We start from the raw sequence: 72,089 nt of genomic DNA on the forward strand, positions 1-72,089 counted from the left end.
AAAAATCTGATAAGTCATTGAGCAACAGTGCCTGCATTTAAAAAAAAAATGGTTTACTTCTAGAGACAGTTGTAATGTGGCAGTCATCAAATATTTGAACATTTGAGGTTCAAAGTAGGTCTAGTTCCATGTAATAGTAATCTGGTACCTGCCACCTTTGTGCCCTTGAGGGAAAGGCAAAGCTGGCCATGCTGTAAGTGTGCTTCAAGTCACTTTGGATGAAAAATGCCTGCTAAATGCCAACCAAAACAGTACACGTCATGTCAGTTATTTCAGGAAAAATGACTGTTTTCTTCACAGCGTTTACTGTGATGTTGTAGGTCTGCCTATATATTTGGTCAAATTTATATAGAATTGCAGCACTTTCATTGTATCAGTTAAGAAATAGTGATAAAAAGCCAAAAACAATAAAGAAACTGACAGCACACACAACTTAAGGCATGGCCACATTTTAAATAGGAATCCACAAGATTGGGAACTCTGAGTGAGGGCCAAAGATTTCACCATACAGACGCGTTAAGGGAAACAGAAAGCTAGGGACTTCTGTGTGAGCTGTGCTTTATGAATCATGTGCTTTTTTTCCTCACAAAATTTCACCCGAAATTCGCTTATGACCATATATTGTGAAAGTTTTAAAAACGATGTGCATTGTGATTTTCCTTAAAATTCCATACAATTATTATATTATTTATGGGGTTTTCTTCACATAAAGTTCTTATTCATTGTCTTGCCAGTTTATAATTTTTTTTCTAAAATTGTTTCCCAGTTTAAAAAAAGTACACTTCCATAATGTACTTAAAGTGCTCTATTTTCGCGCGCTAATTTTGTACTTAATATACAAAAAATTATTCTTTAGTACTTTATTCTTAAGATAAAAATTGAAGATAAACTAATATACTCAACTGCTATTTTGGGACACCATTAATATGAACTAAAATGCGCTTTTAACATACTATCTCTGTATTTAAAAAATGTATTTAGTTACCACTTGTAGTACACTTGAGTGTACTAGTGTATGAAAGATGGGTTCAAGTGTACTACAAGTGGTAGTACAGAGATAGTATGTTAAAAGCGCATTATTGTTCATATTCATGGTGTTCCAAAATAGCACAGTTGAGTACACTTAGTTGATCTTAAGTTTATCTTAAGAAGTACTAAAGAATAATTTTTTGTATATTAAGTACAAAATTAGTCCCCGACAATAGAGCATTTTAAGTACATTATGGAAGTGTACTTTTTTAACCTGGGTTGCCAGTTCAAACTGCCTCAAACACAAAATAAAATACAATATTTTTCTCAACATCCGCCTCAGTTATAGTTACAGAAACCTAGGTTCAAGGACACTGGACAGAAAAAGGGATCTTTATGCCTCTTCTAAAAGCAAACACATCCAGCATTCTTCACATAAAGTTCTTATTCATTGTCTTGCCAGTTTATAATTTTTTTTCTAAAATTGTTTCCCAGTTTAAAAAAAGTACACTTCCATAATGTACTTAAAGTGCTCTATTTTCGCGCGCTAATTTTGTACTTAATATACAAAAAATTATTCTTTAGTACTTTATTCTTAAGATAAAAATTGAAGATAAACTAATGTACTCAACTGCTATTTTGGGACACCATTAATATGAACTAAAATGCACTTTTAACATACTATCTCTGTATTTAAAAAATGTATTTAGTTACCACTTGTAGTACACTTGAGTGTACTAGTGTATGAAAGATGGGTTCAAGTGTACTACAAGTGGTAGTACAGAGATAGTATGTTAAAAGCGCATTATTGTTCATATTCATGGTGTTCCAAAATAGCACAGTTGAGTACACTTAGTTGATCTTAAGTTTATCTTAAGAAGTACTAAAGAATAATTTTTTGTATATTAAGTACAAAATTAGTCCCCGACAATAGAGCATTTTAAGTACATTATGGAAGTGTACTTTTTTAACCTGGGTTGCCAGTTCAAACTGCCTCAAACACAAAATAAAATACAATATTTTTCTCAACATCCGCCTCAGTTATAGTTACAGAAACCTAGGTTCAAGGACACTGGACAGAAAAAGGGATCTTTATGCCTCTTCTAAAAGCAAACACATCCAGCATATCTCAGATGTACATTGTATAGAATTGCTGTTGACATGACAACTTATCTCTTTGGCAATGAGCTGAAGAGGCTTGTTACATGCTTCTGTGACACTTCCAATCAGCACTAGCACTAAAGTGATAGTGAAAGACAAGGAGGCAGAGGCCCAACCCAGTCACTTTGCCTGGGCCCATTCATCACTGGAACCGCATCATGCTTTATTCCAATAAAGCCTCGTGAAACAAGAGCTGATTTCTTGCTAAATTCCAACATTAGTCACAGGTCCATATTTCAGGATTAGCAAAGTCTACGGGGAGTAATTGTTGCCCTAGGAACGAATGAGGCCTGCCTGGGTCACCGAACCACTCCATTTAAAGACATTTGTTTAGACATTGCTTTGTAAAAAAAAGCACTGTTATGCTACCGGATCAACTGCCACAAATTCCAGTCTTTGTAACTGTCAGTGAAACCTTGTGAATGATGCCTGAGGGGGCAAACAACAACAAAAAAAAGTTACGAAAAAAAGAAAAAAGTTAGGTAAAGAGGCTTCAGCGTTTGTTGGAGTTGTCTAATGGTTACCTTGCAAGAGCTTAATTGTTACCCAAGTACTTGAAAGCTCCAATTTCACGAGTTTATATGAGGAGGATCAAGACGGGAGACCTTTCATCAGAAAAGATTAAGTACAAAATTAGTCCCCGACAATAGAGCATTTTAAGTACATTATGGAAGTGTACTTTTTTAACCTGGGTTGCCAGTTCAAACTGCCTCAAACACAAAATAAAATACAATATTTTTCTCAACATCCGCCTCAGTTATAGTTACAGAAACCTAGGTTCAAGGACACTGGACAGAAAAAGGGATCTTTATGCCTCTTCTAAAAGCAAACACATCCAGCATATCTCAGATGTACATTGTATAGAATTGCTGTTGACATGACAACTTATCTCTTTGGCAATGAGCTGAAGAGGCTTGTTACATGCTTCTGTGACACTTCCAATCAGCACTAGCACTAAAGTGATAGTGAAAGACAAGGAGGCAGAGGCCCAACCCAGTCACTTTGCCTGGGCCCATTCATCACTGGAACCGCATCATGCTTTATTCCAATAAAGCCTCGTGAAACAAGAGCTGATTTCTTGCTAAATTCCAACATTAGTCACAGGTCCATATTTCAGGATTAGCAAAGTCTACGGGGAGTAATTGTTGCCCTAGGAACGAATGAGGCCTGCCTGGGTCACCGAACCACTCCATTTAAAGACATTTGTTTAGACATTGCTTTGTAAAAAAAAGCACTGTTATGCTACCGGATCAACTGCCACAAATTCCAGTCTTTGTAACTGTCAGTGAAACCTTGTGAATGATGCCTGAGGGGGCAAACAACAACAACAAAAAAGTTACGAAAAAAAGAAAAAAGTTAGGTAAAGAGGCTTCAGCGTTTGTTGGAGTTGTCTAATGGTTACCTTGCAAGAGCTTAATTGTTACCCAAGTACTTGAAAGCTCCAATTTCACGAGTTTATATGAGGAGGATCAAGACGGGAGACCTTTCATCAGAAAAGCACTTAAGATCTGTGCTGATATTCGATAGAACTTAATCACTGTTTAGAAAAAATGGCGCCTGTCTAAGCACTCTTGGATTGGGTTCCTTCATTTCCATGAGTGGATTGTGATTTCTTGGGAGGCTTGCATTGACTCGTATATGATCCCCAAACATTCCAGATCACTCGTTCATCCGTTCTTTTTCAGCACTGTGCTAATGCTCAATGTGTCTCTTGAGAGTGTCAGTTCTTAGCAGTTCTACATTAGCATTTTATGTCCATCCACATGCTAACATTCTCACAACATAGCTTCACTCCAAGCATTTTAACCATAATATTTAGTCAGCCCAACTTCTGTGGTTTAACTGAAAGTCAACTCCTGTGACCCACGAACCCTCGGTTCTGCCAGCGCACAGTGAACTCTGTGTGAACTGAGAGTTAAGCGCTAATACACTGTATGGGTATAATGTAAATGTGACTGACTCTGGGTCTTCTTATGTACTCCATGCACTACAAGAAAAATATAGGCTATATAAAAAAAGAAACACATAATGACTATTTTTCTCAAATAACCCAAGCAAAAAATTTGACAAAATCTTGACAGTCAGCATAAACTATTTCATAGTAGTATATATAATAAAAATTTGTATTTGACATCTGTGGGCCAGGCAAATGTGCGTAATATTTTGTAGTTTTGGGTGGATGTGTGGACAAAATAAATGAATGAACGAACAAACAAATAAAAAAAGCAATTAATGAATTAATTACAAAAAATGTATAACATCTTGTTATTGTCTTTAAACACTCCTTAAGTCACAAGAATAAAAAACATTGGGTAACATTACTTATATCTGTTAAACATTGCATGCACTTACTATAACAGTACATTATGCATAATTGCAAACAACTAACCCTTAACCAAACCCTAACCCTACAGTAAGTACATGCTGTCAATTAATATGACTCAATACTTCTTTGCGTAATTACACTGTAAAAAGGACACCTTAAAATAAAGTGTAACAAAACACTGTAGATGAGTTACCTGGATCAGTGATCAGTGACTGGGAAATAACAAGTCAGCGCAACCCTGCATTTGTAGCCTGTAATAACTTGTGATGAATGAGAAATAAAAGTAATGTGTGTGACAAGGGCCAATATGATTAATGATAAATCTTGACAGCGCAAACTTTGAATCAGCTATCTGTGCAGATCTGTTGTTATCAGACAATCGGGGGAAGTTTATCTCTGTTCGTGCACACTTACCAGGTGAAGTTAAGACTTGTAGAGCGCCACGGCCATTGAAAGGCAACAGAAAAGCTCATAAGGACATATGAGATCTGGCTGTTAGGGGATGTTGCTGCTTGGTAAAAGGAGAGGAAAAGATAATCAGCTTGAGCAGGATGGGGGTTTGTGACTTCACGGATTTGACCTTGACCGGTACATTAGGTCAACCATTTAAAAGAACCTTTTGCAAAGTAAAGTAAAAGATTGTACAGTTTACAATTACAACAGACCATTAAAATACTATGCAGAAATAAACTGATATTAATACAGATGATATCTGTTAATGATACAACATTTTATAACAACACTGATACTGAATTTTTAGTAACACTTTGGTTCTCATTATTAACTATGCAGCATTCTGGCTGTTTATTAGTACTGTTATTTGTACAGCTCGGAGTAAATTTTTTAATTAATTTCTAAAATTATGTTTGTTTATTGTCACAGTTGAGTTTTGCATGCTGATATTTATTTGTGCCATTATAAATTATAATACTGCAAAATAATGCAACATAGGCATTGAAAAAAAGGTCACACTTTATTACAAGGTTCAATTCTCACCATTAACAAAGACTTTTGTCTCAATAATCTCCTAATTTGCTGCTTATTAATAGTTAGTAGGTAGTTTATACATTTAGGTATTGGGTAGGATTATAGATGTAGAACATGTTCATGCAGAATATGTGCTTTAGAAGTACTAATAAACAGCCATTATGTTAATAATAGGCATGCTAATGAGCAACTAGTTAATCGTGAGAATTGGTCCCTATGCTAAAGTGTTACCCTTACCACGTTTAACAGTGATGTAGAGAGTCATGATTAGACATAAGAGTCAATCACTAGCCATTTACACTATTATGCTACAATGCAATACATATATTTAGTAATATGTTGTGCTGTGACAGAAAATAACCAAGCTTCCATTGCTTTGACAAAACATACAGCATTTTTAAGACATTGCTATTATTTTTTTGTGTTTTAAATACATAAAAACAATTTTCACTCAGAAATTGCTAGTAAATTTCAACAACAATTGCAAAGCAATAGCAAGTAACATATGAAATTAAACATATTTTGAAAACTGAAATAGTATTTTCTTGTCGACTCACAACTTACAACTTTGAAAATATGTTTTTTTATGTTATGAGGGAGTAAGTATTAATAAAACAGCAACAAAGGCTCAAAGAATTTCAAATCTTGCTTGTTATTGTCTTTAAACACTCCTTAAGTCACAAGAATAAAAAACATTGGGTAACATTACTTATATCTGTTAAACCATTGCATGCACTTACTATAACAGTACATTATGCATAATTGCAAACAACTAACCCTTAACCAAACCCTAACCCTACAGTAAGTACATGCTGTCAATTAACATGACTCAATACTTCTTTGCGTAATTACACTGTAAAAAGGACACCTTAAAATAAAGTGTAACAAAACACTGTAGATGAGTTACCTGGATCAGTGATCAGTGACTGGGAAATAACAAGTCAGCGCAACCCTGCATTTGTAGCCTGTAATAACTTGTGATGAATGAGAAATAAAAGTAATGTGTGTGACAAGGGCCAATATGATTAATGATAAAATCTTGACAGCGCAAACTTTGAATCAGCTATCTGTGCAGATCTGTTGTTATCAGACAATCGGGGGAAGTTTATCTCTGTTCGTGCACACTTACCAGGTGAAGTTAAGACTTGTAGAGCGCCACGGCCATTGAAAGGCAACAGAAAAGCTCATAAGGACACATGAGATCTGGCTGTTAGGGGATGTTGCTGCTTGGTAAAAGGAGAGGAAAAGATAATCATCTTGAGCAGGATGGGGGTTTGTGACTTCACGGATTTGACCTTGACCGGTACATTAGGTCAACCATTTAAAATAACCTTTTGTAAAGTAAAAGATTGCACAGTTTACAATTACAACAGACCATTAAAATACTATGCAGAAATAAACTGATATTAATACAGATGATATCTGTTAATGATACAACATTTTATAACAACACTGATACTGAATTTTTGGTAACACTTTGGTTCTCATTATTAACTATGCAGCATTCTGGCTGTTTATTAGTACTGTTATTTGTAGAGCTCGGAGTAAATTTTTTTATTAATTTCTAAAATTATGTTATGTTTATTGTCACAGTTGAGTTTTGCATGCTGCTATTTATTTGTGCCATTATAAATTATAATACTGCAAAATAATGCAACATAGGCATTGAAAAAAAGGTCACACTTTATTACAAGGTTCAATTCTCACCATTAACAAAGACTTTTGTCTCAATAATCTCCTAATTTGCTGCTTATTAATAGTTAGTAGGTAGTTTATACATTTAGGTATTGGGTAGGATTATAGATGTAGAACATGTTCATGCAGAATATGTGCTTTAGAAGTACTAATAAACAGCCATTATGTTAATAATAGGCATGCTAATGAGCAACTAGTTAATCGTGAGAATTGGTCCCTATGCTAAAGTGTTACCCTTACCACGTTTAACAGTGATGTAGAGAGTCATGATTAGACATAAGAGTCAATCACTAGCCATTTACACTATTATGCTACAATGCAATACATATATTTAGTAATATGTTGTGCTGTGACAGAAAATAACCAAGCTTCCATTGCTTTGACAAAACATACAGCATTTTTAAGACATTGCTATTATTTTTTTGTGTGTTTTAAATACATAAAAACAATTTTCACTCAGAAATTGCTAGTAAATTTCAACAACAATTGCAAAGCAATAGCAAGTAACATATGAAATTAAACATATTTTGAAAACTGAAATAGTATTTTCTTGTCGACTCACAACTTACAACTTTGAAAATATATGTTTTTTTATGTTATGAGGGAGTAAGTATTAATAAAACAGCAACAAAGGCTCAAAGAATTTCAAATCTTGAATGTAATATCTTGTGTAATATCTTGATATCTTGAACATCTGCAGTGTCAGAATCAAGCATTCAAAATAACCCATTATTGTATTCTTTAAGCAATCAACCGCAGACAAGCATATTTTAGTTTCAGCAGATAAAACACTAATGATAAACTACACAAGTGCACCCACAGCTTGCATTTAGGTCAACAAATGAAGCACAGAATGTGAAGTCTATTCAAGTCTGTCAATCAGTAGAAAGTATTAACTTTGCAACACCTTCAACTGAGAAACACAAATCACTCATATGCCAAATTTGTTTCAAGTGGGTGTTGATGTTTCGAAAGTATAGAAACACTCCTCTCTTGTGAAGGGTGGACAAGTTGCCACTAGCTAGCACATAATTCTCTTTTTACGTCTTGTTAAAAAAAATCACAATGAACTGAATAACATGCACTTAACATATATAGCCTACATAGAAACACCTCGCCAATCCAGTGCGGTTTGCTGGAGCCAATCCTACTTGTGAATATTCTCAGCCACAATTGTCTATAAATGAAAAATCTCTCCATTTCATTGTATGTCACATATGAGTGAATGTCAGCTGCATTTGTTTTTTACTTGCCAGTGTGTTGGCCCTTAGTAAACCTGAGGCTTTTTCGAACAGAGCTATCCATAGCTCACCATGCCTGAATTCTGTCAGAATCTCCCATGCATTTATGATGAAGAGTATATGATTACCTTTTGTGCCAGAACGATTTTATTATTTTGCACAGGTTGGAGACCGGACCACTTGTTTCATTGAAAACAGGTGTCACATTTTATCACTAGTTTCCATCGAGGGGCAGCTGCCCTAGAAATACCGTTCATCTTGCAGATTTAGAACATTCATGTGTGTGATTTATTGACAAAAAATGACAGACAATGGGAAATAACATTGTGAACCAATTACAGAAAAGGTCTGACTTCACAGCAGAGCGACAACACTTCTGATTATAAAAAGGCAAGTAAGAGATGTTTTTTTAAAGATCCTTTGACTGAATGGTTCTTTGTGGAACAAAACATGGTACTTCTATGGCATCGCTATGAAGAACATTTTAAGAACTTTTTTTGTACCAGCTAACATGGAGCATTCTCAGAACTAAAGGCTAACACTCTAGCAAGGTTCTTTCAGTAACATTAACAAAATGTTTGCTTAAAGTCATCTGGTCTTTAATACATTCCTCCATACATTAGCACAAAAACATAGTCAAATGCTAGTAAAAATCGCCAAGTAACACATTATAATCAGTAGTAATTAGCTTTATTTACAACTTACATATTTTATACAGTGTAATTGTTTTTGAATGTTCAGAGAACATTTAAAAGTAGCATTCTCATAATGCTTGCAAAATGATAACATTTGCATAACTAAAACAACATTTAAAAAATTGACATCTTGAGCATTATTTAGAAATAACATTCTCATAACTTAATGGGAACCACAGCAGAACGTTCTTAGAACATTTTTGTTATGCTTGACACGCATTAATGATTAAAATGAACACAAAATAATTCATATGCACAACATGTAGCTGGTAACTGAATGTAAAGCGCTATCACGGTTCATACTGAACTTTCTCCTGAATGAATCTAATGAAAAAAGAGACTGTATCATATACTAGTTGTTGCAGGTGAGTGTTTGCTAAGGCCTTATGTAAAATGCCATTCACCTGATGACTTCTCTTCCCACAACAAGTCATCACGAGCATAAAACAAGGTGAAAAAGTTACATACACACCCGTCCTACACAGCAAAAAACCCTTCATTGTTTCCAGAGCTGAAAAATGAAAACAAAGATTTTCCTTCTGAATGCTAACGTGAGAGGGCAAGGACGTACAAAATGATGTCTATGTACATAGGAATCAGAAATTAATTACAGATGGGGCAGCTGTCGTTCTGCCAGTGGCAGCTCAACAAAGCTGAACAGAATACCTGAACCGTGAGTTTAGAGGGGTAAACACTTAACTTATTCACTGCTCCTTCATATGGCATCTGAGCTTCTGTCAGAAAATGACAAGCACTGTTATGTCTACAGGCAATTGAGAGGCAATTACGTGGGACTAATCTGTCATTACTGCTAAAACGAACTAAGCCCAGAGACATTGTATCAAGTCACATGCATCTGACAAAGCATGCCTGTCAGATAAGCTCGTTGCATACCAATGAGCGCAACGCCTGTGTACTCAGGCATAGCATGAAAGAGAGAAAAGCTCAATGTTTACTGTATGTGGCATGCAAAAGGCCGATTAGCTCAAGTTGTCAATGATACGACAGATCTGCCTTCTTCAGAGTGGTTTTGGTTTACTTGTCACCAGAGCGCCATCGTTTATTAATTGTCTTTTACTGCCATCCATTTGGTGCCTTGATGATTCAATAGGCTCCTTTATGGCCATCAGTGTTTGGCCCCTGAGAATATGAGACTGACAAATTAAGATAGAAAGTCAGGCCAAAACAGTTTCTCACATACCCCAAGCTTCATGTCATGCTAAAGTGTTTTGAAAACCCGAGATCTCCACTGACATGGCTAGCTAATGTATGAAACTCCTCCTCTACGGCCTGTATTCATTACATGGTTCAGAACGGCCAAAGACACTGACCGGTCCTGTGCTGTCTTACTCTCTGAAAACAATATCTTAATCCGGCAGAAGTCCTCAGAGGGCCGGACAGGATGTGCAATTGATTTTTTTCCATATGCATGTGTATGCATGCCCCTAGTAAAAAATAAATATATTAAAAAAGTATTTGAAATACATTTTATGCTGAGTATACTACAAATACATGTTGTAGTATACTCACAGTTTGCTAATTTGAAACAACTAATGTTGTGCTTAATGCACATTAATGCAATTTAATTTTGCAGAAGTAGTGCTGAAGTCCAACTAAAGATATACTGAAGTATATTGTGCTAAAGTGGAACTATTGCAGGTATACTTTAAATATCTTGCATTTAAAGATTGACATTATTCAATAGTCACATTTTAGGCTTAATGTTAAGAAATGTGCATTGTGCACAAGTAGTACTCCAAATAAAGTTTAATTATAATTTTTATATCAGTATGTCTTGAGCGACGTGTCAGTAATTATGCTCATAGATTTGAACTATACTTAGTATGAAATAAATGTATTATATATATATATTATATATATATATATATATATTTTTTTTACCAGGGTGGACAGTGGACACTGCAGATGTTCAAGATATCAAGATATTACACATATTTATGGTTTAATTTCTAAAGCGTGTATGCTGCTGACATTTTAACATTGACTGTCTCTGTCTCACACACACACACTTGACACTAAGGGTGCGAGAATAAAGTAGCTCTAACTACTCCCAGATGCTAGTTGGTCGTTGGTGTTTGTCGGGTATTTTGCTGACATCATCCCTCAGGAGTTGAAAGTATTCAGTGTGACAAGTTAAAAACACATTGTGAGCTTAAATTGCCAAGCTCATCGTGGTTTGAAGCTAAAAGGTAAAGCCAACGCACTCTTTTCAGGGCTCCAGACTAAAGAAAATGTCTAGGAAGCCACTGACTCCTAAAATTAAATACTTAGGAGTCAATGGACATCTTAGTTGACAAATAATAGAACCATAGAAAAAATATATATGTTCGGAGGTAATTTACTTCCCATTTGAGGCTGCCATTGTGATCCTGATCGTATTTCTGCTATTTAAATATCCATTTTGCAAGAAAATGTATGTGTGCTTTAAAATATATTGTGGTCCCAAAATCTCATCCAACTTATAGTTTTACTGCCAGTTAAAGATTCCATTTCAATAGATTCAAAATAACAACTGAACCTCACCATGTTAAACAACAACCCATTTTTGTTAAATATTAGATTTTTTTTCTCTGTGAGTTTGTTTGAATTCTTTTAATGATTCTTTAAATCATTAATGGCAAGAAATGAAATCATCACAGTGCATGCAAGAAATGACTACTTTATAATGGCGAATATATAGATCTGAAATGATTAGTAACAATAATTATTCCTGTTTCAATTATTTTGTTGACCAATTTAGTCACAGTTTGTAACCTTCCTTTTAAAAGTTAAAGGAACAGCCTTTTTGTCCTGTGGAACATATTTTGGGCAATGTTGGTAATCTCTGATTCTCAGTAAACATGTCAGACAACATGTAAGCGAGCAACTAACCAGTCCATGGACCTAATTTTGTCGATTCTCTGTATTTTTAGTGCAGCTTCCCGTTTTCTGATAGTAATGTGTCTTAGTTTAGCAGATGTCACGCAGGGAAAGATGATTAACAGACATAGGATATAGGACAGAGGATAATAGTGAGTGGCAGAACACCTGCAACAAAGGCAACTACAAAGAGGCCTCACTGGCAGCGCTTCCTTCCCCCCAGCCTATCTTGACCCCTCTGGAATCCCGCACCATCTTGGAAAAAGATTTCCAGCACTGCTCTTTATCAGATGCTGGTCCCAAGAGCCTGTTTAAAATCCCGGGGTTCACAAATCGAGTACCGGAGCGGTGAAATTAAAGGGTCAAGTGATGTAAGGTGTCCCACACCTGCAGATAAATCCACTTTCAATGGGATGACAGAACGAGGAGCAAATAAACATTGGACAGAGCGTGCGAGATAAAAAGAGAAGGATGTAGCCAATTGGCCAAGAGGGATCTTTAAATTTATTTTTGTTGTTTGTTAAAAACCCTGAATCATGTTCTGAACAGTGCACATAAAATCATTGTGTGTGTTAATGATCAAAGTGTGACATAAGGTCATTTATTTTACCATGCGGTTGGAATTGACTTGATAAGAGAAACAACCACAAGAATACAATCTGTCATTCCAACACTGAAGTCACATTCAACAACATGCCTATCTCACCTGATAGCATCAGACAGGTGTCAGAGAAAGCTGATGGGCAATAAGGTTACACTGCATCCCAAATTATGTTTTGTTAGGGCTGCTGTTACAATTTGTAAATACATGATTACTATCCAAAAGACAAATGTATCATTTCAATATGTTTTAGATATTTTAATTTATAATTTAAGAAAAAAAAGAACTTAATTACAACTAGATTAAATGCAATTTCAGTTATTAAAAAATATATAGATCAGGTTAATCTTGACTTTGTATATATGTGAAGGATTCCAGATTACAATGTTGATGTCATCATAACTAAAACATGTTAGAAATGCTCCTCTGCAAACAAGATACAATCAGCACTTTTCAGCTTAACAATTAATGTGACAATTATGCCATAAATTATATCAACGTCTAACTACTTATATTCCTAAGACATTTAACCGTCAACAGAAACAGCACAACAGAAGTGCAATAAACCAGAGAGCTTACTCAAAGCCATTTGAACTTCACCTATAAAATCATATCCCTCCATTAAAATAGAAACTATTTCCATTCAGAACAATAGAATGCAAACTGATTTGCATAAGTCCCTCAGGTACAACTTGTTATGGAACCGAAGTAGAGTTTGCCTAATGTTTTTTCTCTCTTTCATTTTTTAATTTATTTATTTTATTACTCATTATATGTGACCCTGGACCACAAAACCAGTCTTAAGTGGCTGGGGTATATTTGTAGCAATAGCCAACAATAAATTGTACGGCCAAAATTATCCATTTTTCTTTTATGCCAAAAATCTTTAGGATATTAAGTAAAGATCATGAAGATATTTTGTAAATTTCCTACAGTAAATATATCAAAACTTAATTTTTGATTAGTAATATGCATTGCTAAGAACTTCATTTGGACAACTTTAAAGGCAATTTTCTCAATATTTACTTTTTTTTGCACCCTCAGATTCCAGATTTTCAAATAGTTGTATCTCGACCAAATATTGTCCTATCATAACAAACCATACATCAATGGGAAGCTTATTCAGATGATGTATAAATCGGAATTTCAAAAAATTGACGGTCCAGGGTCACATATTATACAGTATGTAAGCAGGCCTCTTGTTTTGCTAAACAGCAGTGTAAAACTATGACAGCACTGATACTGTTGTTTTTAGGGCTTTGTGGTTTAACCTTCATCTCTTAAGCACTCAACACCACTTGTATCTGTACCTGCACTGTGTTTTTAATGACATTTGAGGTTTATTCAGGTCTTAATTTCTCTCATGTACATATACAAACAGTGTGCTTTATTTTAGGATGCTATGAAAACATTTGCCATGAACATGAATATAAATATTAATATTTACAATTGAAGTTAAGATGAAATCAATAATTGCATAGCATATTGCTAATGACATTACAGCAAATCTGAAAACTATTGTAGGCCTATTAAACAATAACTACATGAACCATTTAATTTTTTTATTATTATTATTTTAATAGGTAATCTTGTTTGCACATTTGTGCATTATTGCATGGTTGGCAAATTAGATCATTAATTAGCTTAACTTATTATATAAATGAGTTACAAGTGTCCACACATGAATTACCCTCTTAACACTATGTACTGACTGTTGACTGACGCATGTAGATTGCTTTTGAACCTCACTGAATTCTTGAGCATTGCCTCCCTCGTGTGGTTACATTATAAAACTGACGTTTTACTACATTTTCACACCAAAAACCTCTAATAGTCGCGTGTTAAACCAAACGGTTTATTAAATCTTACACATTAAACAGCCTATTATAGGCTTTTCAGATCATTTTTTATTTAAACCGTAAAAATGAAATGCAAATGAATTGTAAAACGTAACGTCCAAAAGAAAACATTTCGGCCAACAAATATAAATTAAGAAATTGTAGCCTAGGCTATAGGCCTACTATTGTGACAGCTTGCCTCATAAGATGACATTCATGAACAATAGTTATACCCTTGTCCTGAGAGAACTGTTTAAAATTGTGTTAAACATTCTTGTTACCCAACAGATCAGATGTGATATGCAAAATTATGGTTGCATTGAAATTGTAGTTCGGATTCACTATATAGGCTATTCTAATTAAGAAGCTTTTGTTGTTGAAAATGGTTACGATTAGGTGTGGGGGTGGGCTTCAGAGACGGGGACCAATCAGGTACAGCCCTCCAAGTGTACGAACCAATCAGAAGCAGAGGAGTTATTATTTAACGGTATATTTTCGATCCAACAATTAGTTAATTATTGTTAACACTAATTTAAGGATGACACCTTTTCATTCATCACACGTGTTTTTCACAGCAAATAAAATGCATTGTTCAGCAAACAACAACATGGTTATGCATCCAATGCATATGCAACGCATATAACCTGTCAGTTCTTCCATAGTGTAGTTACAGAAAAAACCGCCTTAGATACATAGGGACTGATGCAGGCGTGAATACAACACATTCAGTCCTGTGACCGTGTGAAAACGCGATCGTTTTGAAGCGTGCGTCTCCAAACGCCCCAGACGGCGCCCGCTGCTGCGAGTGCGAAACGAAAGTGCACTCGAAAGGCCCCGCCCCTAAATATTCCACGGGATGATCGATGTGTTGCTCAGCCAATCACATCAGAGAGACGACTGTATTTCCTGCGCTCTCAACGAATCAGAAATGACAAAGCACTGAAAAAAACACGAACTTCAACTTGTCAGCAAAACAGAGGGGGAGGGGACCAACATATGGCGGTCATATTTTTTGAAGCTGAAATAATGTGCTAGACATTTTATTGTGTTGTTTACCTCGCAGAAGGTAATTGAGTTTAAATACTCTTTGCTTGGACATTTATACTAATGTATATATGTCAGTGGGCAGCATTTTTGGCATTTGCTGATGAAATGTAGGCGGGCTAGCATGCTAACATAACTGTACAGACGGTTAGCGAGCTGCTGCTCAATTATATTAGACAGGGGGCTTTTACTGCTTGCTTGCTTTTAACTTTGACAACATAAAAGCAGGTGAATAAACTGCTCCTCGAATAATGCAAAACTGCTTGTAAAGCCAGGAAGATGAAGAGCTGTTCATAAACGTGCATTGGTAGCGCGCTGTTGTGGGAAGGTTCCAGAAAGTTTGAGATCTCAGGAAACTGCAATGGCGTGAGAGGAGACAGTCATGACAGCGGGTCGAGGAAGCCATGATCCTATCAGAGCAGCTCTCTCCAAATTACAAATTATAAACTTCTTCCTTTTTTCTTATAACATTACGGGTGACGTTGGCCACTCCTAATTATCAGTTGTTTTAAAAGGTTTCCTCGTTCTGCTTTGGACAGTAAACAGGCCTGCATGAGCGCATTTGTGCAGTCAACAACGGATTCAGCGCGGGTCATTGTTATGCAAATGACGCTGGAAGAGCTTGCGTAACTTTTGAACAACTCCATTTCTGGCCTCTGTGTTTCCCCATATATGAGCGGGAGACCGTATTTATACTTTTCCCCTTCTTCTTCTTAATAAATACCAACCGTGATAATAAAGCAATATATCAGTAAAGCAATATATCAGTAAAGCAATTTTAGAAAAAAGAATATAACTTGTTTAATAATTTGTTTCTTTTAATTGTGTTCATTATTATTATTAATAATAAAGCAATATTAGAATATAAATGCAGCTTATTTATTAAAAATGAATAACTTGTAAATGAATTTTTACTCTTGGTACTACCTCATATAATAAGTATCAGGGTTTCCACAGTCATGGAAAATTCAGGAAAATGTCAAATGCTGTTTTCCCGGCCAGGAAAAAATACGTTGAAATGCATTACTTAAAAATGTGGATCCTGAAAAATCATCATACAACTGCATGTATTTTCTTATTATGACAGAACTTGGTTTCAGGTTATTTATATATTATGATGCAATAAGCCACAAGAGACTGAAATGCGTGGCTTATTGCTTTTTTATGATAAAAGGCAACAGATGTTGTGCATAGTTTTATATATTAATAATCAGAATTCAATTGAATTCATGAGCCTAACTAGCTTTGATAAACAATGTAGCAACTTGCCACATTCTGATATAATTTATTAATATTAAGTTTAATAGCAATGTTATTGTGGCTTTGAACCATCTTTTTCATAAAACGTCTGACTTTATATATATATAGATTTTTTTTACTATTTTGAAAAATGCTGTCATTTGGGAGTCAAACAATCTTTAGAATTGGGACAAAAGTGAGAATCTGTCATTTACAGTAGGTTCAAACTTTTTTTCCCTTTCTTCCCACAGATTCTCATCCAATAGATGTCCACCCCCAACGAGCCACCAGTTGGTATGTCCCATGGTGGTCCCTCACCAGGTGCTGGCCTGTCTCCGGGGCCCATCCTAGGGCCCAGCCCTGGACCAGGCCCCTCTCCTGGCTCTGTACACAATCTGATGGGCCCCAGCCCAGGGCCCCCAAGTGTCCCGCATGCTATGCAGGGCCAAGGGGCTGGAGACTATTCACAGGACATGCACCTAATGCATAAGGTAGAGGATGGCTTTTGGCACTGGTTTTATTAAAATAGATCAATAGTTGTCCAGTATATTCAAAAACAGAAAAACGCTATAAATAAATGTAAAGGCACTTGTTGCAGGTTCATTTTTTAAACGGTATGTTTGAAGTTGCCAGTATGCCAGCAGCATGCATGACTAATCTCCTGTCTCTATTCAGCCTATGGAGGGAATGCATGAGAAGGGGATGGGAGACGATATGCACTTTGGCCAGATGAAGGGGGTGGGAATGAGATCCCTGCACAGTGGCATGGGTCCTCCACAGAGCCCCATGGATCAACACAGTCAAGGTACAATTACATATTGGCCACAATATAATAACAAAGCACTCCGAGGTTATAATTTTAACCATAATTGTAGTTCACCAGAAGAGGCTCTTGTTCTTCCGCCACTGAAGGAGGTAATTAAGGCAATTATTTCACAGTGTTTATTTATTGATTTATTTTTTTTGCATTTATCCTTGGGGCTGCCTTTTATGTTACACTAATTATCCTCATATGGTAATACATAAGATCTTTTGTACTTTGCTTTCTTCACACCAAGTTTTTCTCTGATCTGTACCTTTTACATTCCTTAATGTATCTTTAAATGTTCACAATTAAATATTCTGCAATTAACAGTAATGGATTGTTGAACGAAAATGTAGTATACATGTTTATTTATAATTGTTGATGGTAGCCTAAAGGTGCGGTCAGTGAAATTTAGTGGGCAAAAAAGGTCCATTGTCAATAATGTAGAGATGCATGAAGCACAGCTTATACAGAAGTCTCTTTCAAACCAAGCAGCTTTCTTTCAGTCAACGTGGTAAATTTGTGTGACCAACTTAACTCCGAGAAAAATCTTTGTGGGGAACATTTTTCCTCTTATGCAGAACTTCCAAGCATGCAGATTCCCATCGAAATGGATTTCGCAACGTTTTACAGACCGGCAGTAAATGTGGCCACACCATAATTTTAGAAAATTAAAAATTTGTACACAGTACTTTTGGGAAATATCATTACATTTTTCACTCACATTATATGAGGCGTCCATTTGTACCAGTCTTCTAGAAAAAGCTGTTTTATTCTGCAGAAAGAAAAAGACAAAATATCAAAAGAAAAACAAACAACTTTAGTATGGCAGTTATTACCAAGTACACTTTTAAATGACACCTTTAATAGCAATAAACTTCATAAATCTTTCCTTTTTTGCTTCTTAGGCTACATGTCCCCTCATCCCTCGCCATTGGGCCAGGTGCCGGAACATGTGCCCAGCCCTATGTCAGGAGGAGGGCCAACCCCACCGCAAATGTCTCAGGGTCAGTTACCCATGATGCCCATGGATCCACAGGGGATGGGACAGCAGGCCAGGGGTCAGTCTGCCTTCAGCCCAGTCCAGCTACAGCAACTAAGGGCTCAGATCCTGGCATACAAGATCCTGGGTCGTGGTCAGCCTCTGCCTGAGAATCTACAGTTAGCTGTGTTGGGCAAGAGGAGCCTCCCCACCATGCAACAGCAGCCCATCAACACTGGCCCCTACAATAGACCTCCAGGTGAATATGCTTATGGTCATTTTAGTGTTAGTCAGTGAGTCCAATTCCCTTAGGTCCAAATTACAGTTGTGCAATTTTCTCTTGTACTTTTATATTTGCAGTGTTTTAAGCCTGAATGCAACTGATGATATTCTGTACGAATTTGGTCGTCATGTTAGTTACACTTTTTTGTAATTATTTTTTGGCATTTTGTAAATTTTATTTTTTTTGCTAGGTATGCCAGTGCCTCATGGAGGGCCTGCAACGGGCCCATGTCCCTCTCCAGCCATGCAGACTCATACTGCTTCTGGGCCAAAACCATGGCCTGAAGGTGAGTGTGGGATGTATTTATTCTTAAGCATATCTCTGCATTCCACCAGATGGCACTGTTTTTTTTTTTTTCCTCTTTTACTCACCCTCATGTTGTTCCAAACCTGTATAGGTTTCTTTCTTATGTTGAACACAAAAGAAGATATTTTGAAGAATTTTGAAGAACCAAACAGTTGTTGATCCCCATTGACTTCCATAGTAGGGAAAAAAATACTATGGAAGTCAATGGGGACCATTAACTCTTTGATTACCAGCATTCTTCAAAATATCTTCTTTTGTGTTCAACATATGAAAGAAACTCATACAGGTTTGAACAACATCAGGGTGAGTAAATGATGACAACGTGTTTATTTTTGGGTGAACTATCCCTTTAAGTGACTATTTATCTATTCTAAAGTTAAGAATAATTTGTACATTGTCATAGTATTACTTCATATATTGAATTAGGTTTTATTTTTATATTTTCAGCTTGCATTTCAATTTTAGTTAAAGTTTTGGTCATTTTGTTGTGCTTTTTTCGTTTTTATTTGTTTTTGTGTTTTTAATATTTCTTGTTATTTAAATTTGAGTGCTTTAACTTTTTATTTTAGTTAGTTGCTGTCCAGCCTCTCAGACCAGATGTCCAGTTTTGCATTTTTTATCTAATATTTATATTTTAAGACAGAAATAAGAATTCTAATAAATAAGAAATAAGAGAAAATAATCTTCCAGTCATAGAGGTTTTCGTGCAGCCTGTCTTCCAATTCCAGGGTACATATCCTGGTTAAGTCTAAAAAAGATGTTTACATGGCATTAGCATATTACTGTATACTAGACATGGTGATCAGCCTATTTTGAGCTTTAGAAGTAACATTCAGGACAACGTTCAGACAGTCATGCACGTTCTAGTACTGCTGTGCTAATCTGCTCAGTCTTGCTTTATTGTGCTGCATGTAGTTATTGAATCAAAACATCTAATTTATGTCCATTAAAATGGCAAAGGTGAATTGTGAATGTAAGCCAGTAACCTTTCTGAAAATGAGACATTTACAGTGCTTTTTATCCATCTGTATATCGATTTGTTCATTTCTTTTATGTTTGTATGTGATGCAATGTTGTATTCGCTCCAGATACTGCTTAAATAGGAGCAAATTCAGATTTATGTATATTCTTGTGTACATGAAAATGCTCCATATAAATACAACTTTGAAAATGATTAAAAACTTGCTAACGGGCGACCTTACAGAGGTTAAATCACCTCACCAACATGCTTTCAAATGACAGTGAATTAATTCATGGATTGTTAGATCTTTATTGAAAGTCACTGAAGTTCTCACAAATTAAAGTTCATTGTTCATCTTTTCTTTTCAAGTGAGCTTGATTGGTGAGTCAGCTTGGTTTAATTGTAATCCACTGCTAATTGACTGTACTTGTGGAAGATAATATGCATCACCTCAGGTCAATTGACATTTTCACTGCATTTTTGCTCGATATGAAATGACTATGGACTGTTGCATGCCCTCATGGCAGGTTCAGCAACTGATTGATTGTGCCCAGCCAGAAATAAAGATCCAGAACTTGATCTTGAATCATCTCTTGTGTTTATGTTCTCATTTAGGGATTGCATGCCCTTTATAAAGTTTCTTTAAAGGCATTACATTTGGCTTGGAATGGGTCATATGAGTCTTTGTAAAGATTTTTCGTTTCAGAGGTGGACGTCAGTTCACACTGTGCTTTGAACTGTCTTAAAACCTTCAGCAACAGCTTTGATGAACTCTTTGAGTATGATCAAACATCCTAACGACAGTGAGCTTCTGAAATATAAAAGATATTACTTATGCCGTTTCATAATGGCACATTATATTGATTGTACTGACAACAGCGTAATGGATCACTGGAAGCGTAATGCTTTTTGGCATTCAGGAGCATTTCTTTGACAGACATGCCATTTTGATAAATCTCACAAGACGTTCACAAAGAGCATCTCCTTTATTGTCAGGTCAAGGCTCAGAGACCCCAAGCGCTCCACAGAAGCTGTTGGTCCCAGCTCCCAGCGGCAGACCCTCTCCAGCTCCCTCGTTGGCCCTCACTGTTACACAACCTGTGCCCTGCACCTCCCTCACCTCCCAACCTCAGCCACCACCAGGACCAGGCCAGCCCTCCCTCATTATCCAGCTTCAGCAGAAACAGAATCGCATCACACCGATTCAGAAGCCTCAGGGTCTGGACCCTGTTGAACTCTTGCAAGAGAGGGAATACCGGTATGTAATGAGCAATTAAATTCAACTTAATCTACACTGAGCAATCTACACTGGTCAAAGGGGTCATGATTTTCAGTTTTTAGTTTATGATGTTACCTCAGATGCACTAATGTCTTTGTCTTTGTCACTGCAATTAAAGGGGCATGCATGTCTCTAAGACTTTAGTGTTAATATCTTTATACGTTATTCCAAATGTGGATGTGTACCAAGTCAAATTAATTGCTGGGTCATTCTGTGTCAACTCAACCAGAGGTCCCCGGCTCAAATTTTTGAAATTGCTAATATTTTTTCTGAAGAAAGATAAACATAGTGATGAAAGCCAAAATATTAAATATCGTAGATGAATATTTACTGAGTAATCCACTATTTTGCAGAGGGGGTCAAAATGGCCATTTTCACCTGAGATTCAGAGCCAAACTACAGGGGGATAAAAATGACTTCAGAAAGATGACAGCATCATTATGTTACTTTTACACAGAGATTGGTAGATCTATTACTGTAGTAAAATCTGTTGACTTTACCAATCTTTGCTGCATTATGTGCCAGTGGTGACCATTCAAAAATGGGGAAAGAGCACTTTTCAAGTTTTTTCTCCAAAGTTTGCAGGCCTGTAACTCAAAAAATATTAAAGATATCTTAATGCCCTTTTAGATATTGGGTCTTAACAAACTTCCCTTTTGGCACCTTTATTTTGAAGGCTCTATATGATTCAGTTCCAGAGATATTGTAGTTGTAATATGGCTCCAGGAGTAAAACGTTAAATTGTACACATTTTCAGTGGTCAAAAACCAAATGTGGTTCACTTTGAAAAAATATGATGCTTCTTTTCTTTTAAAGAGGAAAGTCTGATGAACAAATAATATTCAAACCAGAAATGTATCTTGTTTCCTTCTGTCAAAACAACTGCATTGAACATGCATGTCTGAGTGCAATAAATATTATTTTTCCAAAGTTTGCATGTCTGTAACTCAAGAAGTATTAAAGATATCGCAATATGATTTTAGATTCTAGTCCTTAATGACATTTTCTTTTAGAATCTTCATCTTCTAGGCACTACTAAGATGCCAAAAGGGAAGTTTATTAAGACCCAATATCTAAAAGGGCATTAAGATACCTTTAATATTTTTTGAGTTACAGGCCTGCAAACTTTGGAGAAAAAAACTTGAAAAGTGCTCTTTCCCCATTTTTGAATGTTCACCATTGTCACGTAATGCAATTGCTAAATAATGCAATTGCTAAAGTCAACAGATTTTGCTAATAGACCTACCAATCTCTGTGTAAAAGTAACGATGATGCTGCCAATGAAGTCATTTTTAACCCCCTGTAATTTGGCTCTGTATCTCAAGTGAAAATTGCCATTTTGACACCCCTCTACAAAAAAGCGGATTACTCAGTAAATATTCATCATTGACATTTAATATTTTGGCTTTCATCACTATACATGTTTATCTTTCTTCAGAAAAAATATTAGCAAAATCAAAAATTTGAGCCAGGGACCTCTGGTTTAGTTGACACGGAATGACCCTGCTTTATATTTATTTTGCTGGAATATTTTGCCTTTAGTTTTGTTGCTGAAGCAAACAATTACAGCTCATTTGGACTACAATGCTTTTTCCAGATATTGTGAAGTAATAATTTCACTCATTTGAATAATTCCCATCCACGGAATACGCAAAAAAAATAAATAAAAGGACAAGGCCTGGATGAATTGTGCTAGAGAGCATAGACTAAAAAACAACAACAACAAAAACACTCTGAAATGTCCTGTAAAATCCATGCTGCAAAGGTTCTGCACAATCCTCTTGTTCATTCATAATTGGTATGGAAAAATGATATGGAAGATTTGACACCATCATTAATATTTGCAGTTGAGCAGATCGTGGTTATGGTAATAGGTGTGTCATTTCCGGAACATGCTCTAAGCGGTTTGCCAATCACAACAAAATTTGGGTGTGGATTCAAGCAAAACCACCTGTCTTCCATTGCTCGTCTGTCTATAAAATATCACCAGACCTATGGGTGTTGTTTTGGGGGGCTTTGTGAGCTGTAATAAATGTTAGAGGAGAGTGAGGAACCCTCTGAGGATTCTGAAAGTTCCTTAGAACGTGGTGATTACACTGGCTTGCACTGTCTGAAGCAACAGGAATGTGTTGATTGTTTGATGTACCTTGAGGTCACCATTTTTTTTTCTTTTCTTTTTTCCGTCTGTACTATCTATTTTTTACTTAGTGAAAGGTTCAGATCTTGCAGGTGATTTATACTTCTGGAGAACTCTAAGGTAACTAGAAATTATTAATGCCTAGGAAGTTCACCTTCAGAGACATCTTGCTTGATTGACAGTTTCTGCTCTCATATTTTAACTTTATGACCATTATAGGTTATTCTTAAAAAAAAAACAATTAGATAGGATTCAGTACACCTGTCCTTTTCATTTCTGTTCAAAGTCTTCAGGCCAGGATTGCTCACAGAATTCAGGAGCTGGAGAATCTGCCAGGATTGCTGCCACCTGATCTGCGGACTAAAGCTACTGTGGAGCTGAAGGCCTTAAGACTGCTCACCTTCCAGCGGCAAGTGGGTTATTGACATGGCACTCATTTTTTGTCATATTTATTAATTTATTCAAAAAAGTAATTCATACAACAACTTCTATGATGAGGATGTTTTTAATTGATAAACATTAATATTTTATCATTCTGTGTAAAAGTGTTATTTAATAAAAAAATATATATTTCTGTCCTGATATCATAATGAAGACAAAAATCATAGTTTAGCATAATCTTTAAACTCATCCATTGCTTATTAATACTGTATTAATATCATGTGATGCAACTCTTAATGATATTTTTGAAATAACATTTTATGGAATGTGTTAATAAATATGTTTTACCCTGAAAAATATATTTAAAAACTTGTGTATACTCACATCTATAAATATGTTATTTTATTTTATTTATAGGTATGTCTTTTTTATTGATGGTTACACTACATGATATATCATTTCATTTAAACTTTCCTTGAAAATGGTATAAAAGCATTTCAAAACCCTTGATACTCTTGTATATAATTAATCCATGAATAAATTACAAATAAATGTCATTATTAATATTAATAAAGTACTCAAATAATTCTCACGTTTACTGGTGCACATAACTAATACAATCTTCATAAATGCATATATCCAGTAATTTATTACTCATAAATCACTCATAAATTGGGAGACACTTACGTTTGCTGTTTCTTTACAATAAATAGAATAATTTACAATAAGCCAAGCTGTTCAAAATGTACATATTTTTGATTTGCAGGTTCCATTGAGCTTTGTCCTATTCACATTGTGTGGATGGTGATTGTGTGGATGGTGATGGTGTCTGAAGTTGTGCTATGAATATTTAATTTATGCTGGACAGTGGAAGTCACCATTAGAGGGCGCCCATGTTGTATTTGTAGCACACAGTCCCTTCACAATTCACAGCCTTTTTCTGCTGTAATTAGCAACAATTATGAAAAAAATGTGTGAAATGCATCAGAATATGATTATCATTTGATGAAGCTCATTAGCTTAATGCATTTTGCCACAGATGACAATTATGAATTTATTTTCTTTCTTAGTTGAGGCTCGATGTTGTAGCCTGCATGCGCCGAGACACAACTCTGGAGACGGCCCTGAACTCCAAAGCCTACAAGCGCAGCAAGAAACAGACACTTAGAGAAGCTCGCATGACAGAGAAACTAGAGAAGCAGCAAAAGATTGAGCAGGAGAGGAAGCGCCGCCAGAAACACCAGGTGATCAATGAATGATCATTGTACCAAGTGTAATCAATTCAATGGACTAAATAAACTCAATATACTAACAAAAAACAACAGACAAGCTCCCACAGCACAGCTCATATACACAATTTATGTGCTTACATATTGATGAACTGATAAAGATGTTTTTAGAGGAGTCATATCATGAGGAATCAAATTTCCTTGGCCTGCACAGTCACGGTGTGGCAATAACGAGCATGTATGATAGTGCTGTTAAAGCTAAACAGTGAAAAAGTGAAAAATGTTCCTCCTGGCAGTGTGTAATAGTTGACACTTTGTCTGACCTTCTGAGGGTGCCTATAGTCAGAAACAGGTGGCTAAAGCTTTTTTTAAACATGTCTCTAAATATTTCAGTCTGACAATAACAGTTTTTTAAAATTTAACACACAAAGACAGCATTCACACAAAAGTCTTCAAGCAGCAAGCAGTTTTATTCTTATTCTTAGAGTTTGGAAATTATGAACTAAATTATAATTAGAGACCTTGATTAGCATGGACACTGGTGCTCTAAAGTGGGGTCAGTCATGTAAAAAAAAAAATGTTACAGAAATGTTTTATTTAAAAAAAAAAAAAAAACTCTTCGGCAAAGCATTCTGAAAAACAAATGTATCAACTGTTGAACCGTTGATAATAAGACATGTTTCTTGAGCCCCAGTTTAGCATATTATACTGATTTCTGAAGTATCATGTAACACTGAAGACAGGAGTACTGGTGCCAAAAATTCGGCTTTGCCATCACAGTTACTTTAAATTATAACAATATTTTACAATATTACTGTTGATAAAATGAATACAGCCTTGGTAAGCATAAGCGACTTTGTTTAAAAAAATTAAAACATCTTGCCAACAGTAATTAGAGACCTTGATTAGCATGGACACTGGTGCTCTAAAGTGGGGTCAGTCATGTAAAAAAAAAAATGTTACAGAAATGTTTTATTTAAAAAAAAAATGCTTTCTCTTCGGCAAAGCATTCTGAAAAACAAATGTATCAACTGTTGAACCGTTGATAATAAGACATGTTTCTTGAGCCCCAGTTTAGCATATTATACTGATTTCTGAAGTATCATGTAACACTGAAGACAGGAGTACTGGTGCCAAAAATTCGGCTTTGCCATCACAGTTACTTTAAATTATAACAATATTTTACAATATTACTGTTGATAAAATGAATACAGCCTTGGTAAGCATAAGCGACTTTGTTTAAAAAAATTAAAACATCTTGCCAACACCAAACTCCAGATTTTGCTCTTTGATTCATGCGGTGTTTTTCTCTTCTTGTTGTAGGAGTATCTCAACAGCATTCTGCAACATGCAAAAGATTTCAAAGAATATCACAGATCCATCTCTGGAAAAATCCAAAAGCTGTCTAAAGCCATCGCAACATGGCACACCAACACAGAGAGAGAGCAGAATAAGGAGAAGGAAAGAATCGAGAAAGAGAGGATGAGGAGACTGATGGTATGATGCACTGTTTCCAGCATCATATACTGTATAATACTTTTTTACATCGTCTTGCTGACTTCATTCCAAAATGAACATACAGCACATCATACAGTCTAGCTCTTGAATAAATGGCCCGATTGGTGATTTTCCTTCTGTTGATCATTAATTCTTAAATTAATTAATTAATTCTTAAAATTAAATCATTCTTAAAAAAACGTGTGTTTTAATAAAAAATTATGTCTGTATATTGTTTAAAATGTATTTAAATTATATAGAAAAATATATATATAAGGAGAGGCAAAAACCACAATCCTTTTAAGGGTCTTAGGGAAGAGGCTTTCCTTAAAGGTTCTCACAGGCTCTCCATCTCTTTTCACTAGGCTGAGGATGAAGAAGGTTACAGGAAGCTAATTGATCAGAAGAAGGACAAGCGTCTGGCCTACCTTCTTCAACAGACCGATGAATACGTGGCCAACCTGACTGAGCTTGTCTATGAACACAAGGCTGCTCAAGCTGCCAAGGAGAAGAAGAGGAAGAGAAAGAAGAAAAAGGTCACAAAGAAACCATAAAATCACTTATGATGAAGTTTGATGTTGTTATTTTAGACATGTTTAATTTGGTTCAGTTCCTTACCGTTTATCCCACCGTGGTTTTGTAAATCTCGACTCCAGTCAGTAGCTTTAGGACATTTCTACGATCATCAAATACTCTATGCTTGTTTATTTCTTTCATGTTTAACCTTCAGAAGGAAGCTGGCGATGCTGAAGGAATGGGAGCCATCGGGCCTGATGGAGAGGTAAATAAATTGCTACGAAAATGAAAGCAGAGTAGACATGAATGTATGTCCCTCCAGTTAACTCACTCTGTCAAACCTAATCTAACACAGCTTGTCACAGAAAACATGCTTTTATGTTTACTTATTCCTGCAGCTCATAGATGAGAACAGCCAGATGAGTGAGCTGCCAGTCAAAGTAATTCAGACTGAGACTGGCAAAGTGCTGCAGGGGACAGATGCCCCCAAGTCCAGTCAGTTAGAGGCCTGGCTCGAGATGAATCCTGGGTAAGCTGTCCTTACATTGCATCCTCTGTGTGTCCGGTAATTGAAAACATTTCCATAAAAATATGACCCGTCACTTGTATTGAGCTGTGAAGCTGTTCTGAGCCATGTGTTCGCAGAAGTGAGTGGTGAAGGAAATGATGAAAGGGATGCACTGAAATTTTGCTCACTGAAAGGAACATTAAAATTAAATATAATGCAAATTGAAATTACTGTGCATGTGTATCATCTTAAAGCTTCTGCTAAGAAAAATATTGCATTACAAAGTACGAAACATTTGACCTAACAAGATAAACACTGTAGTTCACTGCAATAACATTAGTTGTAAATGTATTAATAATATTAAAGTCTGCATGAAATAAATCATGTTATAGATCTTATTGTAAACAATTCACCTGTGAATATGTTTCTTTTTTTAATTATAAATTTAATAAAAGTAATACAATTCAGTCCTGGGTAAGCTGTCCTTACATTGCATCCTCTGTGTGTCCGGTAATTGAAAACATTTCCATAAAAATATGACCCGTCACTTGTATTGAGCTGTGAAGCTGTTCTGAGCCATGTGTTCGCAGAAGTGAGTGGTGAAGGAAATGATGAAAGGGATGCACTGAAATTTTGCTCACTGAAAGGTTCATTAAATTAAATATAATGCAAATTGAAATTACTGTGCATGTGTATCATCTTAAAGCTTCTGCTAAGAAAAATATTGCATTACAAAGTACGAAACATTTGACCTAACAAGATAAACACTGTAGTTCACTGCAATAACATTAGTTGTAAATGTATTAATAATATTAAAGTCTGCATGAAATAAATCATGTTATAGATCTTATTGTAAACAATTCACCTGTGAATATGTTTCTTTTTTTAATTATAAATTTAATAAAAGTAATACAATTCAGTATTGAACTGATCAGAATTTTGGTTTGTGTAATCATTTATGTAATACTAAAAAATGTAATATAGAATAGTGTTTAAAAGGCTCATTTATAATTAGCATTTTCATGTGTCCAGACGTTTTGGGTTTGGGCAAGAATATTCCTTTAAGCGCATCATTAGATGAAAGTGATAGAGAAAGACCTATCCAACAGAGACAGCAGCTTTGTGCAACCCTCCTATGTAGCATATTTTTTATTTAACTGTGTTGGAGGGGGCTTTGATAATGAGCACCTTTTTTGAGCTTGTGTTGTCAATAAACCATTCTAAGGCTTTGAGTGTTTACTAGTGCATTATGCCCTTTAAAACAGCTATGAAGTTGCTCCACGGTCAGACAGTGAAGAGAGTGGCTCGGAATTTGAAGAGGAGGTGAGTGTCCTTATTTCTGCTCATTAAGCATTGACAGCTCCTTGGTGTGGAGTGAGTCATACATACAGTAAGTACACAACATCACACACATTATTATCCTTTTCTCTGCATCCATAAATAATCTCCCATAAGTCTTTTAGCATCTGCCTTAGTAGCTCCTTTATTTTTTACTTATGCTGTATATTGTGGAAGTCAAGCAATCACTGTGCGTTAAATGAGTGTAATGCGCTAATACTCCCTTTTAGGATGATGAAGAGATGGTCTCCAGAGCTGAATCGGAAGAAAAGAGAGTCATCGATCCCAACAGTGATGAAGTATCTGAAACGGCAGCCAAGCACATCATAGAGTATGTTGCCTGTTCTCACTTCAAAGCAAAAAATGCCTTGTTGAGCTGGAGTGCAAAAAAAGTAGGACGGCAAGATTCGGGTGTCGATAGCTGTTATGCTCTTCTTTTATTTCTTACTTCTGTCAGCATCTGCCTCAGCTGGAGGTCCGCCTTTGCTGAACAATATAGTGGGGTTCAAAAGTCCAGTTGTGAAAATGCTTCTATTTTGCACTTTTCCAATTTTTTGATTTTTTTTCATTGCAAATTATATTATCAGCTGAAAAATTTGAGCAAAATAGGAAATTCAGTATTTCACTTGGTCTCTCTTTTACTTTAAGTGCTCAACAAGTACTGAAGATGGCCATGATATGAGATGATTCAAAACATTGTTAACTAAAACTAAAGACATAAACAACATTTTTGTTACTTGAGTAAAATTCATTATATTAAAGTATCTTAAGCATATTTTATTTCAGCTGGTTTCCAAGGCAGCATTTCTCATTTTCATTTAGTTTAACTTCTTTGTCATAAAGTTTAGTTTCATTTCTTTGTTGGAAAGTTTATTTGTTTAAACTATGTTTATTTACTGGTTTAAATTTGATTTAATTTCTTAGACTTTTGAACCTCACCGCACATTCTATAATTACTAGAGCTGTCAAAAGATTAAAATAATTAATCTCAATTAACCTTTAGATGTTTTGTAATTAATCTCAAATTGCAATTAGCTAAAGTTTTCCTCTAAATACACTCAGTGAGCACTTCATTAGCTTTACATCCACACTGCTTCTTAATACAAACGTCTAATCAGTCAATTTCAATGGCGACTCGCTGCATGAAAAAATGCACACATGGTCAAGAGGTTCAAATATCAGAATAGCCAAGAAATGTTACTTAGACCGTGAAGTGATTTAGTTTCATTTCTTTGTTGGAAAGTTTATTTGTTTAAACTATGTTTATTTACTGGTTTAAATTTGATTTAATTTCTTAGACTTTCTTAGACTTAGACTTAGATTTCTTAGACTTAGACTTAGATTTCTAACCTCACCGCACATTCTATAATTACTAGAGCTGTCAAAAGATTAAAATAATTAATCTCAATTAACCTGTAGATGTTTTGTAATTAATCTCAAATTGCAATTAGCTAAAGTTTTCCTCTAAATACACTCAGTGAGCACTTCATTAGCTTTACATTCACACTGCTTCTTAATACAAACGTCTAATCAGTCAATTTCAATGGCGACTCGCTGCATGAAAAAATGCACACATGGTCAAGAGGTTCAAATATCAGAATAGCCAAGAAATGTTACTTAGACCGTGAAGTGATTGTAGGTGCCAGATGAGGTTACAGTGTCTCGGGAACTGCAGGTCTCCTGGGATTTTCACAGACAACAGTCTCTTGAGTTTCCAGAGAGTGGTGTGAAAACTAAAAAGCACCCCGTGAGTGGGCAGTTCTGTGGGTGAAAAGTCCTTGTCAATAAGAGAGGTTGGAGGAGAATGGGCAGTCTGGTTCAAGCTGACAGGAAGATGAAGTAACTGAAATAACCACTCGTTACGTGCTGTGCATTCAGACATTCTCACCTGCACAGCACATTCAACCTTGAACTAGATGGGCTATAGCAACAGAAGAGTACATCAGGTTTCACAACATAAATCTGTAGATCTGTTTTGCCTTGTGTCAGTGGATCAGGCTGATGGAAATGTCTTAATAGAAACCGAGCATCATTTGAAAGGCACAGCCTACTTGCGTATAGCTGCCAGTCAGCACAGCCTCTGATTGCATAGTGTTTTCTGTAGAACCTTTTGTGAAGACACACAAGTCATTTCAAGCTGGCTCAATGAACGTGTCTGCCAGTTTCCAACAAAGGAGAGCCCCATAGGGGGAGTTGTAGATCTTGTCAACATAGACCATAATCTCTATGGATTGTTTCCAGCACCTTGTTGAATTCTTGCTGTGAAGAATTCAGTCATTTACAATATCCAGTGTTACATTGCATTTATACATTTTCCCTGGAAATTGGACCCATGTCCTTTGCATTGATAGTGCCATGCTGACCAGTGAATTTACAGGAAATAATGAAGTGGCCACAGACTGCATATAGAGTGTAATGCATATTTCTAAAGTGTTGTGCATCCAGTTTTAATGTATTTATTTGACATATTAGACGAATTGTTTTAGTGAAAGGTGCAGTTTTACCTTGCTTGTTGCAAGTATCACAAAAATAATTATTTTGGAGACACTTTAGTTTAGGAACTGTAGGAAACGTTTTCCTCGTCGAAGCAGAGACCAGGCGACTCTTAGGTATCTTCAGCAGAGTACTTTATTGAGAACACGCTGCGAGGCACTGCAGTCATCAAAAGTCTGACTAAGGCAGTGATACATTGTAGTTTATATACATTTTAAGGGGGAGGGATACATTCAGTAGAGGTGGAGACAATCTAACCCATAGCATGCAAATGAAGTACAGGAATCCGCCCGACACAGGCATTTTCCCAGCCTTGATCTCATCAGTATAACAGTGTCATTCAAATGCATAGGTGCTAATCCAATGAGTCTGACAGTATCGCCATACTTTCGCATTATCACAGGCAAAGGTACAGCTGTGCTTTGAGCTTAAAAAGCCAGATGGTCAGGAAGAGCATAAAGACAAAAGGTCTGGGCTTCCTGATTTGATCTCCTTAGAAAGGTCATCCTTTTTACCTCAAAATGTAAAACACAAGGTACATAACTTTTTCAGTATATATTGTATTACATTGGAACCTAGATTTAACATTTTATAAATTTGTAATACAGCAGTAACCAATTCTCATATTAACTAGTTGTCTATTAGCATGCATATTAATAGCTTATTGGCTGTTCATTAATACCTATAAAGCGCATATTAATACTTTATTCTGCAAGACCATATTTTCAATCCCTTAATCCTACCACATACCTAAACTTAACAACTACCTTACTAACTATTAATAAGCAGCAAATTAGGAGTTTAGTGAGGCAATAGTGGTAGTTAATAGTTAACAGTGAGAATTGATCCCCAAACTAAAGTGTGACCGATATTTGTCATAAGAATCGTGTAAAATGGAGTTACCTGACAGGGATGAAATGTTTATGGGCGGTACATTTTCACAATTCAAGTGGAATTGTCAGGTGTGGTAATACAGTATGTTACAGGAATAGTACACCCAAAAATTATTATTGTCATTATTACTCACTCTCATGTCGTTCTTCACTCATAAGACTTCCGAACACAAATGAAGATATTTTTAAGATTCTTTAATTATTTTGTTGATCCCTTTAGCGTCCATGCAACCAAAACTTTTTTATGCTTCAAACAGTTATGTAAAAGAAATCCTTATAATTTAAGCGGTTTAATCCAACAATTGCTATATATGATGAATGGATTTGCTTGAACTTTTAATGGATAGACAAAAGTGCTGAAAGAATATAAAAAAATATCTTCATTTGTGTTTCGAAGATGAATGAAAGTCTTTTGGGGAAGGGTAGGCTAAATGATGACAGACAGATTTTTCATTTTTGAGTAAACTATCCCTTTTAATGTTGGACCCTGTGTTGCAGGTCTGCTAAGCAGGATGTGGATGACGAGTATAGTGTTCAGGCAGGACAGACCAGCTCCCAGTCTTACTATGGAGTGGCCCACGCGGTCATAGAGAGGGTGGATAAACAGTCCACCCTACTGATCAATGGGACCCTCAAACACTACCAGGTAAAGGAACAGTTAAACCAAACTCTAAACAGACACCTCCACAGATGCATTATACTCAGAATCCATCTTCTCTGAAGAGAGCTGTGTAGGTTTAAATGATATTTCGAGGGATTCATTATACACTAGAAATGGAACAGGCTGCTGGAAAGAAATCACACAGAGAGGAAATATCAAAAATTGAGTGGTTTGTATTGAATCTGTTATCCCCTTTGGGCAGTAATGGATTTCAAAAGGAAAAACAAGCCCCTTTTTCTTCTAATTTTCTTTTCTTCCCAGCCTGATTGCTGGAGTGTTTTAAAGAAAAACTTCAGAGAGACTGTTTATCCTTTTGAAAGAACTAAGTGAGCACTAGGATTCATGTTTTGATTCCACTCAGCGGCTGTGAAACACCATTTGGGTCTATTGTCCCTTGTTGTTCAATGAACTATTGTGGAATCTGTGTGTCATGCGTCTGCTCGGTTGTCTGTTTGAAATGATTTGATATGATATTACCGCCATATAACAAGTCTTTTGTTCAGATCCAGGGTCTGGAATGGATGGTGTCTCTGTACAACAACAACCTAAATGGTATTCTGGCTGATGAGATGGGACTGGGGAAGACCATTCAGACTATCGCACTTATCACTTATCTGATGGAAAACAAGAGGCTCAACGGGCCGTACCTCATCATTGTACCGCTCTCGTAAGTCCAGCAAACAAGCTGTGAATAACGTGTTCAGAGGTGTAATGAGGTGAGCTGCCTGAGAGGATTTGAGGTGTAATGGCTTCATTAAGTAGCTAAACACTGTTACACATAGTTCAGTTGACCTCTAATGACTGAAAGCACAATAGTGATTCATGATGTTGCGTTTTAGGCAACATATGGCAGCACTACAGGCCACTGAACCGTCGTTATATTGATCATGCATGGTTGGTTGGAGATTTAATTAAATTGATTCTCTGATGGCAGAGCATCTTGTAACATTTTTTGTGTAGTTGGGGGTGTTTTATATTCTCAGTAATGTACATTTAGGCTGCTCTAGGATATCCTTCCCCACTAATGTCACAGAGACTTCCTGTCTGTAAAAGCCCCTTTGGGACATAGTAAAAATAGCCATCAGCGCTGTTTTAGCTTAAGTTAATGTGATTGATTTGTGCAAGGGCCAGAAATGTCCTCAAACCCCCTCACCTCACATCCATCATTAACTCTGTTCCACGGTCACACCATCACATATCATTTAGAGATGTGACTTCGTTTAAAGGTAAAACGTTTATTCCAATCAATGGCTTCTGGTATAAAAATGACAATATTGATTTTTATTCCTCTTTTTTACAGGACTTTGTCCAACTGGGTTTATGAGCTGGACAAGTGGGCACCAAGTATTGTGAAAATTGCCTACAAGGTAGCCATTGATTTTTATTATCACTATGTTTTGTTACTGTGGATGATATAATTTTATGATGTAATATAACATGAAGGTAATAAAATCAGAGGTAATAACGGTTCTGTTTTATTTTGTCTAAGGGCACACCATCAATGCGGAGGTCTTTGGTGCCGCAGCTCCGTAGTGGGAAGTTTAATGTCCTTATAACCACCTACGAGTACATCATCAAAGACAAGCAAATTCTCGCCAAGGTAAAGGCCACATAAATTAGCATTTATGCGTTTGCAGACACTTATATCCGTAGTGACTTACAGTGCATTCTATATATAAACTAACTAAGTTTGGGTCGGTAAGACTTTTTAATGTTGTTGAAAAAAGTATTTTATGCTCACCAAGGCTGCATTTATTTAATCAAAAATACAGCACAACAGAAATATTGTGAATTTTTTTGTTTCTGTTTTCTATTTTAATAGATTTTAAAATGTAACTTAGCTGAATTTTCAGCATCCATTACTCCAGTCTTCAGTGTCACATGATCCTTCAGAAAACATTCTGATATGCTGATTTGGTGCTTAAGAAACATTTCTTCTTTTTTTCTTCTTAATATTTTAGTGGAAACAGTGATGCCTTTTTCCGGAACTAGGAAGTTAAAAAGAGCAGCATTTATTTAAAATGAAAATATTTTGTAACACTGTAAAAGTCTTTACTGTTCCTTTTGAACAGTTAAATGCTTCCATGTAAAAGTATTAATTTCTTTCTTTCTTTAAAAATAAATAAATACATAAATAAATAATAATAATACTGACTCCAAACTGAATGGTTCAGTAGTGTACTTTTTATGTTCATGCATTCCCTGGGACTCAAGCCCATGACCTCGGAGTTGCTTGTGCCAATGCAAAGCCCGTTTGTACAAAAATCAGTGCCTTTATGCTCTAATTGTTGAATCTTTTCCAATTCCCAGATTCGCTGGAAGTATATGATAGTGGATGAGGGCCACCGCATGAAGAACCATCACTGCAAGCTCACACAGGTGTTGAACACTCACTACGTTGCTCCCAGAAGGCTGTTACTTACTGGAACCCCTCTGCAGAACAAATTACCTGAGCTCTGGGCCCTGCTCAACTTCCTGTTGCCCACCATCTTCAAAAGCTGCAGCACCTTTGAGCAGTGGTTCAATGCTCCTTTTGCAATGACAGGAGAGAGGGTAGACTTATATTTCACCCTTGTAGATTTAAATGGCTGTTTTATATGTTACACTGTGGCTTAATCAGGTTTCTCTCTGTTACGGATTGCATTGGTGTTTGTTAGGTGGATCTAAATGAAGAGGAGACCATCCTTATCATTCGTCGTTTGCACAAGGTGTTACGTCCCTTCCTTCTGCGCAGACTGAAGAAAGAGGTGGAGTCTCAGTTGCCTGAGAAGGTAAGTAGCCACTCAGTTTTTTTTAAACAGTTTTTATTAGACATTGTATGATGATAGTAAAAAAACTAGATATGCATTGGATGTACTGAAATGAACATATAGTGCCCAGTCAGAGCAACTAAATGGTTTAATATATGAATGGAAAACAAATCCAGTCACAATTCAGTTTGCGAATATAATATTTACTATAAATATTTTTTTTAATGTTACATTTTCATTTCATTTTTTGCAAAAAGAAAATTTACAACATTATATATTCACAAAATTATTGTATTTATAAAAAAAAGAAAAGAAAAAAGCATTTTTTTTTTGAAAAGCATCTTCAAAATAATGTTTGAATGAAGTCTATATGCCTTGCAATTCAGGCTATGTTGATGCATTGGCTCTTCATTTGTCACAGGTGGAGTATGTCATTAAATGTGACATGTCAGCCATCCAGAAGGTTCTGTACAGGCACATGCAGGGCAAAGGCATCCTGCTCACTGATGTTCACGTCATTCTGGTAAAGGTTGATCTTAATTTCAGCCGTCCAAAGAATACTTTTCCAGAAGTGGTCTGGCTAATCTGGCCTTGTTTGCACCTTGTGGTGAACCCTCTGTATTTGCTCTCGTGAAGTCTTCTCTTGATTGTAGACTTTCACAGTGACACACCTACCTCCTGGAGAGTGTTCTTCTCTTGACTGGATGTTATGAAATGTTTTTCTTTACCATGGAGAGGATTCTCCGATCATCCACCACTGTTGTCCTCCGTGGACGTCCAGGCCTTTTTATGTTGCTGAGCTCACCAGTGCATTCTTTTTTTCTCAGAATGTACCAAACTGTTGATTTGACCACTCCTGATATTCCTGCTATCTTTCTAATGGATTTGTATTGTTTTGAAGCCTAACAATTGTCTGTTTTACTTGTATGGAGAGCTCCTTTGACCGCATGATGTAGGTTCACAACAACAGCTTCCAAATGCAAATGGCACACTTAGAATCAACTCCGGACCTTTTACCTGCTTAATTGAAGTATAAATAATGAAAGAATAGCCCACATCTGTCCACAAAACAGTTTTTCCCTTGAAAAAGGGGAGAGGTACATATTAAAGAGCTGTAATTCCTTAACCTTTCCTCACATTCTGATGAGAATACCCTCAAATTAAAGCTCAGAATGTGCACTTTAAGCCCATATTCATTATATAACTGTAACTTAAATATGTTTTGGTCAGCAGCTAAAATAATAAAAATTGTGAATGTGTGATGTTAATTTAAAAATCCACTCTGCCAGGTATGAAATGCTAGTTACTCGCAAAATAAATGTGTCCTGATTATGTTTTTTGGCATATGTGTGTGTGAAACCAGGAAGAAGATGAAGTTCCAGATGATGAAACTCTCAATCAAATGATTGCTCGTAATGAGGACGAATTTGAGCTTTTCATGGTAAGACTGAAATTGCTCAAAATTTGCTACTTTTACAGATAGTCCCTTGCATGGTGATTCACAGTAATTGTCGTCTCTTTGAAAAGAAAGCCACGTGTTTTTGTGAATTTGTGCATTTTGAATCCATTTAGAAGTAGAACAGGAAACGTACCAGTTACTTTCAAACTTAAGTAATCCATTAATGGCACTTTTAGCGCATGGATTTAGACCGCCGTCGAGAGGATGCACGTAACCCTAAGCGTAAACCTCGGCTAATGGAAGAAGATGAGCTGCCATCATGGATCCTGAAGGATGATGCTGAGGTGGAGCGGCTTACCTGCGAGGAGGAGGAGGAAAAGATTTTCGGCCGTGGTTCCCGTCACCGCAGAGATGTCGACTACAGCGACGCATTGACGGAAAAGCAGTGGCTGAGGGTATGCTGCTTGTGTTATATTTAGTTCATTATAGTCCATGACAAAATTGTAGAATGACACATAGCATAAACATAATCCCATCCATATGTTGAGAGCTCTTGTTACCATAGCAACAGGTAGTCTTTCTCTCTTTCTAATGGTCTCTTTTTATGCTGCATGAAGGTGCACAGTGATGACTCCTCATTATGAGTATTTCCAAGTTGCCATGTTCAAGTTGTCAAGTTACTTCACTTAAGGTTCAGTGCTGATTAGTGTTGTTTTCGTATTCTTTATATACAATAATAGTGTTCATTAATATTTTGAATTTAAATTCAGTTTTTTATATTTTAAAATGTATTTTTATATTTAGCTTGGATTTTATTTCAGTTTTAGTTTCGTCAAAATTTTAAGTTCTTCTTCTAATGTTTATGTTGTATTTATTTCCACTTTATTTCAAGTACAGATAAATCTTTATTAGTTTTAGTTAACAGTAACCACACTTGACCGCAAGAACTGAAATGAAGCCATAATTCATGAAGTGTAGACAATGATCATAAAATTGTAGAGCTATTAGCGTCTGTCTTATTAAAGTGAGTGTCATAAGCTGGGCTATGCAACATTCACATTGGCATCATGTTCAGAAAGCTCAGCAGATTTCTGCAGAATTGGGACAGCCATCATTTATAAAATGTACAAAGCCCCTGTTCATTGCATATGCATTTATAAGATATTTTGGTTAATTTGATAACAGCTGTCAGCTACCAATAAGAGTGTAGTGATCTTCTGTCTGGTCCAAGAACTGGTAAATTAAACAGGGTTCATACAGATACTGTCAAATAAAATTCCAGGACTTTCAAGGCTACTTTTTTGGTTTTCAAGGACTAAAATCAGATCTCACTTATCAATCAATATTGTTATTATCTTTCAAATTCTAATAAATAAACTAATAAAACAAAATGGTACAAATAAAGTGCAGCACATGCAAAGAATGCAATGACTGTGGCAACTTTAACATTTGAAAGGATACTATGGAAAAGTTATCGCTTTCCTTATTCAAACTGATTGTTTTTTTCATGAATATATGATTGACCTAAAGAATAAAGCTATAACGATGAGGCAATAATAATTGGCCTCAAATAAAGTATCAAAACCAAGTAAATGGTTTTATTGAACAACACTGTTAAATACATAATGTAAATGCCTATATTATAACAAATACCTGCAGAGGGCGCCAAAAATTTTAATATTTGGCCACATGCAAAATCAGAAACGTTTATTTTGAAATCGCGATGTACAATACATTGCATATTTAGAAATATGTTGATATATTTCTAAATATGAAATATATTGGAGAGATATAAATAAAAAAAATTTTTTGCAACAAACAGTTATATTATGCCTGATAAACATGATTTAAGTCCTGATGTCCTCTACAGTGGACATGTATGAAATCAATGCCCTGGTCTGTAACAGAAAGTCATTTTTTGATTTGACACCCTATAACGTTTTGACATAACGTCTGAGATGTTGGTTTATGAAATACAATTTGAAAAGTAGTCAGATTTAAATTATAATTACACAGATTTGAAAATTCCGTTGGCTAATTACAGGGCCTAACGTTAACCCAACTGATGGAAATAAATAATAACTGAACAGTTTTGTTGCAAAGCACAATATTATGGTGAAATTAGATCTCGTGTTTGTTGAGTTAAAACGGAATTATTGTTGTATAAGCATAGCAAGCATCATAGCAAAAATGCTAACAAACTTAAGAGTTATACCCACCAATTAACATTAGCCCTTCATTCATGACATAGATACCGTAATAATCATACAGAGAGATAGTTGCATACCTTTATCTTTTGCTCGTTTCTCCTCTTCTTCTTTTCTTTTTTTTCTAAATTGGGCACGGATCCCCCGTTCCCCCCCTTGTCCGTTCCATTTGGGAGAGACCCAGAGGTGAACTGTCCCCCGCGCCGCTCCCCTTTCCCCTTTCCCCTTCTCACACAGCTTCTGTGCATGGCACCTTCTCAGCAAGCAGGGGCGCCAATTTGCCAATTCCCCACACAGTGAAATGATAGATAATAGAAAACCGCTTCGCAGCGGCGGTGCAGAGGATTATTATTATTTTTTTTAACTGCTTGTGCCGCCCCCCATGTATCATGAAAAAAGGCTGCCCGGTTCGCCCGTGCCAAAAACTGCTACTGAGCAACCCAAACTCACCGCATATGCAGAGGAAGAGTTTAGCCCCTTTTACACATACAGTCTTTACTGGTAAATTACCATTAAGAGATCATGTGTGAACAGGACCTTTTCAAAAATACAGGTAAATGCATTCTGACAGTCATATCGTTCTTATGGAGATGACATGATTACTCTGAGCTGTTTACAAAGCTCTGCTGCTTTTTTAATAGCTTTTCTATGTAAATATGACGCTAGATGGAAATCTTTGACCATTGCGCCTCGCAGCTTCGCGCTCGAGACCCAGGCTTCTTTTCCATTCATCAGCTGTGACTCTGCAATTGGATACTATTATGCGCATCTCGTGTTTATACGAGCAAAAACTTCTGATTGGCTAGTAATGTTAGTTTGGTTGAGAGTGAGAGCTGTGTTCCTCTCATACATTGGTAGGCGAACTCATGAACTCGAACGTGATATCAACAAGGGTTTTTAAATGTAGGATGACTATCTTTTTTTTCCAGCAGCCAAACACCGCTCGCCGGTGATCCGGCACGGTGCCGGAGAACTTTAAGCCCTGCAATCAGTAAATATGGGGATTGTTAGGAGGCCATGATGGTCAGAGGCCAATGGGCAAATTTGGCCAGGATGCAGAGGTCACACCTCTACTCTTTTCGAAAGACATCCTGGGATTTTTAATGACCACAGAGGGTCAGGACCTCGGTTTATCGTCTCATCTGAAGGACAGTGCTTGTTGACAGTATAGTGTCCCCATCACTATACTGGGGCGCTAGGATCCACACAGACCACAGGGTGAGCACCCCCTGCTAGCACCTCTTCCAGCAGCAACCTAGTTTTGTTAAATGTTAATTTTGTATTTACCATGATAACAATTCAATAGAATCATTGTAAGTTACTAATTATAATGCTTATATTTCCTCAGTTATTCAAAAAGCAGCTACAGAAAGCGAGCAAACAATATTTACATTACCAAAGAACATCATCTCTGACTCAGTCTAGTGCGAGTTTATGCACTTTAAAAAACACTCCCGTTATAATCAGTGAAGCTGTCTACATTGTATGTTGAATAAATCTCTTATACTTACATTGCACGTACATCTGAACTTTGTTGTTTATGATGAGAGAATTCGCGAGTCAGAATTCAGTTAGTGCATGCTCAACAACAAAACTCTGCTGTTTCAGCGATAACTCATCTGAACGCCTTTGATTGGCTATTGCATTCATAAGCTCAACATAATTGTGTGTGATTGGTTATAATGCCCAACACTGTAAAACATGAAACAAATAAGCCCTTACATTAATTAGATAGTATTACAATCTCTTATACTTACATTGCACGTACATCTGAACTTTGTTGTTTATGATGAGAGAATTCGCGAGTCAGAATTCAGTTAGTGCATGCTGAACAACAAAACTCTGCTGTTTCAGCGATAACTCATCTGAACGCCTCTGATTGGCTATTGCATTCATAAGCTCAACATAATTGTGTGTGATTGGTTATAATGCCCAACACTGTAAAACATGAAACAAATAAGCCCTTACATTAATTAGATAGTATTACTAGCCTAATAATAATAATAATCGTCTTGCTATCATCAGTGGCATCAGCCACAGGCGATATCTCTGACTATCGTCGATATATGATATATCGTCTATTGGCACAACTCTACTGTGTGATAGTCTCCACACACAAAAATGGTTTCTTTTGTAACTTATGCTTGAAATCATTCTCCAAGATTGCTTTTACACAGGAAATTAGGACGAAGCATCTCCCCATCGCACAGCTCAGTGGCTCAACAAATTGATTTTGACGCTTGACTGCACAGAGTTTAGCAAACAGTCAACTGTGTTGGGAAAATGAAGTCTGTTGCGAGGTGTGAGAGAATACGTATCAGTCTAGGGCAAATAAATACTCTGGCCATTTTCCGTCTGCCTTCAACCTAAAATCTGTTCTTGCCTTGTGCGATATAACATCTAAATGGTGTATATGTATGTACATTATGTGTGTTTCAAAAGAAAGGTCAGTCACCCATAGCGCTTCTGTTGCTGAAAAGGGGTCATTCACACGGACAGCCAAGTCATTCGTTTTCAGAGTGAAATGGCCACTTGAGGCGACAGTAAGATGACGTGGCTGTCTCCAGTGATTCAGCAAAGTTGAGAAAAGATAACTTTATGGTAAAAAGCACTCTGACACAACTACTAATGGGAATAAAGTAATTGGAACTTGTGTAATGCATCTCCTGTGAGATACTGTAGCCAAGTGTGGGCATGTCAAAGGAGAAGTACATGTTACTTTTAGCGATTTCACTTGTTTTGTTCTTGCCCACATACAGGGATCAAATAAATTTTTGGCCTAATGGTTAAAGAGTCGGACTTGTAACCCCAAGGTCGTGGGTTCAAGTCTCGGAACAGGCAGGGATTGTAGGTGGGGGGAGTGAATGACCAGAGTACTCTCTGCCTCTCTTAATACCATGATTGAGGTGAGACCCTTGAACAAGGCATCGGACCCCCAACAGATCCCCGGGCGCCGCAGCAAAAACAGCTGCCCACTGCTCCAGGTGTGTGTGTTTGTTCATCACAAAAAAATGTGCTGATGTTTTGCGGAGGCGGTGCTTATTCATACTATTATATCATAGAGTAGAACATTCCTAAATCTGTCATTTTGGCAGACTGCCTTCAATATAAGCTGTTTTTAGAATAACGAGAAAGTTTTGAGTCCTGAAACTTACAGGATGTTTTTATAGAACAGTGACCTATTACAGTATATGTTAAAAGATCAAGGGGATTTTGATATCTCAGTTCATGACCCCTTTAAGTAATGGCTGCTGAAAATTAAACATTTATAAATTACAATTTTAAATATAGAAGTTAATTAAAATTTTAATGAGATTTCACAATAATGCAGTTTTACTGTATTTTTGTTCCAGTAAATGTATGTGTATTTCTCTGTCTTGTTTCAACAACCTACAGATTATACCCACACAGTCTATGATTTTGAAGTCTGCACCCCCAGTATCACATGATGTCAAGAGCACACTTCTTTCACAGGTGCTGCTGAGCTCTTTTTTCCGTCAGATTAGCTCAGTACCCACAGGTGCAACCTCACCATGACAACGGTTGAGGTGATGGAGGAGGGGGTTATCCATTATTGGCTCAGCGTTACTAAAACACAGCCAGAGGCGTCTCTGCAGACAGCCAGTATTTTAACCCAGGATCTCAGCCATGGGATGCATCATTTGAGTGCTCCGGACACAGCATTTAAAAGGATGATGTGTACCCCCTGCGCTGACCTGCTGGATAATGCACAAAATTTATGTGGTGCTAAAAAGCATGCATAATTTTTTCTTTGTGATTACATAAATGTAAAAGTGAACCGTGTAAATTTATGTACACTACTGCTCAAAAGTTGGGGGTCAAAAGAAGCCTCTTATGCTCATCAAGGCTGTATTTATTGGACCAAAAATACAATAAAAACAGTAGTATTGTAAAATATTATTACAATTTAAAAGTTTTCTATTTTAATGTATCATAAAATAGAATTTATTCCTGCAGAGCAAAGCTGAATTTTCAGCAGTCCAGTCTTCAGTGTCACTTCAGTGATTCTTCAGAAATCATTGTAATATGTTGATTTCATGCTCAAGAAACATTTATTATTATTATCAATGTTGAAAACAGTATGTGGAAATTGTGATATATTTTTTTCATGTTTCTTAAATGAATGGAATGTTCAAAAGAACAGCATTTACATGAAATAGAAATATTTTGTAACATAAATGTCTTTACTGTCACTTTACTGTCGGATAAATGCATGCTTGTTAAATTCCCAAAAATAAACAAATAACTTTATAGACCCCAAAGTTTTGAATGTTATGGTACATTGGATTATATTTCAGATGTGAAGTAAACGTTATATAACTAAGTGGACAAAGTAATTTTGTGTCTCTTAAAACAGGACATTAGCATTTGTATTTGCTTGCATATAAATGTCTTTACTGTCACTTTACTGTCGGATAAATGCATGCTTGTTAAATTCCCAAAAATAAACAAATAACTTTATAGACCCCAAAGTTTTGAATGTTATGGTACATTGGATTATATTTCAGATGTGAAGTAAACGTTATATAACTAAGTGGACAAAGTCATTTTGTGTCTCTTAAAACAGGACATTAGCATTTGTATTTGCTTGCAATGGCAAGTACAAACTCAAAACTGATTGTTTTAGTTATTTATTTAATTTGGGAATTTATCCACAACATGCACTGTTAGGTTGGATATAGGCCTGGACCCTCTTTCATAACATCTTGGTAGAGAGTCAAAATCAAAATTGCACCACAGAAACTCACATTAATTTGTTTTTATGTGCGAGTTTTGGTTTCAAAAGCGGATACTCTTTAGGGTCTGTTTATTTGTTCATTGTTCATTTCTGGCTTTGTGCATAAATGAGGGCTCTGGCTCAGCTGCATAACAGGTGTGTTTATTTACTTTGCTCTGAGGATCAAGCCTTCTGTATTATGATAACCGACCTTTGAGTTTTACAGCAAATCTTACAGAAGCCCAAAAAACAAAGACAGATATACATTTCTTGCTTTTCAAAACTTCTCTGGAAGTTGATGGTTTTACTCTGGAGTCTCGCTCATTCAGTAGTGGAATTACAAATGTTTTTGGGCATATTCTGAGTTTTAAAATCTTACTGTGCAGACAGCAGGGGCAGGCATTAGGCCAAACTCAACAGCACAAATGCATTGAACCATACAGTATATTCACTGAAGGCGAATGACTCATTCTTTGTAAATAATCTGACTGGAAGATGAGAGAATACCTCTATATCCATCTGTGTAACAAAAGGAAGGGCGGGATGGAAAAGAGATGCCAGACAGATGGATTTAATTAAGAGCAGTTCTGCACAAATTCTGATCTCAATCATGTCAGATTGTGAGACTGATGAAAGTCCAAACAGCTCCATAATCAGGGCCCGTAGTCAGTAGTTTCTTTCACTTCTAAATGTAGTTTATGGTAATGAGCATGGCTTTTATGGCTGCCTATAGGGAGGTGAAGTCCTCAAATCAAATATCCACTGTCATACAGAGAAGCCTAATCAGTGAAATTTGCATTTGTAGAATCATAGCTATGGCATTTTTCTGTTTGGCATCTATTTGATTTAGCTTGTGATTTAGATGAAGAGGCTTCAGTCCCAAATGCTGTATGTGCCTGGACAAATTTTCTTTGGTGGATCAAATATATATTGAAATCATCACGCACATCTAAATACAAATTGCCAGTAGACCGTAAATATAATCTAGTGATCAACAGTTGTATCTTGTTTACTTTTCTTATCATTTCTCTTCACTTATCAATTTCTCTTCAAAAATGTATCTTCACATCATTAACTAGCCAACGTGGCCTTAACTGTTGAACTTGACCTCTGGCAGGCTATAGAGGATGGCAACCTGGAGGAAATCGAGGAGGAAATACGGCTGAAGAGGCGCAAGCGTAGGAGACACGTGGACAAAGACATGAGGCGTGAGGACGCAGACAAAGCCAAGAAGAGAAGAGGACGTCCTCCAGCAGAGAAGCTCTCCCCAAATCCACCCAAACTCACAAAACAGATGAATGCCATCATTGATACAGTCATCAATTACAGAGATGCGTAAGTGCTGTTAAACTTCCACCAATGGCTCATAGTGCCTACCCATTCCTCAGCTCACTGTGGTGTTGCAGGTGACTCTTTGAGCTGGCCGCTCATGTGTAGTTAAGTGACCTGGAATATCTGGAATGTAATTATGTACCGTTGAACTCTCAGTGGCTTTGTGCTGAACATACTGTTTTCAACTGTTCCAGGAATTCACAATGTGGTGATAGGCAAATAGGATGTTGACAGGCACTGTTACTGTAGTCCAGATATTCCATGTGGAATGACTCCTCACTGGGGTAACAACCAGAAGTAATATGAGGTGAAGTAATGTGAGGGCAGTCATGTAGGATGTAGGCATTGTAAAATCAAATTGCAGCAGGCTAAAAAAATCCTGCATGCTGTTTTACATAGATAGTGGTCCTTTCAGTTGATTTGTTCACTGAACATAACTGTTAACGATTGAAAATTAAGATATTCAAATTTTTCAAGAATGTCCATAAACGATTGTCATTTCAAATTAACAATCAATTAATCGTTAACATTAAAAATGCTAAATGTGCTTTCAGAATTTAAAAGCACATTCACAGAGCTATTTATAATCTACAAATTTAAGCAAATATACTTGAAAAAGTTATGGTATTTTTCACTATGAATGCAATATTTTCCAATTTTTTAAGGTCGGTGAGATTGTTTAAAATGTTTTTGAAAGATGTTTCTTGTGCTCACCAAGGTTGAATTTATTTAATGAAAAATGCAGTAAAGACAGTAATATTGTGAAATATGTATTACAGTTTATAATAACTGTTTTCTATTTTAAAGGGGTCAATTGATGCGCTTAAAATTTTTCCTTTCTCTTTGGAGTGTTACAAGCTCTTGGTGCATAAAGAAGATCTGTAAAGTTGCAAAGACTAAAGTCTCAAATTCAAAGAGATATTCTTTATAAAAGTTAAGAGTCAGCCACGCCTACCTAAAACGGCTCATTCTAACACGCCCCCACATATCTACATCACTATCTGGGATGTTGGGAAATGGACTGTCATGCCCCTCTGAGAATTTCAAATCAGCTTCAGACTGACACTCAAATTGTGGTGCTGCTGAGAAAGTCTCGTCACACTCGCCATGGTTTGATTTCGGCAGAGTGGAGGATTTGGAATTACACGGGCGCCTCTTGTCAGGAAAAAAACCCATAGCTTGATGTGTCACCAAATTAGGCTGCAATCCCACAAATTGAAGGTAATTCATCAGATTGATATGCTGGCTGTCTCTTTTGGTGGTCCCCATGACAACCTTCCAGTTAACAGCACACATCAGTTGTGGAATAATCATTTTGCTGTCTGAACATGGCAGTAATTTTACATGATAGATAAATCTCTCTAATCTAGCCCATATTTAAACCAAGACATCTAGAGATGACAGTTGAGTAGTATTTAAGCGTCTCTGAAACAGACGTTCTTGGCAGTTATTTTAAATTTATGATGCTATGGAACTTGAGTCACATAAAGTGAAAACTAAGCATTTGTCCTCAAATGACTAGAAACCCAGTCTCAGTGACACACTCTCATGACTAATCCCAAACAGGAGAGCAGAAAATGCTTTCAGCTGGCATTTTTAACTTGAAGCGTGTAATTTCTGTCACTAGCGCAGCACTGACTGTTATCAAACAGGTTTTATGAACGGAGGGTTAAGGCCATTGGTCGGCAGATAATGTTGCCCTCACTGTAAAAAATGACCTTGAATTTAACAGTAAAAAACTGTAAAAATGCTACAGTAAAAACCTGTTAAATGATTAACGGTAAATTCCCCTACTATATACGGTGAAAAACTGTATTGGACATTACATGTATTGGACATTAATTGTACGGTAGTATACCGTTTTTGGAAGTGAAAAAGACTGCATAATATACAGTGAACAACCGTAAATTGACATTCCCAGAATTCCCTGCGTTACATTTCAAATTTGATGTTTTTTTTGTTGAAATAACTATGTTTCTTCTTAGTTTTTTCTTATCAGTTTTGTATATTAGGGTTTATGCATTTAACAATAAATTTAGGCATATATTAGGCATTTAACAATAAATTAATGTTTATTGCATTATTTCAGTTTCATGTTACCATGGTGGTGTTTGGTGTTTGTGTGAATGACACTGTGCACCTTCTATATATGTTAGTATTTAGAAAGCTGCTTGTGATGGGCTTTGGCTCATCATGTGACTTTCTTATCACCACCTGCATTTGGTGGTTATCAGTGTATTACAAAGGTACAAAACAGATTTCAGTACTTCAATAGGTTGGTATATTAACATTATATCAGTTAATGAAATTACGGTATTTAACTGTAAATTTAAGTTAAAACCTAAAATGTTGCTACCATTTTTTTAACGGTAAAATTCCAACAACCACAGCTGTCGTTTTTTTACCGTAAATTTTACGGAATTTTTTTTACAGTGCTGATAATATTGAAGGTCGGCTGCTTATCTCCTGTGCAGAGCAATTGGGATCTATTTTTTATTATATATTTTCAACTATTCCTTACTCAACAGAAGGTGCCGAGATTATGGAAATCCTCTACAGTCATCCCAGTGGCTAAAAATAATCATCCAGTAGAACTAAATGATTTTAGGCCAGTTGCGCTTACCTCTTTAGAAATGAAGAGTTTTGAGAGACTGTTGAAAAAAAAGAGCTCCTTACAATGGTAGAAGATTCTCTCGATCCTCTTCAGTTTGCTTATAGGACCAGGCGTGGGGTAGAGGATGCTACGGCCATCTTGTTGAATTTGGTACTTAAGCATTTAGAGGGAACTAAGACTAATGCTAGAATTTTATTTGTTGATTTCTCATCTGCTTTTAATACGATTCAACCTCACATTTTAGTAGAGAAACTTTTGAGCTTTGGTTTTGATTTTTGTATCAGTGGGTGGATCCTTGACTTTCTAACTGATCGAATTCAGAGAGTAAGGGTAAATGGGTGTTTGTCAGAGGTACTATCTTCATCCACAGGGTCCCCTCAGGGATGTGTGCTTTCTCCACTCGTGTATATTTTATACACTGACGATTGCAGGAGTAGGCATGAGAATAGATTTATTGTAAAATATGCAGATGATTCAGCTATTGTCAGCCTCCTCCATGCGGATGAAAATGACCATGGCCTCGTGGTAGATGATTTTGTTCAGTGGTGTGATAATGCATTCCTGCAAATAAATGTGTTAAAAACTAAAGACATGCATATTGATTTTAGGCGTAATCAAAGTGATATAAAGAGAACAACTATTAAAGATCAGGAGGTGGAGGTTGTGGAATCATATAAGAATTTGGGATGTGTGATTGATAACAAGCTGAATTTTAATGTCAATGTGGAGAAGATTTGTAAAAGGGGCCAGCAGCGTCTGTATTGTCTACGGAGACTGTCCAAATTTAATGTTGATAGATTCCTGATGACTCTGTTTTAAAAATCTTATATTGAGTCTGTTTTAACATTTGCTATGTTATGCTGGTATGGCAGTCTTAGTGTCAAGGCAAAGACGGCATTGGTGAAAATAGATAACACTAGCAGTAAGATTTTAGGCGTTTAGCAGAGTCATCCTACCGACCTATATAATCGCCAGGTAGTTAGAAAAGCCCAATCTATCTTAACGGTTACTTGCCATCCTCTCTACTCTGAGTTTCCGTTTTTACCCTCAGGATCTCGGTTAAGATTTCCTTCTGTTAGGAGTAACAGGTACAAACATTCATTTATTCCTACTTCTATCTCTTTGCTAAATTCGGGCAGGTGGGGAGTATGTGGAAGCAGGTAGTTGTTTGGTCTTGTTTTTTTTTTTTTATGATGTAATTTTAAATGTAATTTTTTATGTACTGTAAATTGTCTTTTTTGTATGCTGGTCTTGCTGTAAAACCAATTGCCCTTAGGGGACATAAAGAAAGAAAGAAAGAAAGATAGTATTACCCCTCATACTGATGAGTTTGTTTCTTCATTGGTACAGATTTGGAGAAATTTAGCATTACATCACGTGTTTACCATTCCTCTGCAGTGAATGGGTGCCGTCAAAATAAGAGTCTAAACAGCTGATAAATGCACAATTCCAGCTACATGTTTGAAATAAATGTCATTAAGACATTTTTAACTTTTTGGTTTCAAGATCAAGCACTGTTTACAAGCAAAAACAGTCCACAGTTCTACACAAATATGTTGGTGGATTTTGATGTGAGAGGACAACATCTTTTTTACTGGAAGGCAGCATTATTATGGATTATGGACTTGTATTTTGGCCAGAAGTGATGGTTTTAATTTGAAGTTAAAACACCTTAATGATGGATTTGTTGATATTAATTGATGGGCTGGATTCGCATGGATTATTATTATGATGTTTTTATCATCTGTTTGAAATCTTATTCAGCACATATTCACAGAGGATCCATTGGTGAGCAAGTGATGTACAGGCAATTAAAATGTCTCCTAATCTGTTTTGATGAAGAAACAAACTCGTCTACATCTTGGATGGCCTGAGGAGGAGTCATTTCAATTTGGGGTGAAATATTTCTTTAAGCCACTGGTTAAGCACCATAGAGTCAGTACTAATATTGGTTATTGGCTAATATTAGTTATATATCTTAATTTATCTGTGACCAAATTGTATATTTCATTGTGCATGCACATTTCCTCTATTTTACATTTAGATCACCTTTGGCGTCATGTAATGCTCACTTAAGTTAATCTTTAAAAAACTCTTAAGAATTCAGTAAAACTGTTAAAATAATCTTTAACAAATGATTATCCATTTTTCAAAATGTACATTATAATATTATGATTATTTGGATAAAATAGTATACATTTAAAATTGGATAGCATAAAAAATCAGATAACGTGTTTCAGATGTTAATATTGGTACATCCCAATATACAGATGGCTTGCTTGTAGTTCCCTTTGTAGTTCTCTTTGCATATTAAGTCAGGATAGGAGAAAATATTTTAATATTTAAAAAAAAATTTAACTAGTCTTATAAGCACATTCAGTAGAATTTCTCCAATTAATTTAGCAACTGACAAACATTATGAATGCCTTCATAATAATGACATAGTTGGCATGCTGAGCTGCCAATTCAGAAATCTTATACTAAGCTTCTAGGAGTTGAAAGCTGTTTAGCATTGTGCTGCAGTCTGCACCCCCAGACTAACACTAAACATGCATCTGCAGCAGAAACTATAAATTGAGGTGTGTATGAAGGTCGACACACCATAATTGCACCAATTTGAGCCCTGATTTAATCACTGGATGTGTAATGAATCACCTGTGCTGTGAATATTTAGAGGAACTGTTACAGACAGATATGGGCAGATGTCAGGGTCCAATGAGACAGAAAAAAAACCACTCCTTGTCGGCAGTATGTCTCGAGAAATATTGCTTCTGGAGACCTTTATACCATTTCCTGTTGTCCTGGATTTAGACTTGTGTCATCTCCTGTTGGCTTGGGGTGAGCTTGTCAGTAGAGCACGAGTATGATGGTAATGCAAACCAATCTGACATTATTCCACAAAGTTGGAAATCCGCCTAGGCTGATCGCATAGTTTATCTCTCAATGTGCAGTCAGAGGAAATCAGGATAACCCTCAATCTCTGCTTCTGATCACAGATTAGGCCGTCAGCTCAGCGAGGTCTTTGTGCAGCTGCCCTCCAGGAAAGAGCTTCCTGAATACTATGAACTGATAAGGAAGCCAGTGGACTTCAAGAAGATCAAGGTAAGTGAGTTACAGTACGTCTTTTATTTCAGTGTGACCTTTACATCACATGTTCTGCTGTGACGCATTACCGTACAATCCGGACTGGCACACTCATTACTCCAACTGGACGATAACGGTATTACCTTACAACAGAGAATTGTTTTTTGATGCAAGGCCAGATAAACTGATCTTTTCACACTTCTAATGGGCCGTTTTACTCCCTTTATGTGTTTTTCGTATAAATTTGATGATGTCGGTGGCTCTTATTTTCTGTTGCAACTCTAATTGGCAATTTCCTCAGTTGTTAAACTTGAACCCTACAGGTGAAGAATGTTTTGTTGTTACAAGTGTTCTTGTTCGTCCAGGAGCGTGTGCGTAACCACAAGCACAGGAATGTGAGTGATCTGGAGAAAGACGTCATGCTTCTTTGTCACAACGCTCAGACTTATAATCTAGAGGGCTCTCAGGTGAGTGAATAAATGGATTGAACAACCTCCATTACTGTTTTAAGTATGAATTGCCTCGCAGCACTACACCATCATTTTGTTGTGATTATATGTTGCATGAATTCCATGAAGTGCCTGTCATACATGCAAATACTAAGCATGTCATTATTGAACAAAGACCTGAATAGTCACTGATGTGTTTGAAGAATAGCTATCATGCTTTATAAAATTTGGATTTTGGGTTTGTCTGAAGAACTTTATTACTGCCTGTTCCCAGATAATGTAATTATTTATTAATGTGAAGCTTTATAAGAACTGCACATTATATTTCAGATCAATTTATGCAGATCTCTTTACACGGTACTTTCATTGGGGGTTTTGCATTGTGTATTTTGAGAGGATTACAGGATTACTGACCGGATTTTGTCTGTGTCTGAAATCAATATTTCATCCTTTCTGAAATGAGCCCAATCTGGAGATGCAGTCCAGACCACTGCAAAAATATTATAAACTTTTTATCCTGTCGCTTTAAACAGTTCTTAGCATCACTTTTTGTTTGAAAGGAGTGCTGCAGATAGGTTATGCTTTTGTTATTATTTTTGCTTCACCTTTCCAGGTTTTAAAAATGTTCAGAAATGTATTGACATGCAGATTACAGACTTATTTCTTAATTTGTTTCTGTATGTTTTGTTTGTTCAGGTTATTGCTTTTAAATCAGCCTTTGTTTTTTGTAGATCTATGAGGACTCCATTGTTCTCCAGTCAGTATTCAAAAGTGCAAGGCAAAAGATTGCTAGGGAGGAGAGCGACGATGACAGCAATGATGATGACGATGATGAGGAGGAGGAATCAGAGGAAGAGTGTAAGATTTTTCATTAACAAAGGAGCAATTTACTGATACTAATGAAACTAAAGTTCTAGATTCCCCTTAAATTGCTTAAGAAGTGCAGTTTTCTTTTCTTTGTTAAAGTAGGATGTTTGGGCGGGACAAATTAGGATGTTTGGGCCTAAACACTTTTTTTCAAATAGGCATAAAGCCGCATTATCTCTGAAGTCAATCATTTCCATTCAAGAGTAGTACAAGAGCTGCATGGAGTTTTAATCAGAATTTTCCAAACCTATTTGAGCTTCATGTGTGTTGAAATATTTGAACTGCATACATGACCACTAGACCAAATGTGATGAATTGTAATAAAAACTATACTATATACTATACTATATTCTAGGGGTGACCCGAATAGTCGAAGATTCGATGCTTCGATAGGAGGAGCCTGATTCGACTACCAATCTCACAGTCGAATATTCGCGGGGTGTTATGATCATGCCATTTTGGCTATATGGGGGTGCTCAAATGTTTTCACATAGAACTGCTGGTTTTCTCCCAATAAGTTAATATACGGCCTATTCTAATAATGCTGTAAGAATCTGAAAAGAAAGAAGCTTCAAATAAATATTTTAACGTGCGTGAATAAATCCAACCACCCCTATAGATTTAAGTTTCACTTTCCATAATCCCCTGACCGACTTAGAAGCATCTTGGTGGCAGGAATTTAAATCTTTAACAAGACTCAAACTGACACAGACAGAGTGAAAGACTGGATTTTTTCGATCAGGTAGGGTACAAGTGATTTCAAAACATTTCAGCTGGTTTATATATATATATCATGTATAATTTATCTCGTATAAGATGCATTTGGTTGAGTTGCGCTGCAGTAAAGCGCTTCATTGTAGTACTACGGTGATTATCTCTTCAGCGCGCAGCGCGAGCAGGACGAACAACAATGCAGAATATTAATAACTATGACTGGGACTGTCATATACATAACATTATAATGAGAACACTATTATAATAAAACGCTGTGAATTTTTAGAGTTTAGTTGCCGTGTTTCTGCACGTTGTTGCGTTAAGAACGCATCCACAGAAGGAGTTTATTCAGAGCCACGCAGACACGTTCATGTGCATTCAGGGCATTTTGTGCAAATAGCCTATAAGTCGTAATATTAACGTTATGTTGTATAAATAACGAAGCGTATTCTATATGAGATAAATGATTAGTTAAATCCCATTGATTAAAAACCTGCTGCTTCATTCTACTGGTCATCTTCAGCGCACGCAGCTCAAAACAGAAATGCAGAGCATTAATAACTACTGTCATATAACGTTATAATGAGAGCACTATTGTAAACAATGTTGTGATTTCTTAGGGTTTCGCTGACGTTTAATGTTAACTATCTTTTAATCAAAACATAAAACATTATTTACCCCTTTTGTATCTGCGAGGCGTCCGTTACACATTTTCTCTGTGTTAACGTAATTATGGCTGTCGAATGTCTGACTTGACTCTTGGTAATGTATTTTGCCCCGCCCCCAAAACATATGGTTCAACTATCAGTCGAATATCGGCAAGATTCGAAAATTCCGATTCGACTATGAAAATCCTTAGTCGGGGACATCCTACTGTACACTAAAACAATCTTTAATCTTTTTTAATCTTTAAACTTAATTTTTGTAAAATTAGTGAGTCAAAGCCGAGATGTCTGATTTTGTTGTCTTTATCAAATTAAATTTGCAAAAATGATTTTGCATGAATTCAAGTGTCTACTTTAATGTTTTAAATAACTTTTGTGAAAATAAAATGTCGAAATATGGGTGAAATAATATTCTATCATCACGAAATGTGACAATTGTATGCGAATGTCAGAAAATAGTACAAAGGCGGCTTAAGGCTTTAGTTACATCACATCTGTGATCTTGATTTCTACTTGCTAATCAATCGCAAGTGGTATTAGGGGAAGGGACATTTTCAGTTGAGAGCGTCTGACTGGATAAAAACCAGTGCAATGCAAGATGAGTCATTTGTATATTTGAGGGAAGATTAAATTTTTGTAATATATCTACTAAAAGTGAATTTTGTCATTTTTTTATCAAGTACACTGGCATATTCAGGATCTTATAGCTGATAAATTAAAAGTCACGAAACACTAAGGGCCAGATTTACTAAACATGGCAAATTAGCGTTAGAGCACAATTCCATAAAAGCGCCGGTGGGAGGGGGAAAATTCTGCGGGTGATTTACTGTCAATGCGCAAATTAACGAACACAGACAAAACATCTAATTTACATAATGACCAGCACAATCTACCAAGAGCAGTGCAAATTACCACCTGCTTTAAAGGGGTCATATGATGCGATTTCAAGTTTTCCTTTCTCTTTGGAGTGTTACAAGCTGATTGTGCATAGATAAGATTCCTGAAGTTGCAAAGTCTAAAGTCACAAACCCAAAGAGATATTCTTTATCAAAGTTAAGTGTGCGCGTGTGTGTGTGTGAAAGAGAGAGAGCGACATCGTCACATCACAGTAGAGTCAGCTGTCTTAACCGCAGCTTGTGTACTGCATCATTACTGTGTCTGTTCCCCTTTCGGGCTTGAACTGATGGTAAAACTAATGACATTACTGGCTTTACATTTATTTTGAAAGATGAAGCTCGCGATTATGGTAAGGGGCATTACATTTCCGACATGTGCTTGTGGTGTTCAGCCAATCATATGCACTGGGTCAGCTGGCAATCAGAGCAGACTGCACTTGTCGGAAGGAGGGACTATGTAGAAAACGAAGCGTTTGAGAGAGGCGGGGCATAGAGGACCTACAATAATGTACAATATTTGAAAAATAATGTGTTTTTTGAACATTAAAGCATGTCAGCATATTCTGATACACAAAATAATGATCTTAAAAAAAGCATCATATGACCCCTTTAAGACTGGCTTTTTTTGGTCAATAAATAAAGGCCCAAATACCAGTAATTTGACGAGCGCAAACATTAGTAAATCACGTTGCATGATTCATTTTAATACTCTCCTCCCATAAATTTTGTGTCTGAAAGAGAAACTCCTACAAATGCATATTAAATAAGGTCAGGCACAAAAATAACTGTGTCCACACCTTTTCAGTGCTAATTCTTCACTGCGCGTAAAATAAAATTAGTGTTAGTAAATCCTGACAGTACTATTTTAACGGCAAACGACGTTTTGCATTGGTGCAAGCTGTTAGTAAATCTGGCCCTAAGGATTTCATGAAGTCTTTAATGTTTAGTATTCAGTTTACATTTGATCAAGCAAACAAGTTAACAACAAAGTACTTTGAGAATAAGAAAGATGTGGGTGGCATTTGAAAAGATGGGCTTTTAATAGATGAGTGAAATTGAAAAAAAATATGGGTTCTCAAATTCTTATAGTGTTATCCAGTAAAAATGACCATTTCTATAAGCTAATTTGCATTTGCTTCTCTTCTTTGTTGTAGAGTTGTGTTGTTTTATATAAATGACATATATTTTTTTAATCCAAGGTAAGTCAGTGAAGGTGAAAATTAAGCTTAATAAACGGGACGAGAGATGTCAGGACAAAGGCAAGAAGAGACCAAGTCGTGGAAAGGCCAAGCCTGTGGTCAGTGACGATGACAGCGAGGAAGAACAGGAGGAGAACGTAAGTCCACCATTCCTCTCATCAATTACACCTGTCATTGATACAGTCTGTTTAGCCGGTTGACATTTAGCTTAATTAGACATCTTGTAATCAAAAACCTCAGGTGCATACATTGATATTTTGATTGAATATGCTTGAGGAGGATATTATCACAAAATAAAAAAACGGGCTTTGATTAAGCGCTTATGGGATGGCTAACCTGCAAAGAGGTTGAAAAATGTAGCCCACATACAGCCTCTAAAAACAATATAAAGAGATGCCTAGCCACATGCCCTTATCTTTAATCTTCTAAGAGGTGTTTGAGATGTTATGCAGTTCCACCGAGGGAATCGCTTATCGAAAAAAGGATTTACTGTGCCCTGAAACTTAGCTTTAATTCCTCTCTCTTTATCCCACCCGCTGCAGTTCAAGAGGAAAATGTAAGTCTGTTTCTCTCGCTTTCACATGCGCTTTCTTTGTGTTGTGTGATTGCTTCATGTCTGAACATCAATCCTCATAAAAAGTCAGTGTGAATAAGTCAGAACCGTGTGACCAAGGCCTATGAATCAGTGTTAGATTGTCTCATTATCCAGAAGTAAGGAGGCGCATTCACAGTAAGCAGCTCAGTCCACGAATAATGAGCCTCTGCGGAGCAGCGTTCAGTCAGGTGTGGCGTGGGTCGCTGGAGCTCTGCCGTGGGGCGATCTGTGGTCCGCATGTGCGTGTAATGTTGTCATGTGTTTGTTTTCAGGAGCTGTCAGAGGGGAGCCACAGCGATGATGAGTGAGGAGGAGATGAGCTGATCATAAGCATTCCCTTCACACGTTTATTTGCTTCTTTTATCGTCTTTCGTCACCCAGCTCAATTATTCTGTGCTTGAGAAAAGATTGATTATTTGTTTTGTTTTATTGTACGTTTAAACACTTTCATTCTGTTTTGGATGCAGCTGACTAAGGAGTAATCTACAGTGAGGAAGCATCTTTTTTGCACCTTTAATAGCTTACAGTTATTCTGAAATTTCCCTACATGTAGTGAGGTATTTTAGAGATGATTTCTATATGCTTGAACATAATCTACATTTATGCAATGTTTAAAAAACAATCAAAATATGTTTGATTTGCATCAAAGAACGTCATTTATAAGCTATTCAGACCTTTTTTAAAAGCTAACCTAACCCTTGGTTAAACCATTTGTTTCAAATTTACAAAGCATATCATAAAGTATTCAAGTGTTACTTCAAGTGAGGTCCTCATTACATGACTATTTTCATATATTACAGTAATGTCTATATTGTATTGCATGCAGCACAAAAGCCAGCAGAGATTATAAATGTGAGAGCGCTGATCAGCCCTGTACCGATTTAGTGGTATGTGAAATATGAATTTGACGTGCTTTGTATCATATCCATAGATGTCTTTCTTTCATTGGTTTTTATACTTCATAGTCTGACTTGCCTGCTTGTTCCAAGGACAAATGCAGATTTGTTGGTTGCAGTGTCATTTGCTTCACTTTCTTCTTCTTTTTAGTTTTTTTTAGTTTTTTATTTACAGTGGAGAAGAGCATCTCACAGTATTTCAATATTTCAACCGAGTATTGTATGTCAGACTATAAACCAGCTCAGATTGGCTACCTTTTTCATCTATGGATATTTTTCTATTTTCATTGAAAGAAAATAAAACAGTGTTATTAAGGAATGGGGTGTTTTTAAAATGACTCTTTGCTCTTATACCGTATTGGTAGAAATATGTATTACATTTAAAAAAAAATGTATGTTATTGCTTTTATATGTACTCATCAACAAACTTGCATTATTGTCAATGAGAAATCTTTTTGATATGTTCTCCTATGTGCCATCAGTCATTTCTGACATCTCTTTTATACGTGCTTGTGCTTGGTAACGCCTCTAAAGTGTCATAATCTTTATTCTCCTTGCACACTCTCTTCGTGGTTGTAGCTCATAGCCCCGAGTAAACATTGCCAATGATGAACCTTCGCTTGTTGGTCAGTTTCTCTTTTAATGTAATGTCATGCTGATTGTCCTCATGAAATAATTATGATGCACATTACATGTTAGCAATGCTCCTCTTCTAATAGCCATGTGAAATCAATCCATGTGTACCAATCATGAAGTGCTAGGAACATTTGCAATACCCCCGTTATGTTTTGGGTGTGTATGGCTTCATCTGCTTTATTAAAATAGAAGCTTAATATCCCTAATATTAGTTTGCGGTAATTACTTGTCAGGAACTGTTTACCTAAAGCCACTAAACTACAGTAATTACAGGAACAGTCCCCAAGCAAAAAGCTAAGATTAAGTACCTTGCTCAAGGGCACTTCATTTACCCACACATGCAAGCAAACCTTTAACATGTAAGTCAGGCATTTTCAAACTGTTGCCAAGGGGGAGCTGATCTGTTTAATATGTAATAATTACATGCTTAATTTTAAAATTTTCCTTTAAAATTTAGAATGTAGTCTTTATTTAACGATTTATATTTTTTTATACAGTAAAAATGAGTTTTATACACAACCATTCAAAATATTTGGGGTCATTACATTTTTCTCCCTACACATTACATTGATTAAAAGAGACAGTAAAGACATTTATAATGTTACAAAAGAAATTTCTATTTCAAATAAATGCCATTCTTTTGAAGCTATTCTAAGCTTTCTATTCAGGAAAAAAAATAAAGTGTTTTCCACATTGAGCATAAGATGAAATGTTTTTTTAGTTTAAATTCTGAAGGATCATGTGACACTGGAGTATTTTTTTTAACCATACTTTTAAATGGTAGCGTAGCTGCCTTTATGATACAGGAAGGGGGTCCCGTACAAAGAGCCCATCATTTTTTCAGGGTCCTTGACAGCCAAAAGTTTGACGAGATACTTGGCTGTAAGGTTGCCATTACTCCTATAGTTCAGCAAATTTATGTGTGATTTACAATATTGCACTGACTTGAAGAACTCACATCTGGTCAATTGTACTTTGTTCAGTCCACTTACCCACCAGAAATAACACAATCCCATCTTAAGTGTCCTACCTCATATGAGCACTGAGAGGCACTGCAGAGGTCCGAGCTAAAATTCGCTACAGCCGTGTGTTCGGTTCTACTCTGTCTGAAGTTAAGCCGCACAGTGCGCACATGCTTTACGTCTGCTCTTAACCATGACGCAGGATTTCCTGTTCTCAAGATTTAAAAATTGTATTAACATTGACATGTTAAGGATGAGGTCACTGAATTATTCTGTAGATCACTGTTTCTGCTATGTATCATCATGAGAGTAAAAATAGAAGATCATTTTTGAGATGCAATTTTTTTTCAAGGGATGCAAGTACTCCATTTCATGATGTAGGATGTGGAGAAAATGTCACAGCTTTCTGATAATTGCTTTTGTAAATCTACAACTAAGAGTGTTTTCACACTTGTAGTTCAGTTCTTTCTTTTGGTCCGGGCCAAAAAAGCAAATGATACATTTAGGGAGTGTTTACTCGTGGCAGGTTTGGTTGAGTTACAACAAACTTCGTTCGTTTGTGTAAATGTGAAAGCTGCCTTCTGAACCTGAATCTGAACTTTGATGCGAACCAAACAAGCAGACCGAGATGAGAACAATTTTTTAGGGGTTATCAGTCTGCATCCAAACTTAACTCTGGTGTGGATTGACTTAAAGGGATAGTTCGCCCAAAAATTTAAATTCTTCTTTGAGCACAAAAAGTATTCTCGTAGCTTCGCGAAATTGAAGTTGAACCACTGATGTTTTGTCAATGTCCTTACTACGTTTCTGGACAGGGGGGAACATTTCAGTTGTGTTGCAGTCTATGCAGGGTCAGAGAGCTCTCAGAATTCATCAAAAATATGTTGATTTGTGTTCCGGAGATGAACGAAGGTCTTACGGGTTTGGAACGACATGAGGGGGAGGAATTAATGATTGAAGAATTTTCATTTTTGGGTGAACTAACCCTTTAAATATCTAAACTCACCACAAACATTCTCTTCTTGACATAGGAGCTGGAATCGCTATCTCCTTGCAGCAGATCTTCATTTGTGTGTGCAACAAATGAATTCATTGCTGCTGTTTTGACACTCATGTCATATGTAGTGAGTGCATACATGTAAAAGACTCCTGTAGTCAATAACCTACAATAACTGTGCACTGGACCAGTAGATCATGATTGATGGTTCTGTGAATTCAAATGTTCATTGTCCAAAACAACATTGTCTCAGTGATACTCAGCTTTTGTCAATTTGTTATACATCAAGTGTGTTGTAGAAGTGCACAGTATAAATAAAGAGATCTTCTCAATAATGTGGTTTTGATAGATCATTTGTGACTTCAGAGCCACTGAGATATGGACCTGATTAATTAAACTAGAACAATTTGAATAATTGGTTTACACTTGGGTAAGTAAGTACAAAGAGCAAATGTCACCAAAGGAACATACAAACTTTTATCATGACATTTGAGGCAAGGAACCAACTGTTTGCACTTATGAACTCAGGATCAGGGCCGATTCTTGACATTTTCAGGCCCCCCACCCCCAAATAAATAGCACTTGAACAAATATGATTCCTAACCTTTTTATTTGTACATTTATTTGAACATCTCATTTTAAATTGAGTATATTTTTACTTTTACAGTACCAGTCAAAATTTGGACACATTACTATGTTTTTGAAAGAAGTCTCTTCTGCTCACCAAGCCTGCATTTATCTGATCATTACTAAAATCTAAAATGGTTTTCTATTTGGCTAAACTTTAAAAATAATCTATTTCTGTGATCAAAGCTGAATTTTCAGCATCATCACCACGTCTTTAGTGTCACATCATCCTTCAGAAATCATTCTAATATGCTGATTTATAATAGCATATTATAATGTTAGAAATAGTTGACTGAGTGATATAATGGCAAGAGTGATATACGTTTATGCATAAAACAGACCATTTTAAATTGAGTACATTCAAACCTACTGGATGATGTTAAGTAGTCTGATGTCACACCTGCTTCTGGTCCCAAATGCTCTATATTAAAAGCAAACAACATACACCATACTCTCACAGTGTGCTGTATAGTATTACTGAAAAATCATGATCTTAACCTTTATCTCCATACCAAAATCTCAGTTGGCCAGGCAGTGATTCAACTTTTCTGAATCTATAAAATAGTGCTGTCCAGAACGCTGTGAGCCTGGAGAAGGGTAGAGTGTGAGTTTTTAAAAGTTTAGCTTAAAGGTATGAATGAATGGTGCTCATAAACAGCTGCTGAGATATTATTATAACTCGAAACAGCATTCAATGCGTCACAACTTAACAAGCGGGAACACTTTGAACCTGGCAATGGTAGCACCGCCCGTACGAAAATTAACCATGGTTTTACTACAAAAATCCATGGTTACTATAGTTAAACCATGGTCCTGCTAGTTTAACCATGGCATTTGTTGTAGAACTGTGGTTATACAAATGGTCATCAATATGGCAAAAATCATGGTTACTACACTTTTACTATAATAAAGCCATGGTTAATTTTTTAAGGGCATGCTGTACCAGCCTAGCAGTTGAAATGTCAGAATGCTGTGGCGTTATTTCAAATCATCATGTTAGTTGTAGTAGTAGTTCATCACACTTCAAAGAACATGTTCCACTAATGTTTGACAACCAGAAAGTATCCCAATACTATTTGTTTCATTTTGAATACTATGTACACTATTTGTTGTCTAATGCAGTACGATTAAGACGTTTCTAAGTGTGTCTTAAGTGTATATATAGAAACTGACTTTAAGCTGAAATCAGTGTGTGTTCCTCTTTGGAGCAACTGTGCTGACATGGCTGACTGCCGTCAGTGCTGGAAGACCCTGGGATGTGAGTTCACTTTGGGTAATGTTGAAGTATGGCATGCGGAGGGGTGCCACGGCAGGAGTCTGCCCTCTGCTTGATGTGCTGCAGAGGAATTTAAGTCTGAAAGAGGGGGTGGATTAAAAGCAACAGTCCAAGCAGGTGGTTTTATTGTATGGAGGTTGAGGGAATATGTGAGGTCTGTACGCCTCCCTCTCATTCTCTCTTTTTGTCTGCTGTTTGTTTGAGTTGTTCTTATTCACATTTTCTCCTCTCTTCTGCTTTTTTTCTTTTTGTTTTCACCTTCTTTTTCTGAAAAGACTTCGCTGAACACACAAAGTAGTTTAAAACTGAAGAACCGAAGAATTTGAAGAACGGATATTTGAATGCATTATTTTTCACACACTTTCCTAATCCATTAATTTTCCAGACTGCTTCTCTTATGTAGGGTCCTAGGGATGCAGAAGTCTCAGTGTCTTGGGCTGTAGGGAAATACCATAATGGATGGCCAGTTCTTTCTAATCCTTTCTTTCTAATCATACATGTATAACAAAAAAAACCCCTATGTTTTATTTTAGAATATTTCCAAAGTTCATCTTGCATTACACAGTGGCAAGAATATTAAAAAAAAATTTTTTTACATTTTGCTGGTAAACATGCATGTTCTTAACCAGTTATTCATCACACACTTTTGAACAAAGTTTTTGGTGTGACAACTGGATTCAAATCCTTGACTACCCTGGTGTCCACTATATTTAAATAGTAGTAATTTTTTTTAACTTTCACTGATAAGCCATTGATGTTTTTTTTCTGTATTTTTGATGAAAAAAATCCTTGCTTGATGAGCATAAATGACTTCTTTCAAAAACATTAAAAATAGTATGTGTCCAAACTTATGAACTGTAAGTAAAAGTATACAAAGTTGAAAATTAAATGTTGTATAAATGAAAAGGTTAGGAATCATATTTGTTTCAAGTGCTTTTTATTGGGGGTGGGGGGCCTCCAACATGAATTTTACCTAGGGCCTCCAAATGTCTGGAACCGGCCCTGTCCACACAAATGAACTCCGTGACACTTGGAAATTTTCCCTTCACTTCGAGTAGCTGAACTCTGTCAACACAACTCATTGTGCGGTCTCTGCTCCTTATCTTAATCAACAACGGAGCGAAGAACACGATGGCAGCTTAGGCAACTCATTGCAGCGCCATTGTTATCATATTTCGATGTACATCATGGCGCTGAATAACCACCAATAGCCCATTTTGCATTTGACGTAAGTAGATTAAAACAGTGGCCAATAACATATCTAATGTATGTGAGTTCATAATTTATGCTGTGCACTGGGTATGTGATTAATGGTGGTAAAAATAAGGACAGTTATAGTGAATAATCAGAATAATGATAATTGCATGTAATGTAAAAGTGAGTGGTTTGCTCGTGCCATGTATATCTTGTTGTGATTAAATCCTTACTCTGACTTCGTTTACATGGACATCAGTAATCTAATTATTTACTTTATTCTAAATAAGACAATATTCTGATTAAGTTGTTTACATGAGTTGCTTTTAGAATATTCCTTTCGTGATGATCATGTTTTACATGTTATAGTACATAGATCGATTAATGGCACACGTCATTACGTCCCCACATGACGCCATCCGATGTCCCCTCCAGAATTTCACGTATAAACATATAGTTCCTCTTTTCATGATGATGCCATATACAGTTTTGGGTGTTTCATTTTAAATTTTATGAAAGCTTCAAGTGCAGTTAATTATTTGTACGTGTATACAGATGACGGCGGTGTTGAAGCTCTTTTATTTGCCGTCAAACGGTTGACCACTGCCGTGTGTGTATCCTGTCGCAAAATGCAGTGAAAATTCAAACATGACGGTAATAATGTGATTAAGGTGTGTACATGTCTATACTGCACTTAAATGAGTACGTTTACATGGACAAAAATATTCAGATTTTAACACGATTAAGACAACACTCTGATTAAGAATCTACCATGTAAACAGAGATTTTTCATTACCTTAATCTGACTAAAGTCATACTCGAAGTAAACACAAATCGAATTAAGACATGTGGAGTATTGCTATTTTAGTCGCATTACTGAAGTGCAGTATAGACATGTAAACACCTTAATCACATTATTACCGACGTGTTGGACTTTTCGCCGCATTTTGCGACAGGATGCACACACGGCAGTGGTCAACCGTTTGACGACAAACAAAAGAGCATGGCTTCAACAATACTGTCGTCTGTTTACTCGTACAGCATGACAAATAATTAACTGCACTTGAAGCTTTCGTAAAATGAAAAATGAAACATCCACAACTGTATGTGTTGATATGTGAAATTCTGGAGAGAACATCGGATGGCGTCGCGTGGTGATGTAATGACGTGTGCCATTAATCGAACTATGTACTTTAACATGTAAAACGGGAACATGAAAGGAATATTCTAAAAGCAACTCATGTAAACACCTTAAACATAATATTGTCTTATTCAGAATAAGGTAAATAATTAGATTACTGATGTCCATGTAAACATAGTCAATAATGTGACTAAAATAGGAATACTCCACGTCTTAATTCGATTTGTGTTTACTTCGAGTATTTAGCCGGATTAAGGTAATCAAAAATCTCTGTTTACATTGTAGATTCTTAATCAGAATATTGTCTTAATCGTGTAAAAATCTGAATATTATTATCCATGTAAAGGTACTGTCTGATTATTGGAAATAATCGCATTATTGGTGCACATACAAATCAACACCATGCTTGCCCCGCCCCTGGCTTCTTCTGATTGGTCCATTGCTTTAAACCTGACATTGACGACCTGCTTGAACCTGACTAAATTTTAAATAATATGTACTTACTGTAGTAAGAGTTTGCTTGGATGCTATTCTAAATTCAGCGCTTCTTTAAGTTGAAAATGTGTCTTAATGATCATGAGCGAGGCTCAGCAATACACAGTGCAACATTCAAAGACATCCATCTAGCGCATAGGTACATAGAAAAATAAATTCATGGCTAAGAACAAAAGCAGCACAGTGAAATGAAAAGCACATTCTGCGCCTCTGCGGATCGGTCCTGTGCTCTCTGTGAGTAGATTACTCCTTTCTCTGGCATTGGTTTTCTTCACCAGTGCAGTAACATTTATTTCCATTTTATGGTGAATTTTTGAGGGCAAAATCCAGTTATTTCAAAAGGAATCCAGGCACTCAGAAATTTTGCACCTGGATGAAAAATTTTCCAACAAAGATTTTGCATCGGATCAAAATGGCCCAGCCTATTCGCCATGTTGACCAGCAGAAAGCTTTGAATGCAGCTTCATCCATCGCTACACCATTGACAATGGACCTTTTTGCCCATGAAATTGTGGTAGAAATTTCACACCTTCATTGTATGTTTTAAAAATCATCTTATTAACGACAATTGTGCTCTGTACACACTACATATAGATAAAAAGAAAACATCACCAGTGTGTGTGAACAAAACGGAATTCATTGCTCAAGTTACAATCGTCTTTTGTGTACATGGCTATATAATGAATGCATGTAAACATTAGGTTCATGAGAATGACAGAAAGCAGTGATGCATTTTTCCTTCGGCGTGCTTTTTCTTTCCTAACATCTAGAAATGTATTGTCTCCTCAATGTAACCGAGTGCACTTTCTAGGAACTGTCTTCTTTGTCACTCAAATTCAAGAATCCCTTTGGGAAAATGTGTTGTAGAGATTCAGGTAAAACATAGGTTTGTTGTGATGGTGGCACAGCCCCTAAAACAAAAGTCAGATATACCAGTAATGTGGCATTGAATTTTACTGAACATAATCACTACCTGTCCGTGCTTTGCAGTCTATTAAATTACTCTTGAGCGAGAGACAGTCTCTGGCAGGATGCTGCAGGGAATTGCATTCCCAAACCATCTCACACTGAAAAATTTTCATCTGTGGTTAATGGTGTGCTTTTGTACTTACAGGGATAAGATATGGAAATGGACAGACTCTTTTAGATTGCTAGTGTGTTCAGATGTTTGGTGGATATTTCACTGGGGAAAACAAATCACTAAATGAAAACAAATTGGTGGGTGGGATTTTTCAAACTGAAATTTATCTTCGCATCTGTTGGCACTCAAGTAATCATGCACAGTGAAGCAAATTTAATATGATTTATTTATTTTTGCTTGCTTGCTTAAACTACCTTTACCTTGTTTTGATCAACAGTTGATGATTAAACTCAAGTGATCATTATCCTCGAAGTACTAAGGACCATTGTCACAATTATTTGGCTCATTTAGCTGCGACTTCTGAGGAAAAATAAGTATCTGCCTAATGACATCTCTGAAGACATCTGTTAGAAGAGCTGTTGGGGGAAAAAAAGGTCCCCCAATTTTGTTCAAGCTGTTTACATTTAACTTTTGATTTAATTCAATATTGTTTCACTGTACAAACAACTGACACAAATGAAGGCATACAATCACAAGGCCATGTGTGATTAAACTCGGAGGCTGGCAAGCTGCTCTGTTTCACTACAATGGTTATGACAGCGCATGTTGTTCTGAGGGAGTTTGTCATATTAAACATTTCAATGTGCTTTCTGAGATACTGTATGAGGCAGATGACAATGTCTGGGGAAATGTGGGTTGAACAATAATGTACCTCTGTGTTCATTAGAAGCGTTTCTTGTACAAAGCTGTTACACCATCTCCAGCTGAGAAAAAAAAACAAATTCTTAATAAAAATCAAATTTCCCAATACAAATATTGTTTATTTATATTTATTTTTATGAAATCGAAATCAATTACAGTATGAGAACAATGATTGTGGTGCAGGTCATGGCTATATCCTCTTGGCAGTTGTTTGTGATTAGAGAGAGAGAGAGGGACGCTCACCTTGCTTCTTCGTGTTTAGGTCAGCCTGCATAGGCAGGATATTTACTGTGTGAGATGTAGAGACTCTTCAGGTGCTGATATCAGCTGTTGAGGAGACAGATGAATCCTTGGTTTTTGCCTGGCAGCTGTAATTGTACACTGTAGAATGGCAATTGCATTTTATCCCCCATAAGGAGCTGTGAGTCACAGACACTGAGAAATGTACTTGGAGTCTATATAAAACATAGATAACAATATTCCACCAGATGTTGTCTCCAGAACAATCAGTTCCTTATTGAACAATGTTAGGTGAGCAGGCTTTGCAGCAGGAATAATTACGTGGTTATTGATATATGTTTGTTGTCTGCTGTTTGCTGGTTGTAATTATGCTATTGAAGGGGTGTGCATAAGACTGACATGGCACCTTCATAATCATGACATGACACATATCATGAATATGAAGGAGGTTTTATGCATGTTTATGACAACTGTCATTAAGTGTCATTCGCTCAGTTGTGTCATTTTTAATGCAAATATGACATTATTTGACCTAACCCTACCCCTACCCTTACCCCTAACCATAGCCCGTAACAAAGACATCTCAAACAATGTCATCTTTGCAATAAAAATTACATAACTGAGCGAATGACACTAAATGACAGTTGTCATAAACATGCATAAAAAAACCTTCATATTCATGACATGTGTCATGTCAGTCTTATGCACACCCCTTCAAGTAAAGTGTAACCATTGTTGCTTACTTTGCTGTGTGGTGATGTTACGAGCTCATCTTTTTACTTGTCAGCGTTCTGTGTAAACTGTTGAGACGCATGTGCTTCTATGTAAAACTGTTACATATGGTATGTGTTTGCTGTGCAAGTTGTTTCCTTTTTTCAGAGGCACAACTTGCTTATGAAGCTATATATTGCTTTGTTTAACTACAGTGGCCATCATTGTTTTATTGCCGATAACATATTTTGGTAATGGATTTTAGTGTGCATGTGCAGAACATTTCATGTTCGAGACTTATCATAGTTGTTTATGGGAGTGAAAGTTCAATTTGCAATGTTTTTACTGTTTTTGGATTAAAACTTACAAAACTTTAAAATTTTTGGACCTCTTGAGATGGAATGAATTACAGTTGTATTATTCAATTGTTCATTAATAATTTGCTGTACTGGAAAATGTTGTCTATAGAGAGAACTTGGTAACTAACCAAATTTAAAATTAGATTTTGTAGTCTTACTAATTATTTGAATAGTGTGCATTGTAGTAGTGGCATGCAGTTGAGAATTGTTGCACATGTATTTGACAGAGACGATAAAAATGAATGTGAAACACTGTATGATAGATTTTTCAAATAAGTCTCTTATTTTGAGGTTCCTTGTCAACACTAACCTGAAATCAATATTTTTCTGTTTTTGCAACTGTAAACAAATAAACAATAGGATATTCTGAAAAGGTTCAGTAAGTATGGATTTTCTGTCATGTATTGTGTTACTTCTGTGTCAGTGAATCTGAGGTGGATCAACAGTGCATCCTAAGTATGTCAGCAGTCTTTAGAGCAGTGGTTCTCAAACCTGTCCTGGAGTACCCCCAGCACTGCACATTTTGTATGTCTCCCTCATCTAACACACCTGATTCAACTCATCAGCTCATTAGTAGGGACTGCAAGACCTGAAGTGGGTGTGTCAGATATAGGGAGACATACAAAATGTGCAGTGCTGGGGGTACTTCATGGAGAGGTTTGAGAACCACTGCTTTAGAGGTTTGCAGCTATATCACTTACATTTTTGGTTCCTTTGTCCTCCATTCACCTTGACTAATGACTTGAGTTAGAAGTGTTCCTCATGGTTTTCTGGTCATTGATCAAAACATCTTTCCATCATTAGCCAGGTTGTTATTAAATGTCTGGCAACAGTGAGTGTTTTGAATCTAAATCATTGAAATGAGTCTGCAGGGCTCACATTTGGCCTCATCTGTCAGTAGTTTCTATGCATGTTCCAAATTGATTTGAAATGTTTTGATTTTTAATGACACTACCTCGCGGAGTATTTGACAACTTACAAATCAAACATCATAAACATAACCTTTTGCTCGAATGTTTGAAATGGACAGACAAAAAGAATTAAAAAAACATTAGCTATGTATAATTTATTAATGTGTATAACATAGGAATTTATTCTTAATAATATTATTAATCAGGCTACTATCAGTTGACGTGCAAGTCTTTTAGCAATTCAAATATATGTCCACCTTGAGCAAGCATACCATTTTTATACACATTTATAAAGCACATTTAATTTCCCCTCCAGAATTTATTATGCAATACTCCAAAATTTGCATTAAAATATATGACCATTGTCATGCATAATGTATCTTTTCAGAGAAGATCCCCAATAGTGACCTTTTCATTATTATTGCTCATTTTCAGGGATTTTCTTATATGACAGATTAAAAGGTTGTTCACACCAAGGATGATAACTATTATGGTAACTATAAAGTTTTAGTAATCATTCTAATTCAATGAGAAAACACAGAGAAACAATGTCATTTTTTTCAGCTGATGAATGATAAAACCATTGAGAGACAATCAGAATCCACTCAACTTTAAGGAGTCCGAGCATGACAACTGCAGCGCTCACTTATAATAAACAAAATTATATTATGTGTTTGTGTAGATGCTAATAAAGTTATCATTAGGTATCTTTATAGTTATTGTTCTTGGTGTGCTTTAAGAATGAACACACACCATAATTACAAGATGGATGAGTTTTATTTATTTTTAAATACATGATTTGACATTGACTTGCTGCTCTGGGTAGCAACACAAAACTGAATTTAGTTGACCTGAAATCTACTAACTCATATTCCACATCTCACCCCAGTGAATGGTCTAGTGTATTGCATAACCTGAGCAGGCAGCTCTTGCTCTGCACTACATTTATAAAAATTGCACTTCCATTCACAACAAATGGCACATCTGAGCTGATCTGTGGCAACGTCTGCCACAGAATTTTCTCCATTTGATTGTGAACTCTTTAACAAGGCTGACACTTTTGTCCATAATGCACCAAACCAGCAGTGAAAAGTTCAAATATTGGACTTTCCTGTGGGGCTCAGGCTCCGTGACAGCATGTTCATGCCAACATCAACAGGGTGAGATGGTGTCGGAGAGCATGTCTGTCTCGTCTGCGGCAAGTGGCTGAAGTTTGAGCGGGAAAGAATACTGCCCCATCTTTTGTTTTAAAAGGCATAATGGACACTTTCCCATTTTCATTCAACTCAATCTCTTAATTTTACACATGTACTATCTGTAGTAAAAAAAAAGAAAGAAAAGTGGATCAAAACCCTCATCGAAGTTGTCCTAAAACCAAAATGCATTCTTGTCTTAGGGCAAATTTGATCAAAACTTTTTTGATCTACTTCAAATGTTGACTACTGTGTGTGTGTGTGTGTATATATATATAACCAAAATGCATTCTTGTCTTAGGGCAAATTTGATCAAAACTTTTTTGATCTACTTCAAATGTTGACTACTGTGTGTGTGTGTGTATATATATATATATATATATATATATATATATATATATATATATATATAGCCTATATATATATACAGTATCAGGGCTGTACAGTGCGACATATATCGCACGTGCTACGAAAAAACTGGTCTGTGCGATGAATAAATTTACCACTGTAGCATGGGTGCGATACAATTTTGCATGTTCATAACACAGCCGCTTAATAGTGTGAAGTGATTTCGTTGTGCTTGTTTGTGTGTGTGAGATTGATTATACTTGGTAGTTGGGGGTGTGCGATATGACGATTTTTGATCGTGGACAATTAAAATGCCTCCACGATCTGCTTTTGAAGAAATATTGTTGTATCGCGCTACAGCGCACATTCTATCAGCTGCAGTTCTGGCACTTCCCTCCGTCTCAATATAGGCCTAATGTACAACGCCACATGCATTCACATCAGTGTTAGCTCAGCGGTAGAGTTACTCTCACGAGACACTGCACTTATGCACAATCACAAAACTAAATTATTTCCATCAGCTTTAAAGCAATTAATTAATTAACGTGCTGTTCTGCATGCGCTTTTTCTGAGTGTGTACTCAAGAAGCGCGCTCACACTGAGAGCCTGTCAAAAAGCGCCTGATTATTGGACTAAGTTGTCTTTCGTGACTGATTGATTTCGGGTCTAATACTGTCAAAAACACACAAGGATTACATATAACACAGTTGGTTATGTCTGAAATGAAAGTAAACAGTTGAGAGAGAAACGCGTGAAGCTCTTAAAGGGACAGTAGCTACTAAACATGCTGCCGACTGTCATTAAAGAGATAGTTCACCCAAAAATTTTTATTTCTGTCATTATTTACTCACTCACATTTTGAACTGAAGAGAGGTTCTCTGTAAATGTCACTGACTGACATTAGCTGTAATTACTTTAAGCATCCTTACCCAAGCAACTCAAATGTTGTTATGGTAGTTTAAACTGCCCTCTTCACCACTTCTCTTCCCTGCGATTCCTCCATTTGCTTATCAAAAGAGGTACTGGGTAAAAAGAACAGGCAATTAAAGGCTGGATCTAATTGGTTGATTTTGTGACCTGTCTTGAGATCTTTAGAGAAAGGAAGTTGAAGCCCTTTCTCTCTCTCTCATTCTATTTTCTACTTCTGCTATGTCTCTTTTCATTCACTTTAGGATGCCACATGTTATTTGATCAAGATGATTTACAAAGTGGTACTTCATTAGTCTTTCATACATGTCAAGCATACTAAATCCTTCTGTGATACCAGCTGGGGTCGTGGTCTAGTTTTATAACAAAATCAGTGCACAACACTCTTGGTGAAAAAAATCTTGCTTGTCTCCCTGATTTTACAGAAACATGGTACCTAAATAAGAATCACAACACTATCCCAAATCCTCAAAATGTTTTTGAATGAATTACAGTACATGGATTCAAACTGAACATATGCAACTGTTCATCTGAAGTACAAGATTTAATATTGTTCTCTTATTGTCAGTACCATTCATATCGGCATGAGATTCTGGCTTTTCTTTGCCAAAACATCACACGATAGACTAAATCAGAGGTCATCAACAGGGGGTCCGCAGCAGTAGTGTGGTGGCAAATATTGCTTGATTATACTGTTTGTGGGGAAAAGGTTTAAATCTGCTAAACTAAAATGCTAAATTAATTAACCTGAAGTTTAAATAAACTATTTTTTTTTATCTCACATTAAAACACATTGCACAAGTGCATGACATGATTACTTGAATGGCTTTGCATTATAGCATCATAACAAAGTATGTAAATATGTATAATGTCTATAGTATTATAGGCATTATAATATCTAGGATATTAAATGCAACACTTATTCAAGGAGGTCCCTGC

General features: G+C 36.3%; 1 protein-coding gene across 1 annotated transcript; it reads left to right on the forward strand.

Annotated features, from left to right (window-relative positions):
• The first annotated feature begins 15,375 nt into the window (after window positions 1–15,375).
• LOC107557604 (probable global transcription activator SNF2L2) lies at window positions 15,376–57,963 on the forward strand. Its single transcript, XM_016241083.1, has 30 exons — window positions 15,376–15,459; window positions 16,928–17,167; window positions 17,352–17,481; window positions 18,390–18,722; window positions 18,937–19,032; window positions 21,010–21,271; window positions 23,716–23,842; window positions 24,881–25,054; window positions 26,363–26,536; window positions 26,902–27,072; window positions 27,267–27,317; window positions 27,451–27,581; window positions 28,826–28,883; window positions 29,129–29,229; window positions 32,783–32,930; window positions 33,449–33,612; window positions 34,246–34,312; window positions 34,435–34,545; window positions 35,256–35,498; window positions 35,603–35,716; window positions 36,117–36,218; window positions 37,059–37,136; window positions 37,331–37,549; window positions 45,157–45,374; window positions 50,982–51,087; window positions 51,435–51,536; window positions 52,250–52,376; window positions 55,860–55,996; window positions 56,402–56,415; window positions 56,727–57,963. The coding sequence occupies exons 2-30, from the start codon at window positions 16,943–16,945 to the stop codon at window positions 56,776–56,778; spliced, it is 4,035 nt and encodes a 1,344-aa protein (XP_016096569.1). The 5' UTR covers window positions 15,376–15,459; window positions 16,928–16,942; the 3' UTR covers window positions 56,779–57,963.
• The last annotated feature ends 14,126 nt before the right edge of the window (window positions 57,964–72,089 follow it).

The sequence above is a fragment of the Sinocyclocheilus grahami genome, unplaced genomic scaffold (genome assembly GCF_001515645.1).
Source record: "Sinocyclocheilus grahami isolate Dianchi unplaced genomic scaffold, SAMN03320097.WGS_v1.1 scaffold611.1, whole genome shotgun sequence".
Taxonomy (NCBI): Eukaryota; Metazoa; Chordata; class Actinopteri; order Cypriniformes; family Cyprinidae; genus Sinocyclocheilus; species Sinocyclocheilus grahami.

Coding starts and splice junctions, on each gene's coding strand:
- LOC107557604 (XM_016241083.1), top strand. CDS start 16,943: ATGTCCACCCCCAACGAGCCACCAGTTGGTATGTCCCATGGTGGTCCC. Junction 17,482..18,389: donor CATGGATCAACACAGTCAAG/GTACAATTACAT, acceptor TTTGCTTCTTAG/GCTACATGTCCCCTCATCCC. Junction 37,137..37,330: donor ACGAATTTGAGCTTTTCATG/GTAAGACTGAAA, acceptor TGGCACTTTTAG/CGCATGGATTTAGACCGCCG.